The 72,089-nt window shown below is 35.5% G+C and overlaps 3 protein-coding genes across 8 annotated transcripts; 2 read left to right on the top strand and 1 right to left on the bottom strand.

Moving 5' to 3' along the window:
- The first annotated feature begins 13,043 nt into the window (after window positions 1-13,043).
- On the top strand, window positions 13,044-46,605 carry LOC129871764 (uncharacterized). Of its 3 annotated transcripts, none has more exons than XM_055946749.1 (8): window positions 13,044-13,257; window positions 13,630-14,037; window positions 16,292-16,667; window positions 17,144-18,519; window positions 19,334-19,447; window positions 21,312-21,466; window positions 32,611-32,720; window positions 46,161-46,605. In XM_055946749.1, the coding sequence occupies exons 2-7, from the start codon at window positions 13,636-13,638 to the stop codon at window positions 32,660-32,662; spliced, it is 2,475 nt and encodes an 824-aa protein (XP_055802724.1). In that variant the 5' UTR covers window positions 13,044-13,257; window positions 13,630-13,635; the 3' UTR covers window positions 32,663-32,720; window positions 46,161-46,605. The 3 variants fall into 3 exon arrangements, with proteins under 3 accessions (XP_055802724.1, XP_055802723.1, XP_055802725.1); XM_055946748.1 differs by having other exon boundaries at window positions 13,425-14,037; XM_055946750.1 differs by lacking the exon at window positions 46,161-46,605 and adding an exon at window positions 32,838-32,973 and having other exon boundaries at window positions 13,425-14,037.
- Window positions 42,211-44,464, bottom strand: LOC129905041 (uncharacterized). Its single transcript, XM_055980430.1, has 6 exons — window positions 44,072-44,464; window positions 43,712-44,018; window positions 43,439-43,593; window positions 43,137-43,330; window positions 42,905-43,076; window positions 42,211-42,753 (listed from the first exon to the last, which is right to left on the bottom strand). The coding sequence occupies exons 1-6, from the start codon at window positions 44,462-44,464 to the stop codon at window positions 42,211-42,213; spliced, it is 1,764 nt and encodes a 587-aa protein (XP_055836405.1).
- Window positions 46,606-59,039: 12,434 nt separating the features above from the next.
- Window positions 59,040-65,643, top strand: LOC129870408 (L-aspartate oxidase 2-a, chloroplastic). 4 transcript variants are annotated; one of them, XM_055945191.1, is made up of 9 exons: window positions 59,058-59,147; window positions 59,323-59,443; window positions 60,289-60,432; window positions 60,851-61,205; window positions 62,122-62,364; window positions 62,740-62,796; window positions 62,904-62,984; window positions 63,681-63,742; window positions 64,337-65,643. In XM_055945191.1, the coding sequence occupies exons 3-9, from the start codon at window positions 60,302-60,304 to the stop codon at window positions 65,343-65,345; spliced, it is 1,938 nt and encodes a 645-aa protein (XP_055801166.1). In that variant the 5' UTR covers window positions 59,058-59,147; window positions 59,323-59,443; window positions 60,289-60,301; the 3' UTR covers window positions 65,346-65,643. The 4 variants fall into 4 exon arrangements, with proteins under 4 accessions (XP_055801165.1, XP_055801166.1, XP_055801167.1 ...); XM_055945193.1 differs by having other exon boundaries at window positions 59,142-59,211; XM_055945190.1 differs by lacking the exon at window positions 59,323-59,443 and having other exon boundaries at window positions 59,040-59,147.
- The last annotated feature ends 6,446 nt before the right edge of the window (window positions 65,644-72,089 follow it).

The following is a 72,089-nucleotide window of genomic DNA, read 5'->3' as shown; positions in this document are numbered from 1 at the left end:
GTCATGATACTAGGGTTCATATGAAGATTATTCATTAGTATGGAGAGTACTTCAGCCCCCAAAATGAAGAGTACAGGGATAAGGGGTCCCCTTTCTTAAGACCTCTAGTAGAATGGAAGAAACCATTCCTCGGCCCATTCACAATAATAAAATACCAGTTGTTAGACACTATCCTCCAAACCATATCAATGAAAGCTTCTCCAAAACCCATTCTTTTAAGAACTAGACAAATGTAAGACCATGACACTCTATCATACGCCTTAGCCATGTCCAATTTGATGACAACATTACCACCTTCATTTGGTTTCTTAATCTGATGGATTATCTCTTGAGCCAGCATGATGTTCTCAAAGATGTTCCTGTTTTTGACAAATCTTGACTGATTAAGAGATATCAAATTAGGAAGAATGGGTGCAAGTCTTAGACATAGAAGTTTGGAGATAATTTTGTTGGTGAAATTGCTAAGGCTAATGGGTCTAAACTCAGAAAGCTTATTAGGATTGTTTACTTTTGGGAGTAAAACCAAACATGCATGAGAAAAGTATTTTGGCATAATATGACCACAAAAGAAAGATTGTATCACTACAAGAAGGTCTATGTTAATGATGTCCCAGCAATGTTGAAAGAATTTTTCATTTATCCTATTTGGACCAGCAGCTGAGTTTGGGTTCATGGAAAACACCACCTTCTCAACTTTATCCATAGAAGGCATATTCTGAAGATCCCTATTCTGATCATCAATTACCATGTTAGAAATAAACTGCAGGGCTTGTTCATTGATGTATTTGTCTTCTCCAGTGAAGATTTATTGAATAATAGTCACCTTGTAACCAATTGCCTTCCTCATTCATAATTCTATGAATGTGCAGCTTCCTTTTTCTTCCCCTGATGATTGCATGAAAGTACTTGGTGTTTCTGTCCACTTTCTTAAACCAATAGAGTTGAGTCTTCTACTTAAGGATGGATTCCTCCATTTTTAAGAATCTAATATATTCAGCATTGATAGCATGTAACTTAGTCCTATTGTCTTCAGAGTCATTATTAATGAGCTCCTCATCAGCACATCTTGCCTTTTCTTCATAATCTCTAGTTTTGGCATAAATATCTCCAAACTCGGGCTGATTTTTGAATAGGAAAAAGAGTGGATCTGCAGGGTTCAAAATGAATTGGCTTATTCGAAAAAGGCCTTGTTCTTTGGAAGATCTATCTAGATCTAGACCAATTGCTCAAAGTAGAAGCCAATCTCTTCAACTTTTGATGAAATATCCACATAGGATCACCTTCAATCACCCTATTACAGCAATTTCTCATAATGTCCATGAAGGTAGATTGCTCAATTCAATAGTTGAGAAATTTAAAGTACTTAATGGGAGTATATGGATTTTCTATCATCTCCATAAGAAGAGGACAGTGGTCTGACCCCACAGATAGCAGATGAGTGATTGCAGTATGAGGCATACACTTTATCCATTTATCATTAGCCATTCCCCTATCTAACCTTTTCCAAATCCTGAAATTGATACTGCTTTGGTTAGACCAAGTATATTTCTGACCATTAAAGCCAAGATCAAGTAAACAACAGGCTTTAATGATACTAATGAACTCCAAACTTTTCTTCATATTATATGGAATTCCTCCAAGCTTCTCTTCAAGATTAGTGATCACATTAAAGTCCCCAACAGTACACCAAGGTAGTGCAGTGTTAGCATGGTGTTATAGCTTATTCCAAAAAGGTCTTATGAGAGTGTCTTTATACTTAGCATACACCACAGTAATCATAAAAAGTTGAGGATAAAGAACACAATTGATTTCACAGGTGACCTGTTGTTCATAATTGTCCAGAATTTTACAATCTATATCATTGGTCCAAAAGAGCCAGATTTTACCATTTGGATTGTGGGAAGCATGGTCCATATTAAGCTGAATTCTATGGCTAGGAATGTGGGAATTATTAGTAAAGGGTTCTAGGAGGGCAATAAAGGAAAATTGATAGATCTTTTTGAGGTTTTTGATTCTTTCCATAACACCTTGGGTATTAATATCCCTCACATTCCAGATGATTGAACTGATCATTGGAGATTTTTTGAGGTATAAAGTCTAGTGTTTGGTCTACCAATAGGGGTAGAATTGGTAGGACTGGGTACTTTGGAACTAAATCTTGTGTTGTGTATCCCTCTAGGAGATAAATCTTGGGTGTTGGTAACTTATTGCAGCTCTTCATCTACGTCTTTGTCACTGGCAGGACTAAATGCCTTAATGAGTTGTTCACTAATTGCATCATCCTCCTCATTATCATTCACAGGTTGATTATCTCTATCAATCTCATCCTCAGAGTGCAGAACACCATACTCATTATCCTCTTGGTGAATGACAGGGGTGATATTGAAGGTACATTTAGAAGTAGAGATATCTGGAGGCTTCCCTTGATATTTGTTAGTAGATAGGGTATTATATTGGATTTGTAGAGGGGAAATATTATAGTCCAGTAGTTGGAATAGAAATTTCATCACTAAGATATTCAGCAAAAACAACCAGGAGCACACCACAATCCCTGCAAATAAAGTATTAACCAACTTTAAAAAAATAAAAAGTGGCATTTTAATGAATTACATATGCATAACTATTAATACTCACAAGATATCACTTTTTTATTGTGTAATGCCTTCAACATATTCAATTTCAAAAGGGTGATGTGCTTCAAGCTTGTTACCGGTTGATTTGTCCTTATGAATCAAGCGATGACCAATCAGTACTTTCATTCTTTTAAAAAAAAAAACCACTATCGTGAAGGTATGTAGGTAGCATTACTGCTATCTTTTGAATCTTTGGGGAAAGATTTCTACTTCTTATTCCAGATGATGAATCATAGACGCATATCAACCTCTGCTTCAACACAACTACTGTCAGAACCCAATGGAAATTCTTATCACAGTTTACCGAAATGTGTACCTCATCTATCAAATATAATGACAAATCATCGGGGATTGCGAAACCTCTTATTATGTTTTTCACAGATCTCTCATAATGAGCTACAATAAAGGCCCGTGCCATGTCTTCTTGGGTAGAAATATCAGGTGAAATCTGATAGTATCGTATGTGTGCACATTTGATGAAGACTTTAAATATATAGTTTTTTTGTTGTGTATCGATATTGATTGATCAACTACATCTTGGATTTCTTCCGAAGGTAGTAAAATATTACATCGATGTGCTACACATTTTAAAAAAATATTAATAATACAAACTGATTCATAGTTAGTAAATGGAATAGAAACTTCTATACTAAATGTATCAAGAAAAAATTACCTCATCATTCCAGCATCTGTTCGGCTGTGACATGAGGTAGAACTAGTTCTTATCTTGAGAAAATGTCACCACAAAGTCCATTTTTTTCAAACCCGAATGAAGAGCACTTTGCTCTGTAGTGTTCTTCCTTTGGTTTTTTGAATTAAAACTTATATTAAAATGAGAGTACATATATAATAAAAATCTTGTATCATAAGTTTTAAATATCATACTTACTTGTTGGCATGCGATTTTAATAGTCTCTTATCTATCCATTAGGAGTAGTCGGTGATAAGCTTTGTTGGGGGACTATAGCATATGTCAAAACCTTCAAAAAGGTGTGTTTGATACCTATAAGTGGACATTTTTTCCTTATCCTTTTCACTCGATCCAAAATTTGTTAGGTACGGTGATTGTAAGATCTTAGAAGGCATCTTACTTCGTAGAAGAGGTGTATTCGCATCATCTAGTAACACATTGGGTTTGGATGGAAGAGTGGTAGGTAGCTGGCTATCATGCAGTAGACATTCAGCCTGAACTACTTGTTCATGACTAATGGTAGTCAATGGTGTGGCCGGTAATAAAAGTACGAATATTAGAGAAGCTACCACCTCTCGAGTTTCGGATGATATCGAGGTTGAAGTTGTGGAATCATATTCTTTAAGCATGATAAAAAATTTATTTCTTCAGAATAATAGCCTGTACTAAATTTTAGGAATCAGATACAAGTGTGAAATATTACCGATACACTGGGGTTGATTTTGTCTTTATCAATCTGCCCAACATATTCTTCAACTTGAACAATATTATGAACCGCCTTTCTTGCATTTTTCATGGCATAATATGATCCTTCTGATGCATTATCCTAAATTAAATATATCATGTCAATACTAAGCTTATTAATGTTGAATGTATCATAAGAATTAATCTGATACATTACTTTAATGTATCAGGAGCAATAGACACTTCAAAAGATTCTGCAGTAGCTGATTCCATATGAAGTACTGATACATCTTGCAATTGTTGCAAAATATTAGATGGTTCTGTTTCCTACAAATATAATATTAACAATATCTTATGAAAATGACTATTGAAATCAAAAAATGAAGGATCTAATATATGTCCACGAACTGTATCAAGTCTCTATAGATCATCATAGATTTATCAGATACAATAGATATGTAGAATCAAATTAGTCACAAATTGTTTTTGATACAATACCTTTAATGTATCAATAGCAGCCTGCTCTCCATGGGATTCTACAGCATCTGATTCCATGTGATGTTCTGATACATCGTCCATTTCTTGTATCGTCTTGGATGGTTCTGCTTCTTATAATTATAATAACAATTAATTATGAAAATAAGTATTAAAATAAAAATTAATGATTTGATATGTGACCATAAAATGTATCAAGATCTATAGATCATCACAGATATAGCAGATACAAGAGCTATGTAGCAACAGTTTTGTCATAAATTTGGTTCAAATACATTATCTTTGATGTATCATTAGCAACATGTTGTTGGAGAGATTCTACAGCATCTAATACCATGTGATGATCTGATACATCATCCATTTCTTGTATCATCTTAGATGGTTCTCCTTCCTACAACTATAATAACAATTACTTATGAGAATTACAATTAAAATGAAAATTAATGTTCTGATATAGAAACATGAAATGTATCAAATAGTTTAAAGGTATATCAAAATATAATTACCAAGAACTACATGACGTATCTACCTGAATATCTTCTCGTCCATGAGATTGGTCATGTGGTATGGGGAAATCAGATTTATTTGGATCATTGTACTTCTCCAATATAATAGGTGCTTGTTGTTCTTCCATCACATGGAATGGTTGAACAAAATCATTTTTTTGAATTGGAGATGATGTGTCAGTCATGTGGTGCACTATATTTTCAATGGCTTTCAAGAGATCGATATGATTTGAATCGTTTTTATTCTCTAGTCGCTTGAACTTCCGGACAACCTTAATACAATAATATGAAAAATCAGAATGTATCAACTTATTAAAAGTATATTGACTAACTTAAATCTTATACTAATAACTTACGTATTTCTTTAGAGACTTCTTTAATGCTTTGAATTCCACATGAACAATTTGGTCCGATTGACCGGAAGATTCACCTCCTACCACTAACTTTGCCACTAGTTCTGTAGTAGTAGAAATAGGCTTTTTAGATGGCTTTAGTGGTATGACATCTTTGACTTTGTTAGCCGTTTTTACTAGAATGAGTTTTTTACCGGGGGCAATCTTCCTTCTTTTGGGAAGAGATGGAGAAGATGTATCAGAAACACGATTGGATCTTCTTAAAAATTCTTTTAGTGGTTTAGTTGAAAAGTCCTCAAATCCAGGGAGTTCTTGAGGTTTTAATTTGGGCTTGACAGCTAATGTAGTAGCTTCATTAGGAGGTTTACTGCCAGGAATGCCAAGTGATTCCATTTCATCTTGAGTTGGGACAATATTGGAGCATGTATAACAACAACAACCCAGTGAAATCCCACAACGTGGGATCTAGGAAGGGTAAAGTATACGCAGACCTTACTCCTACTAAGGTAAGACGGCTATTTCCGAAAGACCCTCGGCTCAATAGAAGCATAAAAAGAGGTTAGATACTGCTAAAAAGTACAAGAAGTTCAAAGCATTATGTGAAAGCAAATAACGAAAGCGACACAGATAAAATAAAGTAATCAAAGTACGGAGAGTAGTATATAATAATATAAATCAGAGCACAAGAAATTATAGTGCGCTAATGTGCCCACTAATAAGGAAGAATAACGAGACTTTGTACTAGCCTTCTATCCTAATATGGGTCCTCCACACCCTCCTATCTAAGGTATGTCCTCGGTAAGTTGTAACTGCGCATGTCCTGTCTAATCACCTCTCTCTAATATTTCTTCGGCCTACCCCTACCTCTTTTGAAACCATTCATGGCCAACCTCTCATACTGAGGAATCTGTGTCTCTCCTCTTCACATACCCAAACCATCTCAATCGCACTTCCCTCATCTTGTCTTCCACCGAGGCCACTCCTACCTTGTTCTGAATAGCCTCATTTCTAATCCTGTCATTCCTGGTATGCCCACACATCCATCTCAACATTCTCATCTCGGCAACTTTCATCTTTTGAATATGAGAGACCTTACCTGGCCAATACTCCGCCCCATATAACATAGTCGGTCTAACTACCACTTTATAGAACTTGACCTTAAGTTGTGGTGACACCTTCTTGTCACATAGCATATCGGAAGTGAGCCTCCATTTCATCCACCCTACCCCAATACGATGTGTGACATCATCATCAATCTCCCCGCTGCCTTGCATGATAGACCCAAGGTACTTGACACTACTTTTCTTTTGGATGACCTAGTCACCAAGCTTAACTTCCGCACCAACCTCCTGAGGTATCTCACTGAATTTGCACTCTAAGTACTCTGTCTTGGTCCTACTCAACTAAAACCCTTTAGACTCCAAGGTATATCTCCAATCCTCCAGCTTAGTGTTAACTCTGCTACGAGTCTCATCGATCAGGACTATGTCATCCGCGAAAAGCATACACCATGGCACCTCACCTTGAATTTGTCGCGTCAATCCATCCATCACCAAGGAAAATAAAAATGGACTAAGAGCTTATCATTGATGCAACCCCATCACAACTGGAAAGTGCTCTGAGTCCCCTCCTACTGTCCTTACCCTGGTTTTGGCACCCTCATACATGTCCTTGATCACCCTAGTGTACACTCCAAGTACACCCTTTAGCCTCCGAACATCTCCATAGTATCTCTCATAGAACTTTATCGTAAGCCTTTTCTAGGTCAATGAATACCATATGCAAGTCTCCCTTCCTCTCCCTATACTGCTCCACCAGTCTCCTCATAAGATGGATGGCTTCTGTAGTTGAGCGTCCCGGCCTAAATCTAAATTGGTTCTCTAAAATAGACACGCCTCTCCTCACCTCATCTCCACCACTCTTTTCCATACTTTTGTAGTATGGATTAGAAGATTGATACCTCTATAGTTGTTGCAGCTTTGGATATCCCCTTTATTTTTGTATAGAGGGATTATTATGCTCGACCTCCATTATTCAGGCATCGTTATCATCTTAAATATGACATTAAATAACTTAGTCAACCACTCCAAACCTACCGAGCTCGCGCTCTTCCAAAATTTCCCAAGAATCTCGTCAGGTCCGGTCGTTCTTCCCCAGTATATCTTACGCACATCACCCTTAACCTCTTTGATCATAATACTCCTACACCACCCAAAATTGTGATGCCTCCCTGTATGTTCCAAATCTTCCAACACAATCTCTCTATCCCCTTCTTCATTCAAGAGTTTATAGAAGTATGACTGTCATCTCTATTTAATGAGGGTCTCCTCTATTAATACTTTTCCATGCTCGTCCTTAATGCACTTCACTTGATCCATATCGCGTGCCCTTCTCTCCTGCACCCTGGCTAGCCTGAACAATTTTCTATCCCTGCCTTTTTCTTCTAGTTTAGCATAAAGACGTTCAAAAGCTGCCGTTTTTGTCGTCAAAACCGCTGACTTCGCCTCCTTCCTCGCTATCTTATAAAGTTCCCTATTCGTCCACTTCTCCATCTCATCCTGCTTTCTATCAATTTCGCATACGCCATCTTCCTTGCTTCCTCCTTCCTTTGTACCTCTCCATTCCACCACCAGTCCCCTCGATGTCGACTACAACTACCTGTCGAGACTCCCAATACTTCCTTTGCTACAACCCTAATACAACCTATCCTACATACTGTTCGCACCTCCACTACTATCCCAGGCCCCCATATTCTTCAATTTCTCTCCCATCTCCAGGGCACTAGTTGTGGTCAAACTCCTCCATCTGATCCTAGGTAGGTCATCCTCAACCCTTTTCTTCCTCGTCATCTTAATCCCTAAATCCATCACTAAGAGCTTATGTCGGGTCGTAAGGTTGACAATTGAAATGACCTTACAGTCTTTGCACAGACCTTTATCATCCTTCCTAAGGAGTAAGAAATCTATTTGAGTCTTAGCCACCGAACTACGTAAGGTTACCAAGTGGTCCTCCTTCTTTGGGAAACTTAAATTGGCTATCACCAACCCAAAAGCTCTTGCGAAATCCAAAAGTGAAACTCCTCCTCCATTTCTATCCCCATAGCCAAAACCTTCATGCACATCATCATACCCTCCCAAAATAGACCTGATGTGCCCATTGAAATTCCCTCCCACGAAAAGCTTCTCAGTAGGCGGTATACCTCCCACTAACTCATCCAAATTCTTCCAAAAGCTCCTTTTATCCTCCTTGCCTAAGCCCGCTTGTAGTGCATAAGCACTAATAATGTTCAACGTGATCCCTTCAACGACCACCTTAATCGACATCATCCTATCATTGATTCTCCTAACCTCCACCACCTGATCCCTTAGATCACTGTCTACTAAAATGCCTACCCCATTCCTATACGTTGATCTACCAGAGAACCAAAGCTTATACCCGTCTACCTCCTTAGCTTTAGTACTTACCCATTTGGTCTCTTGGACACAAGCTATATTAATCTTCCTTTTCTTAAGAATCTTAACTAGCTCTATTGACTTTCCCGTTAACGTCCCAATGTACTCTCAGTCTAAATGCTTCTTTAACCCACTTACCCCTCCTTACCCTCATCCCCGTCCCTATCCCTAAGCGAGAACATGACCTTAGTCTACCATTACTATCAAAAACCACGAAAACGCGTATGAACTAATAAATTATTCAAATGTCTAAAGTTAGCAAAATATAATAGCAAATGTAATTACAACTGTATGAGCAAGGAATAAATATTAAAAGATATGGAAATCGGAGGTACCAACTCCAGTTGAAATGAACCTAGTTGCTGCCGAAAAATAAGCTCCTTTTCCTCTTAGGCAATTTATCAAACAGATGGGGTGCATTAAGTTCTCTTACTCTTCTTCAAAGCTAGGCAACGATATTATCCTCCCAGAAATTGTAGGAATTATTGGTCGCAGTTCAATGTCAGTAATTTTGAGAAATTTATGTGAAAAAGAAGAGAAAATGAAGAATGAAAAAATGGTCGCTTGACAGAGGAGAGAATGCAGCAGTAGTAGTGAAAGATTAAATATGAAGAGAAGAATGTTAAAATGTGTCGGAGATAATTACTATCCTACGTGATTATAGTCGATGCAGTTTATTTCTGGTTCAATATTGGAGTATGTATACTGAAAAAATAGAGTGAAAAGAAGAAAAAATAAAAACAAGTATCCTTATGTATCATGGGTTCATGACAGGAGTCTAATGTATCAGAACAAAGTATATTTTATCAGATTCAAGACTATTGAATGTGTCATAAATGTTATATATACTGAATTAGAGCACAATTGAAAAATGAATAATCTTAAACTACAGTTAATAAGCAACAAATGATATATACATTTAATATAAATATGAATATGATTTTATGAAATATACCTCACTGAAAATGCTGGACATGAAGGTATCAAATTTGGGCTTGACCGCAACAACACACCAATTAAGAATTCTGAGAATATGATTACCCACTCTTACGATAATTTCAAAAGCGACCTGAGATGCACATTTATAAATCCATGCATTGAGAGCGTATGGCATACCACCCAAATGATATATTTGTTTGGCAGTAGTAAACTCTTGCCTCATTCCTTTCATCAATTTGAAAAATGTTATTTTACCCCATGGGAACTGCGCATATCTGCCATTCTCCACCATCTTAAAATCATCAACAGAAACAAGTGAATCACGTAGTTAAAAAAAAAACAAATGTGTGGATGAAATAGAGAATAGTCATATGAACAACGTCTTCATTGGTTTCTCATCCTCCCATGAGGAAACGCTGAACGAAATGTCCTTTGTTTACCTCATTTTTTGCACCAGGAAAATATCTAGACAACAATCTGCTTGGGGGTACATCTGGGTACCAAAATTCATTGATATTACCGGTACATCGCAAACTAATAATAATAGCAAATTTCTTGATTGAGAAATAGAGTACGTTATCCTGAATGTGACGAATGTGCAATTCGTCTGTGTTTTTCTGCTCGACCTCTAGAAATAAGAGACATTTGATGATTTGATCTTGAAAATTACACTGTGACATATCTAGGTAGTGATCAAAGATGATTTGTCTAAATAATTGGATAGCTTCTTTACCTATTGATGATTTGAAATCATTAATAAAATTAGCAATATATGTAGTGCCGAATCTCAAAGAGTGGGAAGGGATCTTTTTGATGATATACTTCAGTCCTTGCATTGACAGAACAAATGAATAAATACAACTTGTACTTGATACATTGTTTATCTAACTTCACGAACACATAACATAAAATGATACATTAGAATATATATACAGAGTGACTTTATGTATCAGGTGCGCAGGGGTGCTTATCGGGCGGATCGGACGGATTATTATGCTTAACGGTTTGACTTAACGGTTATCGGCTTTTAAAAGTACTAATCCACTAGCCAACCTATAAGATATCAGTTGGTTCGGTATCGGATTAGCAATTATCGGATGGTTATCGGGCGGTGTATCGGTGGTATGGTAACATGTAAAGGAAAGACAAACAACAAAAAGTAGTCAAATGAAAATGACATACACAAGGGTTGCCAACAAATTCTTAAACAGTGAATGAAATCAATTCAAATAAATTAAGGAAAATTAACTGTGAACCAAGTGGAGTAGCAATACAAATCCAACGTTGTTAAAAAAAACATCGCATATATTCATATATCTTAAATGCAGAAACAAAAGCTAATCTAAATAGATCACCAACACGTGATTTTTAGAAGATAAAATGATAGAAAATAATATCATGAAATAATGGAGGACAAGATCAGTGAGAAACCAATAATAAAAGAATAAAGACAATTTAACAATGCATAACTTATTTGAAGATTAAAAAAAATTAGTAAACTAGTCACTGAAAATAGACTTGGACAAAAATAATAAAATTAAACTATAACAAATATAATCCAGAATATCTAGATAAACACAAATCTTAGAAAATAAATACATATTTATAATATCTACCAAACGAAAAAAAAAGAATTTAGAAAGAAGATACCTGACCCATCTGGTTGTTTTGTGGTGTAACAGGCACGGGTGGGCAGCAACGGCGCATAGCCTGTTGTTCGCCGGAGTTTGGAGCCACAACGTTTCTGTTGAAATCTTGGAGACCAATCAATGCTCAAGCAACATCAAACTAGTTTAAATTATTTCAAGCCACCATGGCAGTCAAGAAGAGTACACAGTATACACAACTTAACACTACACTGAGCTTTGAGAGAGAATGAGAGAATAGAGATGAGACAGAGGGCAACTGGCAAAGTGGCACTCTGAATCTCTTATACTCTTATTTAGGTTTAGGGAAAATTATGTTTAGTAATTAGTTGCTGAGTATACTTTAAATGGGCTTGGCCTGTTTAATTAAATGAGTTTGGCCTATTGAGGCTTATTTTAGATTTATAAATTATAATTATCATACATATTTTATATGTTTAGGGATAAAAATATAGTAAAATATAATAAATTCTTAACGGGTTAACGGTTTACCCAATAACAAAATTGAGTAATCCGTTCCCCACATCGATAAGCCGTTAATTATAAAATTTAAATCTATTCCCCACCCGTTAATCCGATAACTCAATACCAATAAGCCAATAAGCCAATTTTGCGGTTGGGTTATCGGTAGCGGACGATTTTGAACAGCCCTACAGGTGCGTGATTAATCAGTATACATATAGAGTTTATGTATATTGATATGAGACACTTTGTTTTGCCCTTACATATCAAAAATAATAGAAAAAATAGAAAATAATGCATCATAAACCAATCAAAATCAGAAAACCCTTATGTATCATAATTAGTACATGATGTATCAGAAAATTATAAAAAGCAGTAAACCTTTTGTATCAGAAAAATAATAACAAAAATCATATCAGAACCTTAAATATCAACATACGAACTTTAAGAAAGGTACATTGAAATGAATTAGAAAAATTGAGATTTTAAAAATAAAAATAACAGAAAACAGATTAGATGAACTCATACCTTTGGGAAATTAGGGCGTGTTGTAACCCCTTCAATTTTTTTCTCTTCTTTTGGTGGTGCTTGTTGAACTGTAGATTTCGACTTCAATTTCACACTTAATTTATCTATAACTACGGGATTGTTACGATGTTTGGATCTAACCTCGTGGTAGCCTTCCGAAGATGAATCAGAACCCAGTGAAACAAAAATTTCTTGATTTTGATTTAACTGTATGAGACCAACACTAAAAAATAGAGCGGAATTCATATGTATCACTGGACAAAAGGATTAAAATCAACAAAAAATTACAGTAGAAATCAATGGAAAGTCGAAGGAGTTGAAATCACAGTGAGATGACAGAGAAGGAATAATTTGAATTACCTTCATTAGAAGCTTGGAATTGAGTAAACTTGGATTGAAATTCAAAAAAAAATCGTAGTAGTTGTGGCTACAAAATAGGCGTGAATTTAAGATAGTTGTAGAACTGGAATAGGATGTATCTGTGAGTTGGAGAGAGAGATAAAAAAATAGAGATTTTTGAGATTTTTACAAATGATAGAGAATAATAGTAAATATAGTAATATCTAGTGTGTAGATATGTAATTTTTTATTTTTAAAATTTATGTCCAACTGCATACCTCAAAATTGGGCGTGCAACGAGTGTCTAGTCTAGAAAATAAACAGGAAAAATACTAAACCCGGGTTCGAAGTCTCACTCTCGCTCTATCTGTCTTTCTGTCTCTCCTCCTGCTTCGAGGTTGCGACCTTTCTCTCTCACGCACACACACAGTCACTTACATTAGACCCTTCACAAATTACACCGTCAAAAACAACACACCGCAACACAAAGAGAGGCTCTTCCTTTCTTCTTCAATTACCCGCCCGAAAGGTATAATTTTTAACCCTTACAAAATCGTAATCCCCGTTAATTTTTCAAAAATTTCTCACAACTTCACTCACTTCTTCTCCCTCTCTCCGCTCTGTCCCTTTTTTTTCTCTCTAGGGTTTCTGATTCTCCCCTCCCCCAATGGCTTCTTTTCTCTCTCGTCTTCGCAGGTCTCTCCAGGAACTGATACTGATTAAAATTGCATTGCTGTGTCCGAATAAGGATTGTTTTACTGATTTAGTGTACTCTGTAGGCGCTGTCAGTAAAGGATTAAGGATGATGAAATTTCAGTGGATTGTCATTTTTGCAGTGATTTCTAGGTGAAATTCTTCTAACTGTGTCGTTTTCCTTGATTCGCGCGTGAGGATTGGTTAGGGTTTGATGGATTCCGAGGTTGAGATTCAACCGGAGATCGGATCTGACTGTGTGGGACAAAAAAGGCCGGCTGATGATGTGGAATTGGAAGAACCAGCTCCGAAAAAGGCGAGGAGTGTGGTGATTGAGGATACGAAGAAGGTTGCTGAAATGGTGCTTATACTTGCTGCTATGGGGAAAATAAGAGGTGGCAGGGTTCCTACTGCTGCCGAGAAGGAAATGATGGCAGATGCAAGGGAAAAGTTGGCTCAGGTATGCCAAACCTTTGCACCCAAGGATGTGTTACCAAGAGATGCTTTTGGTGCTGTTATTGAGGATCTTGGTCTTAATAAGCTGAAGGAACAGAGGCTAGGGTTTCGCCCTCCGAAAATGTCCATTGCTGAGAAGTTATTGATAGCCAAAGAAAAGGTAGGTCAATTTTTTTCTTCCTTTTGTCTTGGGGAGGAAACAAGGTTATTTAGTTCAAGTATTCGAGTCTTATTTACTTTTTTGACGTGCAATGTTTTTGTTCTGATAGAATCAAAATGAACTTATGTGCAGAAAGTATATTGAGTACTTAGGCTTGCCGGTTCTTTTGAATTAGTAGATTGGTATTGTGTTCTCATTTGTTAATTATGAACCACAAGGGAAAAAAAAATTGTCCAAGTGTTTCAGATAGCAGCGTGGTGGCATTGGAGCTTGTGATCTTCTTTCCATGTTTAGGGATTTAAGTAACATTTTTGATTAGCATACGCATATGGTGTAGATAATCCCATCATAATAAGACGCCCGATATGACTTATTAATTTGAATTTTGAGGCAGGGACGGCTCAACTATATTTGTAACCTAAAGCCAAATTTGATGGTCTTAAAAAGTTTTTTATAAAGTTGAATATATATATATAATATATATATATATATTTGAAGCCTATTTTCTTAGCTTTTTGAGATGTAAAGTTGTTAATGATTTTTTATAATCAATTTCTTATAATAGTTCTTCTCAATTGATAATATAACTAATCAATTTAATATCTCCTAAGACCAGTGTTTTGGATGGTGAAAGGTGACAAGGGTCGCCTCGCCACAAGGCAAGGCGTGCGGTGAGGAGCTCGCCTTTTTGAAGTGCGACGCCAATTAATACCAAAAAATTTAAAATATTTAATTGCATATATAAATAATCAATAGCAATAACATAATAGCAAATATTTCAACTAAAAGACTAAAAATAGATAGCACATACTAAAAGTCTAGAACTTGAATGAGAAAAAATAGAACAAGTCAAAACAGTGAGAAAAAACATTGAGGTAGAAGTAAATCTGAAGCCTGAAGAAGAAGAAGGAAAAAGAAATAGGAGAAGAAGAAATCTGCAGAACAAAAGAAGAAAGGAAGAAATATATATTGGTTGGACTTTGGAGTCGTTGAAAAAGTTTGGCTGGTCGCCGGAGAATCTAGTCGAGTCGACTGGTTGGAGCCACAGTCGCAGTCTAAGAGTGCAACTGTGCAAATTTGGAAAGAAAACCCTAAAATTACCTTTTAACTTTTAAAACCCTAAATTGGTCACCTTTTTTTAAGAAAATACAAAAGGTGACGCTTGCCTTGCCTTGCCTTTGTCGCCTCTCGCCTTTGTTGCCATGACGTCGCCTTTTGAAGATCGCCTCGCCACAAAGTTAATAGGCGATGAAGGGTCGCCTCGCCTCGCCTCTCGCCATTGGCGACGAGGTGATCGCCTTTCACAACACTACTTAAGGCATTATTGATCTTAGGTAAGATTTGATCAATTTAATTTTAATTTTTTTCTGCAAAGGCAATTATTTTATGAACCGTCAACATTATTTTATAAGGATATAAGTATTTGAAGAAGAATCAAGTTAGTTTATTTGATTGAATTATCGATTATAGTATTATCTTCTACTTATACTATTTTCCTTAAGATTTTTAATATGAAAAATAAGTCCAAACCATCAATATTAGGATGGCTATTATGTTTTAAGGAACTTCCATGATTAAAGCCATGTCTTTTTCGTATATTCTCATCATCTAGTAATCTTGATTTTTTCCCCTAAATAAAAAATTAAAATATGTTCACACGCTTTGAATTGTTCCAATCTATTTTAAGTGAAAAAAATTGGTCTGCAATGTGTTAGAAGTAAACAACTCAAAAAGATTCTTCAAACATTCTCATCAAATTATTTCTCTCTATATAAAACACGTTTAAAATGAAATTCTCTAGTTTTATGTTCACCACAAATACAATATTCTTAGTTTACCCCAAAGACTATTCCTATTCCCTAAAATAATACTCAATTGTTGAAAACAAAGTTCCCTTTCCTTTTTTTTAAAAATAAAAATATTGTACCTTTAAAATTTAAAATACTCAAATTTCTAAAGAGCAATTAATGCATTACTAACAAAAAGTATGGGGCCTTCATAATTGGTGAGGCCTAAAAAGCCTTTTCTTTAGACGCCTTAATGCTAAAGCCAACACTGTTTTGAGGGGCAGGGAATATATGAAGTACATGTAGAACTTGAGTTTGAATTGCAAGTTATATTCGCTGTTCTTCAATTTAAAAATCTGGCAATTTAAGGAATTCTAGTTCCAATATAACCAATTTGAAATTGATTTCATTGAGTTGTGGCTTTTACATCTTATCGAGGTCTATTGTCTTTCCCCTTGTGCTTTTAGTTGGAAAAAACTGAGGAATTTTCTGTACCCGCTGCCACATATTCATCTCAACGGCCTCAACCTAATATGGCTACAACAATTGAAAACCGTGGTCCATCACATGTTCGTGTGTTTCCACACAATAAAGCAAGTCATGTGGTAAATCCCTCAGGAAGCTTCCAATCTGCTTCGCCTTTGATTCATGGAACTCCAGCAAGTTCTGCACCATTACCTTATCAGCTGCCTACCAGTGAGGTCAGGCCAATAGTTTCTAGTGGAGTGGTCTGTGGTAATCCAGTAAGGGATTCTTCTCTAGTTGCATTTCCCAGAGGTGACAGGCCGAGTTTCAGAATGGATGGACGATCAAATGGATCTTCCCATGTGTTGCAAGTACAAGGTAACAAAAATACATTTCTCCAACTTCCAAAAGTGCTAAGGGATTTGTCCTAGATTTGTTTTTTGACTTCCCATATATGGGGGTTTTCTTATCCAAATTAAATGTGAATATAAATATGGAGGTAGCATGTGGTGGACAATTGCTTTACTTGGTCTGATTCGTGCACCAGGCGTCAAACACGTTAAAAAGGGCATGCTACATGATTTCCTTATTAAGCATGCTTACCGATCTGCATCCTTATCTTCTCATTCTAGAAATTGATTCCAAATATCACCATTTTAGTATATTTTAGGGAGCCATCTCATTCTACTTTTAATTCATATACTAAACGTTTCCTTGTAGTTAGGTGCATTTAAAGAACAGTAGTATCTGATCTCGCTATGTGCAAATTGGTGTTCTCATCAAGTTGTTTGTTGGATTTTGAGCTTTTATTCTTAATTTGGCCTGAACCATCACAAGTATATTGTTTTTTATAGCAACTTCTGGAGATCATTCAACTATAAGAACTCCAACCTGGTCTGTGCAACCTGCATCAGTTCCAGCAGCTAAACATGGACCAGATAACAGGGCGACAGCGCAGACAGGTAACAAAGTTGAGGGAGGAGCTGGTGTCAAACCGCAAATGACAGCATCTAGGCCATTTATCACTCAAACCACATCTGGAAATCTACCAACTACACACCCACACTTACAAGGGACAGGCTTTGTCAAGTCTCCTCCTCTGAGCAGTACTCATGCTGAAATTGGAAAGATTGTTCAGAAGTTTATACAACCGCGCCTCTCTGAGCAGCCTACCTGGACTCCACCATCTCGCGATTATATGAGCAAGGCTTTGACTTGCCAAATGTGCAAGTCAACGATAAATGAGGTTGATAATGTTCTTGTTTGTGATGCTTGTGAGATGGGGTATCACTTAAAATGTCTCCAGACGACAAATCAAAAAGGAGTTCCTAGAGGGGAATGGCATTGTGGAAGGTGCTTGTCGATAACCAATGGAAAACCCCCGCCTCCTAAATATGGTCGTGTAATGAGGAATTTTAATGCCCCTAAAATATCTACAATTGCATCAGCTGTTCAATCATCACCGGATAAAAAAGCTTCTGGTCTATATGAGAAGGTCATTCAACAGAAGTTAATAGCAAATGGAAAGGTTCCTTTGAAGAACTCTTCTCCCGTTACTATGGCAAATAATGATAGGAATCTACCATCTCAGCCAAAGATGGAAAATGAAAAAGAAATGGGAGGAAATATTATTGTGTCGGGTAAAGAAAATATGGAGAGCAAAGATTCCATGAGATCTTGTTCAAATAATCTGACTGTATCTTCCAGTGATCAGTATCTTTCTATGCCTGCTGGTTCATCAGTTAATAGATCTTGTGAAGAAAAAGTGGTTGAGTTGAAACCTCAGGTTCAACCTGAAACATTTTACCATTTATCTGATCCCTCTCAAGTTCTTGATCACCTGCAAACAAATGACCATGCAGAGGTGGCAAACACAACCTCGATGCCATCAAAGCAGTTTCATCAAATTCAGCTCATGGTCAGTCATGCTAGGGACTCCAGTGCTAGATCAAATGTAGGTAACAGTTCAAGTAATGAATCTAAAAATGCAGAGCAAGCTGTTGAACAAATAAATCCTTCTGAAACTGCTGTAGCTACCAATGAGGATGCTGAGTGTAGTAGCTCATCATCTGATCATTCTCAAAATGTTGAATGGATTGGAAACGTTCTTCAAGTTGCAGATGACAAGTATTATTATCAATCTTGCCGCATTAATGGATTCGTATATAGTGTTCAGGACTATGCTCTTATCCGCTTTGAGAATGAGAGATTGATTCCTTCAAAACTTGTGGTAAGACTTTACTTCATCAGAGTTTGACCTCTCTTTCCAAAAATAAATAGATTTTGATTTCCTTTTTTTTTCTTTTTTTTGGATAAGGATGATTTAATTGTTCTTCGTAGCAGTGTTTACAGTGTTTTGGCTGATTCAAGTAAAAACTACTGAGCTTATTGCCACTGTCTTGGTGCAAGATCAACGATAACATTGTTTTTTAACGAAATATTGAGCATTACTTGTACCAACTTTAGCATTTATTGGGATTATAATCTCTTTGAATTGTTTGTGAACTAAGTTCACTTTTGCATTCTGATATCACCCATGGAGCTCTATGTCATTGACTTTTGCAGGTTTAGCATTTGCTTGCAAGTTAAAATGTTTCACCTCCAAGTCCTTGTATTACACTTGCTCAAATTCAAGATATTTTTGACTCTTTCCATTCCAATTATCGTGACTCTTCTATTTTGGGATGTTTCAATGTGATTGACACCATTCCACTAATTATATTATTTTATAATTTTTTAACAACATTTAAAAATTCAAATTTATTTAACTATTCATGTTTTTTTCCTTATTGATCTGATATTTGTCATAAAGAGCTTCTCAGAAAAGTAAGGAAGAAGGCATCCGAAAGGTCGACTGCTATTGTCAAACAATTTTTAAAACTGTTATTTTAATATTTTCTTCTAGTATTACTAATATTATTGCATATAAGCCACATGCCATCTTTTTATTTGGGATAACCGATAATTCCCATGGGAGTTCGTGGCATACTGTTGATATGTATCCACATGATTCATCTGGAGAAGCCTCAACTTCTTACCTGCAGGCTATGTGGGAGGACAAAAAAGCGGGAACAAAGTGGGTTACTATCAATCAATGTTACTTTGCACGTGAATTACCACAGTCTGTAGGCCGCCCGTGCTTGGAGAACAATAATGAGGTAGACAACTAATTATATTTTGCATTCTGTCTTTTGGTGTACTTGCTAGGACTAGGTATAGAAAATTCATGATTGTATGGTCTTTTCTTGTCATCATCGTGCATTTTGAATAAATTTAACAACTATGCCTTAGTCCTGAAAAAATTGGGGTCGGCTACATGAATCCCCACTGACCATGTTTTTCCATTTAAAATCATCTCAAGCCATCATATCAAACCATGTTTCTGCTGATTCCTTCCCCACTTATGGCTCTATATTGCCCTTTATTTTTGATTTTATATTTTGTCTTGTTGAATTTGTGTTCTGAAAGTTTGGTGTGTAATTTACCTGGTGAAATTTTGTAAAAGTTTTGCCCAGGTGTATTTTAGGAACAAAAATTTATCTGCATAATTCATTATGTAAAAATCCCGATCCGATGCATATTTCTCTTATGCAGTTTAATTTGAAAGGGTATTATATCCTACATAACCTCATCCTGCTCGGAAAACACCTTGGAGAAAAGGGTTGTTTAATTTTGGTTTAAGCTGATGGAACTTGGGATACATGATGAACTAGGGAAATAGTGACGTTTTTAGACTGGTTTAACTATAAAAAGTGCAGAAATTAAGAGTTGCTTCGAACTAAGAAGGCAAGAAGAGGGAGAGGAGCAGAGCGAGGCAGACTGGAAGCGCATAAGAATATCTGATATATTCTTCCTCCCAAGTAATTTGGAATAACATAAGCCTTTACCAGGGGAAATTACTTAGCAACCAAGTGGGATGACAGCTCGAAGGATAAGCTGTCCAGCAACTTTCAAAAAATTCCTACCATTTGTCAACCAAACTTGCTGTCTAGGTTTCAGCACAATAAAATAAAGCATGGATTGACCAAAACACTGACCAACCAAGTCTATTGGAAAAATCTGGCAAATTGTTCCAGCCTCTGTTTTTTGGTGCCTTTGGCTTGAAAGGAATAGCAGATGCTTCGAAGGAAACTCTTCTCCGATCCATAATATAGATACTATCTCACAAACATTTGTCGCTGCCGACTAGAGTAACTATCTTACCGTGAAATAATTTTGTTTGTTTTTTAAATATTGTTATCCCTTAGTAAGCATTTAGAAGGTCTCACTATTCAGCAGCTAGCTCTTTTTTTGCTGCAGCTTGTATCTTCCAGCATCTACTGGATGCATTTTTAATGTAATCTCAGTTTACCTGTTCAATTTTGCTTTTTACTGATTAACCTAGAGGCAGACACATGCATGAATAGACTTGGAAGGAAAATATTCCGAACATTGTCAGGTGTAGAGTCCTCCTAAAAGACAATTATGAAAGTATTGAGATTTATCTTATAGTATATACTCTGATTGAGTAATTCTTATGTTTAAATGATTGGACTTGGAAGGAACTGCTTTAAACATTTTCAGGTGTAGAGTCCCCTAAAAGACTATATTTAACTTTTTGAGATTTATTCTAGATCATGTACTCTGATTGAGAGATTCTAGTGTTCCCTGCTGTTCTGTAGCAAGGAGTTCTTTTTTTAAATTTATTTATTTATTTATAAATTGTAAGGCAAAAGAGGGCCCTTTTTTTGGTTGTTTGTTCTTGAATGCATCTCTAGTGATGCTTTGAGACATTTTTGTCCTACACGAATCCATTCAACTTATTTATATTAAACTACTTGAACAAGATATTGAATCATAACAGGAACCGTATGCGACTACAATTAATTCATTAAAGCTACAAGATCTTGCAGGAAATGTATGGCATATGGCTTACCAACCTGCTTCTTTATCTATTCTGCTACGATGTAAATTTAGCATGCAATTAGATTATAGACGTTCCACACTGTAGAATCTCACGTATCACTGCTGGTCCTTTTACAGGTTTATTTGTCTACTTATAGTAGCATAGTAATGGCTGGCTTGATACAAGGTCCGTGTGAAGTACATCCTCCACGAAAGTTTACTGAGGAAAGTGAGAGGAGAGCTCGCCTAGCAAAGGGGTCTAATGATGTATCACGGCCTCTTTACTTATGCAAGTAAGTTGAACATTTCACATTTGCACTAATCCTTCTGGCAATGAACCAATTTCTAAATAGTGCCTATCTGCTTGATACAATTGCTGCTTCTTCTTCTTGGTTTAACTTAGACTAGTATTAGTACCCGCACGATGTGCGGTCGATATAAAAAAGAAGCTAATCGTAGCATATTGGTATTCATATCTTTTTTATAATATCACATCAAGTTTAATTTTTTTAATATTTAAACTGTCTTTTTTGCTGTAGCCAGTTTTGTTTTTTCTTTATAAGTCAATTTCTAATATTCTTTTTTTCTTTGAAACTGGTAACTTTTGTATTCCTCAGCATCAAGGTCTATACTGGCCACCTCCAGAAAGATGTTACAATAAAGGAACAAGTTAGAAATACTTACATTTCTCCTATGAAATCCACTAATTGGATCTCTCGATCTATATCCTGTTCTTTACACCAAAAACCTAAGGAAGTAATTACTTTCCATTTAATCTTTTCTATAGTACTTTCTTTCCCTTCAAAAATTCTATGGTTTCTTTCTTTCCATATGATCCACCATATGCATGCTGGAACTGATCTCCGCCACCTCTTCTTGCTTTTGCTGCCTCCCCTTTTAATCCAGCAGCTTAGGAGGTATGCTGTGTGTTCTGGCATGGTCCAGTTGATGTTGGCTATGCTGGTAAAATCGGCCCAAACCTGTGATCTCACCTTTCTACATTGTAAGGTGACATCACAAATTTGGGCCGTTTTTACCAGCATAGCCAACATCAACTGGACCATGCCAGAACACACAACAGACCTCCTAAGCTGTTGGATTAAAAGGGGAGGCAGCAAAAGCCAGAAGAGGTGGCGGAGATCAGTTCCAGCATGCATATGGTGGATCATAGGGAAAGAAAGAAACCTTGAAGCAATGTTGATACCCCTCTTCTGCATAGCCTCATGAGTCAGGCAAGCTCTTCTGACTACCTGCCATGTGAAGCACTTCACCTTGGTTGGAGCCACATTCTTCCAGACTGTTTTCCATGAACCTGAAGGTCTGGCTGCCCTTCCTATCACCCCTCACTTATACAACCTGTTAACAGAGAATTTCCCATCCTCTTGGTGTGCCCAAATCAATCTATCTGGGTCTAGAGTGGTACCAGGGAACCCTCCAACCAGCTTCAAGAGCTCCACCACCTCATTAATTTCCCAATCATTAAGAAGTCTTCTGAAAACTAGGTTCCACCTTGTGTGGTCAACATCTCCTCTATTTTGTACTCAGTATTTGAGCATATGGAAAAAAGTCCAGGAAATAAGTTTTTTAGGATCCCGTGGTTACACTATTTGTCTGTCCAGAACTTTGTCTTATCCCCCCCCCCCCTACAGAATTCTTACTGTTACATTTTATATCTCTCCAGTAATTTCTGATGGTTCTCCACACCCGAACTCCAAAAGTGGAGGTCACTTCACTTGTACATCAGTGATCTTCTTGCCCATATTTATGTTGGATTATCTCTCTACATAGAGCCTGATTCTCATGAACATATCTCCATATCCATTTGGATAGCAAACACTTATTCTGTAACTTAAGGTTTCTGATTCCTAATCCCCCATTCTTTCTGCTCTACTGAACTGTCACCCATTTCACCAAATTAAATCCCTTCTCAATCTTGTTTCCTTGCCACAGAAAGTTCCTTCTCAATCCGTCCAATGCCTTTATCACCTTCCCTGGGATTGGGAACAATGACATCACATATGTTGGCATGAAATCCAACACTGAGTTAATCAAGGTTACTCTCTCTCCCAGAGATAGGTATTGAGACTTCCATATTGCTAAATTTTTCTCGCACTTCTCAATGATGCCATCCCATATCTCAATTGCTTTATGTTTGGACTCTTAGGGGCATGCCAAGGTAGACCGGTGGCAGCTCTTCCACCTTACAATTAAGAATGCTTGCAAGGGACTCAATTTGCACAACTTCCTTGATTGGGAAAGCGCTACTCTTCCTCCAGTTTACTTTAAGGCCTGAGCATGCTTCAAAGATAAACAGGATCATCTTCAAATGACAAATCTGTACCTGTTTTGCTTCACAAAAACTACTGTATCATCAGCATACAATAGATGAGTTAGCTCCATAATCTCTTCTGCCCTGTTTTTGATACAAAACCCCTTATCCAATTGTTACTAGAGGCAACTCTCATAAGACTATCTAAACCCTCCATAGCAATAATGAACTATAAAGGGGACAGAGGGTCCCCTTGTCTTAAACCTCTTTCTGCTGAAAACCCCCAGTTGGTTCTCCATTAACAAGAACGGAGAACCTAGTGGTTTTAATACAGAAAGTTATCCATCTTAACCATCTCCATCCAAAGCCCATCTACCTGAGGGTGTTGATCCGGAACTCTCAATTCGGGTGATCATAAGCTTTTTCAATATCTAACTTGCACATCACCCCTGGCACTCCACCTCTGATTCTGGTATCAATGCATTCACTTGCTATAAGAGCAGCATCCGTGAGCTGCCTTCCTTTGATGAAGGCCATTTGGTGCTTATTAACTAACTTGCTGATCACTTTCTTAGCCTCTCTGCCAGCACCTTGGAAATAATTTTATAGGCCCCAGTAATCAGACTTATAGGTCTGAAGTCCCTCAACTCACTTTCCCGTCTTCTTTGGGATCTCAAGGCTACAAAGGTGGCATTGAAACTTTTCTCAAACATTTGGTTGGAAATTATGAAAGGTCTACATCAAATCCTCTTTAATTCGTTCCTTGAAAGCATGAAAAAATGCCATAGTATATCCATCTGGACCAGGTGCTTTGTCAATAGCACATAATTTAATCCCTGTCCAGACCTCCTCCTCTTCAAAGCTCCTTGATAACCTTTCCTGTTCATCTCCTGTGATTGTCTGAACATCCAATATTTCAATGATGGTTTCCATCCTTCAGGTTCTTTATACAAAATCTTGATAGAAATTAACAATTAAGCTTTTGATTGCCAAAGGATTTGTAATCATAACTTCATTAATCTTCAGGGAATCAATGATATTAATCCTTTTGTGAGTTGTAGCCAATCTATGAAAGAACTTGGTGTTCTTATCACTACTCTTGATCGATTGAATTTTGGATCTCTGGGTGTATTTCTTCATTCTTTGCCACTTCCTCATAATCTATTGCTAAACTGGCCCTCATCAACTGCTCACCTTCTGTTAGAGGTCTGAGTTCCTTAGTAGCTTCCAACCTGCTTATTTGCTCCATAATCTGATTTTTTCTAGCCCTCCAATTACCCCTGTTTTTCATGCTCCACTCCTTGAGTCTCTTTTTAAGGAGACTCAATTTAGTAGCTAGCTTATAATCTGGTCTGCCTGCCACAATGAAGGAATTCCGCGAGTCATGCACTTTGTCTCTGAAGCCATCCACATTTAGCCACCATTTCTCAAATTTGAAGACAGACTTCCTAAATGTCTCATCTCCACAAGTCAGAACTATTGTATTATGATCATACCCCAGTTTTGGTAATTGGCTTTGTATGATTTGATTGAACAGTTCCTCCCAGGGGGAAGAGTACAGGAACCTGTCTATCTAGAAGCATTTTTCTGGTTTTCCCTCCTCTATAGGTATAAAACACCCCAAATAAAGGAGGGTCAATCAACTCAAATCCATTTATGCAGCTAGAGAAATCTGACATAGCCCCAGATAATATGATACAAAAAGTTTTTCCTGAGGGAAACCTAGTAGTATTGAAGTCACCACATACTACTGATGGTCCTTCACATAAACTCCTCATGGCCCCCATCTCCCAAATTTCCCTTCTATGATTTCTGTCACAAGAAGCATAAACAGCAGTGAGAAACCATGTTAAATTCTGATTTATGCCCGAGAACTTACTGGTAATACTCTGATTGCCTTGTTCCACAAATTCTCCCTCCAAGTATCTCTTATCCCACATCACTTCCCCCCCCCCCCACCCCCACCAATTGTTGTATGTAATCCCCCACTTCCCCATTTAACTTTGTTTCCACTAACACAATAATGTCAGCCCCTTCTTGTTGAATTCTACTCCTCACTAGTTCCATTTTGTTCTCCCTGTTTAGCCCCCTCACATTCCATGAGAATATTTTTATCATTTTGTTAACTGGATGGGCATATTCCTCCCTCGGCTTCTTGATTCAATTCTTGGTTCCTTGTCTTTAAAATTAACATCAAAGGTTCCTCAGCTCCTTGGGGATAGCTTGCTTGACCAAACTTTCCGCAGTAGCCACTTTTTCTTTTTCCTTCTTTACCCTTTTTTGATCAATTTTTAACAGTAGTGCTAATGCTTCCTCTGTACACCCTTCAAATGCTACTCCAAACTCTTTGCTTAGCCTCAAATATTTTGTTGCACCCATAAATCAGCTTTCCTTTATGCTTCCTTGCTGCATTCCGACGCATAAGATTGAATGGGAGTTGGGTCTTCATTATTGGATGAGACCATAGATGGAATGGTATCCCTAGAACACAAATCCAAAACCATTTGAATTTGTGCGACTTTGGAAAGGTCCCTGCTTTGGTGACCACCACTGGAGATTTATTATGCTCCCTTTCCTTTGCCATTCTCCCATCAAAACATGTTCTGTTGCCTTTCTTGTATGGAACTCGAACAGGAACAAAGACCCATTCATGTCGTACACCTGGTTTTCGGGCACTCATTACTAGGTCTGTTGAGCCTAGCTTCTGACTTCATATCTGGTTGGAGCATTTTCTATGTCGGAAAAATTCCCAACAAGACATCTCCCCAAGAGATCCTTGGCCTCCAAATGAGTTTTTGCACTTTTAGCACTTCTCCGGCTACTTCTCGCTCCTTTTGTGTTCATTTACTTTTATATAATATTTCGGAATAGCTCCCTTTCCCCTTGTTTGCGAATGAGTCTGCCTCGTTGGCGCATAAAATATCCATTAATGATGTTGTACTCCTATTAATGAAGGAATTTATTCTTATTGCTAGCTTCTCCCATCCTTCATTATATGAGTTCTCTGACAGAATAATGACGGCTTTGTCCTTGCCTTTAATTGAAATCAATGATAAAAATCTCCCATATTGATTGATTATACTTCAATGACACAAATATGATTGAAGAATAATCTCTGCCTTTCTAGGATCGAGAAATCCTCCCTTTGATTCCTGAAGCTTCACAAATCTCCTGCAAATCAATTCTAATGTTCCCTTGCTTAATATCATTCATTCTTCTTATATGATATCTTGCACTCTCCACCCAGTTGTACCATATTTCAGCTTTGGATTTCAATTTTGTGATGTCGTATGATTTCCCTCCTGAACGGAGATAAATTCTATTATCCATCCGAAACCAACCAAAAAGAAAGTCAATGAACAAGAAATAATTTAGGAGAGGATTTCAGTGGAAGAATTGCACTGAAAAAGGGAATTCTAAAACCTAGAAGGGACTTTAGTGGGTTGCCTTGGGTGAAGTGCCTGAGAGCATTCAATAGTCATAGCCATCCACACAATTTCCAATATTCTTATACATGGAAAATAAATTGAAGGTTGTTAAAGTGATTCTTTAATTGACTATTAAGCTAAAAATATAGGAGACTTGGGAATCTAATTTTATAGTCAATTAGTGTAACATAATTGACCTAGAAAAAAACATACGACAAAGTCCCTATGAGGAATCTATGAAGATGTTTGGACTCTAGAGGCGTACCTATAACTTATATTAGGGCTATTAAAGACATGTATGCGAGAGCCAAGACCCGAGTGAGGACATTGGTAAGAGACTCGGAGCACTTCCCAATCGTGCTAGGGTTGCACCAAGGATCAACTCTTAGCCTATTTCTATTTGTCTTGGTGATGACACATATCTAAGGGGAGGTGCCATGATGTACGCTATTTGCAGATGATATAATATTGATTGACAAGACACGCGACAGAGTCAATGATAGGCTGGAGGTTTGGAGACATATTCGGAGTCTAAAGGGATTAGGTTGAGTATGACTACGATTGGGTACTTGGAGGGTAAGTTCAGTGGGTTAACTCAGGTGGCAGATATGTAAGTGAGATTGACACACAAGTCATCTCCCAGAGAGGAAGAGATTGGTGATGATGGTACACATTGTATTAGAGCGGGGTGTAGGGGCAAGGTTGTGTAGTGTGTACGCACCACTCTCCCCAGACCCCATTTTTGTAGGATTACACAGGGTATGTTGTTGTAATTAATGCAACATAAATTATTTCTAATGATTTACTTGCTCCCATCTATATTAATGTTCTTTGAAAAAACACTATATTAATACTCAAGTTTTTTCCATGTTATCACTCTATATCAAATTTTCTCTTTATACTAAAATTAAAAATTTTAATTAGATGTGACTACAGTCAATTTTAAAAAAATTCAAATCAAATTCAATAAGCACACTCAATATATTATTTTAACTACATTTCATGTTATTCCGCTGCTTGTCCAAAACATGCCATGTGATTTATTTATAATTATCACTTTTTGTTTATCAAACAGACCTAACCCAAGGATCTCATCCCTCGCGACGGTCAGGGGTTGAGCCACACACCCCAAGCCTTAACATAAATAAAATAGAAAGAGTACGAGGGGGCATAAAACCTTACCTCCGATCCTATGGTGGTTCATAAGTTATATAATTTATCACTCATGACTCGACTAAATGCCATTGTCGATACATATATTCTTAAGCAACAACGACACACCTAGTGTAATCCGTCTAATAGATGTATTAGAAAAAATAGAATTTACATTTTTTAGAACTCTTACATGAAAAATAGACAGAAAATTACTTGAATAGATGTACAAATTTTGGTAATAATATTTATGGATTTATACACATAAGCTATGTTGAAGTCCTTTTATCATATATACTTAACCAAAAAACACATAACTTATTCCTGATCTTATCGCTTCTAGTATGCCCACACATCCATCTCGGTATTCTTATTTTTGCAACTTGCATCTTCTGAACATTAGAGTTCTTGACTGGCCATCACTCCGCCTCGTACAACAAAGTCGTTCTAACCACCACTCTCTAGAACTTTCCTTTAAGTTTAAGTGAACCTTTTTATCACACAAGACTTTAGAGCCAAGCCTCCACTTCATCCACGTCACACTAATACAATGTGTGACATCATTTTCGATGTCCCCACTACCTTGGATTAAAGACCCAAGATACTTGAAACTATCTCTCTTGGGGATAGTCTGAGTATCAAGCTTCACTATCACGCTCGCCTCGGGCATTGCATCACTAAATTTGCACTCTAAATATTTCGTTTTGGTCATGCTCAACTTGAACCCTTCAAACTCTAAGGCCTGTCTCCAAACCTCCAACCTACTCATCAGTTAGTACTATGTCATTTGCAAATAACATAAACCATGACACCACATCTTAAATACACAACTTCAATTCATCCATCACCAAGGCAAATAAGAATGGGCTAAAAGTTGATTCCTAGTGTGAACCCATCTCAACTGAGAAGTGCCCTTAACCTTTTCCCACTATTCTAACCCGAGTCTTTCTCCATCATACATGTCCTTCATTGCACTAATGTAAGCCATTGGTACCCTCTGGCCTCTCAGCATCTTCGAAGGACTTCCCTCGGAACTATATCGTAGTTTTTTTAAGGTCAACGAACACTATATGTAAGTCCCTCTTTCTTTCCCTGTATTTCTACACTAGTCTCCTAGCAAGATAGATGACTTTTGTAGTTGATTGCTCTAGCATGATTCCAAACTGGTTCTCGAAAATGGGCACACCCCTCCCCACCCTTATTTCCATTCATAGTGTGACTTAGCAACTTGATACCCCTATAGTTGTTACAATTCTAGATATCACCCTTGTTCTTGACTTCTTGTACAATGGAACCATTGTACTCTGCCTCCATTCTTCGGGCATTTTTATTATCATAAAAATGATATTAAACAACCCAGTTAACCACTCCATACCTGCCATGTCCGTGCTCTTCCAAAATTCCGCTGAAATCTCATCTGAAGTAGTCAATCTTCACATGTTCATCCAACAAATAGCGCACTCAACCTTAATACACCTACAAAACCCAAAATCCTGATGCCTCTCAGAAAGCTCCAAATCACCTAGTAGAATGTCATTGTCCCTTTTTCGTTCAGGAGTTTATGTAAGTAAGCTTTGCCACCTTCGTCTAATAAGTGCATCTTCCACCAACATCTTACCGTCCTTATCCTTGATGCACTTCACTTGATTCAGGTCTCCGTCTTTCCTCTCTCTTGCCTTCGTGAGCCTATATAATTTTTTATATCCACCTTTGTCCCCTAGTTCAACATACATGCGTTCGAAGATTGTCGTCTTTCCCTATGTTTCTCGGACTTTTTATATATGTCGATGGGTGTGTGTGGAATTCTCCAAAAGTAGTGCATTTTTGGAGAATCTGACACGAGTGCGGCAACATTTTTGGAGAATTCAAGCAACACAGGTCTTTCCCGTCGTAATCGCTAACTTAGCCTCCTTCGTAGTCGTCTTATACTTTTCCTTAGTCATCTGCTTCTCCTCGTCCTTGGACTCCACCAACTTTGTATAGGCAACCTTCTTTGCTTCCACTTTACCTTGGTCTTCTCTATTCTACCATCAATCCCCTTGATGACCACCAAAGTTACCCCTCAAAACCCCAGTACCGCTCTAACTGCTTTCCTAATGCAGCTAGCTGTTCTACTCCACATTACTCTACATGCTGTGTGCATCCCCATTACTCCTCCAAGCCTCTATCGCCATCAACTTCTCCCCATCTCCTGAGATATGCAGGGGTCAAGCCACCTCATTTAATCCTCGGCTAGTCATACAAAGACTTCTTCTTCTTCTCTCTCTCTCTCTCTCTCTCTCTCTCTCTCTCTTAATTTCTAAGTCCATCACCAAAAGCTTATGTTGGGTAGTAAGATTCTCACTCGGGATAACCTTGCAATTCTTACAAAGGCCTTTGTTACCTTTCCTAAAGAGTAAGTAATCTATTTGAGTTTTGGTCACCGTGCTACGAAATGTAAGCAAGTGGTTTTCCTTCTTCGAAAAACACGAGTTAGCTATCACCAACTCAAAAGCTCTAGCAAAGACTAAGAGTGAGGCTCCACCTTCGTTACTAACCATGAAACCAAAGCCTCCATGTACATCATTGAAACCACTAGACGTTTCCTGATGTGGCCATTAAAATCTCCGCCAATGAGTATCTTCTGGTGCATGGTATGCCCCTCACCATGTCGTCCAAATCCCCCCAAAAGTGCTTTTGACCTCCTCGTCCAAGCCTACTTGTGGCGCATAAGCACTAATAATGTTCAATGTAAGCCCTCTAACGACTAGCTTAATCATTATCATCCCGTCATTGATCCTCCCAACCTCCACCACTTGCGCCCTAGGATCTCCATCAACTAAAATACCTACTCCATTCCTATTTCTCGAGCCTCCGGAGTACCACAACTTAAACCCGTCTACATCCCAAGCCTTGGTACCTACCCATTTGGTCTCCTGTACACAAGCAATATTAATATTCCTTTTATTGAGAATCTTCACTGGCTCTATGGATTTCCCGTCAAAGACCCTATGTTCCAAGACTCTATTCTCAGCCTAGGAGAACTCTTAACCGCTTTCCACTCTCGCCCCTCGGCCTGATCAAAGACATGACTCTAATCGAACATCGTTCACCAAAGCCACTAAAGACGTAAACTAAACAGGAATCTACTAAACAACTAAATCAAGCCTAAAGTCTTTAACTAGTTGATGGGCAAGATAGCAAGCAGTATCTACAACTATACTATAAATCAGGAGAAGAGCAAAGAAGAATGTAAAGAATGAACAGTGGAATTTGGAGTTCATCTGTATGTAAGGTTTAGTACTACCCATGTACTGTTGTGATATAATACAAAGTTACCAAGTTCAAAAAACAAAATGAACAAAGGTAGTCAATGAAAAATGCAGACAAATATGGTCGAATAAAAGAGCACAACAGAAAGAGAAAGGTTCAAAAGTAGGGTGTGTCGAAAGAAAATATAACATGAGTTGAGACGGAACCTGTTTTGCGCAGCAAATCTTGAAGAAAATGAGTAACCTGGTTTCTTTTGTCGTCGTCGGCGTTCGCTGAAACTCACCGTGGGTTGTAAGGTTCTGTTACTGTCAGATCTGGCCTTTATCAGAGAGATTTTCCGGTCAGGACACTCTTTCCGGCCAAGAATGGTAGCGTCGGTGGGTGGATCTTGCCGGAGAAGATGAGAAAGCGGGAGGGGAGAGGCGAGGGGGAAAGAGAGAGAGAGAGCAAGAGGGTGAGGGAGGAGAGGAGAGAGGGAAAGAGAGATCCCTTATCTGCCGCCGATGGGGCTAGGTCGCTGGAGTACTAGTTTGCCGGCGTTGGCTTTTGAGAGGAGATCGTGAAAGCAGAGCGTTGGGTGTGAGAGGAGAGAGAGAGAGCGCGTTGGGTGTAAATACAAACAGATAATTAATTATTAATTAATAGTCAATAGTTAATAAGTTTACGTATGACTCTTTTTTGGTTATGCCACCCGACTTGAGAGGAGGCCTTTTCCTCTCTGTTTAATAATCGATTTTTTTGTCAAAAATGGTTATAATGAAAAGTTGGCACAATTTAGGGTTACAATAACTGATTCAGTTAATTTAGGAGACTACCCAAGAAATTTAGTGAAATAATTAAATCATAAGCTGTGTAATAATTAAATAATTACCTAATTCCCTTTTTTTGGTGGTTAAATATTAATTGATTCATTGTTTCATTAATTGGTGGTTAGATATTAATTGAATGTTCGAAGCTGATCAAGGCTGATGCGATAGCAAACCATTAGATTGCTGGAATCAACTTTGTAGATAAAAGTATACTTCATAAATGAGGTTGCTCTAGTGGCAGTAACACTCCACTTTCAACCACAAGGTTGGGAGTTCGAGTCACTAAGAGTGCAAAGTGTAAAAAGGGTCACTGTTGACTTCTGGGCAGAAGGTTTGCTGGGTGGGATTTAGCATATCGAAAGAAATGAAAAGCTTCAGATTTTTTAATAAAGAACTGATTATATGCAGCAGTTATTTAAATAAATTAATAAGATGCTGATCAATCTATATGCAGTGGCATGTTCGAGATCCCCTAGTTTCTGATCTCTTATTTGAAATGCCTATGACTTTGTCAACTTTTTATGCAGATGGATTTATGATGAATCGAAAGGGCTATTTCGTGATGTCTCTTGTTTATAGGGGTCAGCTCATAATTATCTTTCTATTGCAACTGCTATTGGCTCGTGGTTTTTGTCAGGTAAGTGAGATGTGGCCCATCTTTTTTGAGTTTTAGCTATCGTTCTTTGTTAATAATGGAAAATATCGGGTCTCTTGATTGCATGTTTTGATTCCCTCCCGCTCCATCCTTTATTAGTGCTGGTTGTGTGGGCCAGAGAAAGGTGGGTATGCATGCATTAAATCCAAGGAAATCTATCAGTGTGGCAAAGATGGGAAACCTCTAATAACCCAATTCTATGAGCATGTGATAGACGTTATTGTGGATCACTGTATCTTCTCGACCTAACAGATGTATGGTCTCCACCTAATTATATATGTAGTTTGTTTTTCATAGTTAATTTATTTAACCTGCTGTATTAAGTAATGATATTATCATCTATACATCAAAGAGTCGCTCGTTTCAGCTGCATCAATCTTATCATGCTTGTGATACTTTTTGTTGCTGCTTATTTGTGGTGGGTAGAATAATGTTTTCTTTCCTCATGTATACTTCATCATTTTGGGTGCCCTATTAAGCTAAAAGATTTAGCTTCTGTCATTATTTTGCCCTATTAATCTACCCTGCACTAAGCTAAGTTAAAAATATTTTTTTACTGAAGTCAAATTCATCATATTGAAGTATGAAATATGATGAAATGAACTTTTGATTTTTTTTAGATGTTTGGAAAATTAAAAAGTAAGAGCACTGCATCTTAGAATGTGCAGAAATTGCCTTTTTTTGATTCTTGGAAAGCGTATAGATGAAGTATTATATTATATTGAAGCTGGTCAAATGCATGAAAAAGAAGAGAGTTGTAAAAAGAAGTCAACCTGATTATTCCTTCAAGCCATTGAGGTTTATTACCAAGTATACATATTTTAAAAAAGGAAAGAGAATAAAAAGTACATAATTATTGGAGTAAATCAACAACAACAACAACAACATACCCAGTGGGATCCCACAAGTGTGGTCTGGGTAGGGTAGGGTGTACGCAGACCTTACCACTACCTCACAGAGATAGAGAGACTATTTTCGAAAGACCCTCCACTCAAAAGACACATTCCCAGGTATAAGTAAAAATAAATAAGTAAATAAATACATAAGTAAAATAAATAAAGACACATATATACAGGGAGAGATAGAGAGAGCATATTGATAAAAAAAACGATGCAAGTTTTACAAGAGAAGGACAATAACGATAAAAATGTAATATGGTAATCAAAACAAAACAAAACACCGCAACTCTAATGGCACACCTAGACCTACGACCACCCTAAATCGACAAATGACAAGATACCATTCTACCTCTACTAAATCAAGTTAAACCATTTTATAGGATCCTAGAATGTGCATACAAGTCATATATACCGAGCTTATTACAAATGTAGCTGATACGAGAACTAGTGATGGACTTGGTGAAAATATCTGCGAGATGGTCATTTGACTTCAAGAATTTTATAACAATGCCCTGAGAGTATTTTTTTTTCCTATCATGAACTGACAATCGATTTCAATGTGGTTTCGTTCTCTCATGAAACACTAGATTTGATGCAATATGAAGAGCAACTTGGTTATCGTACACAAGTTAAGTTCCATCTGACTAATTTCTCCAAACTTCAATTCTATGATCCAAATTAGTTCGCAAGTTGCCATAACCATATCTTTGTATTTAGCTTCTGCATTAGATGAGCAATTCTTGCTTTTTCAATACACCAGATTACCTCTTACCAGAACACAATATCCATATGTAGAACGCTTATTAGAAAGTGACCCTGCCCAGTCAATGTTTGTGAATCCAACAATTTGCTCATGACCATCTCATTCCTAAAAAAAATTATCCTTTGCTTGAAGCTCATTTTATGTATCGAAGAATGCGATCAATCGCATCCCAATGACTGTCACATGGATAGTACAATACTCACAAGAAAGGCAATGCCAGTCGAGTTATTGTGAGATAGTTCAACTTACCAATTAGTTGTGGTAGAAGTTTAATATTCGAGCCTATAGGAGGTGTCAATGGGTCTACAACCTATAATACCTATCTCTCTAGAGCATGTAGGGCATACTTACGCTGTGAGATAAGCAATTCCTGATTTGGACTGCGTGACCTCAATGCCTAGAAAATACTTCAATATGCCTAGGTCGTTTGTTTGGAAATGCTGAAAAAAAATGCTTTAATTTGATCATACCATCTTTATTGTGGCATTTATTACTCTATCATCAACACAAACAAAATAAATACACAAATTATGATTAATATGTCAATAGAATATAAAATGATCAGCCTCATTGCGAGTCATACCAAACTATTGAATGATTGTGCTAAACTTACCAAGCCATGCTCGAGGAGATTGTTCCAAACCATATAGGGACCGGTATACACGACCACTAGACTCCCTCGAGTAACAAACAAGGTGATTGCTCTATGGATTCTTTATCCTCAAGATCACCTTGTAGAGAAACATTCTTAATGTAGAGGAACAGGCTCCCAAGTACCACCAGCATGTAAAACAGTCATCTTCGAACATAGCCTGTCACCATCCAATGTGATATGGAGTTTCACCTGTGGAAAAACATTCTTAATGTAGAGGAACAGACTCCCAAGTACCACTAGCATGTAAAACAGTCATCTCTTCGTACATAGCCTGTAGCCACCCAATGCGAGATGGATCTTTACCTGTGGAAAAACATTCTTAATGTAGAGGAACATGCTCCCAAGTACCTCTAGCATGTAAAACAATCATCTCTTCGAACATAGCTTGTCGCCACCCAATGCGAGATAGAGCATTACCTGTGGACTTAGGAATAAAGGTAGAGGACAAAGATGATGCAAAGACATAATTGTATGATGATAAATGATGATAACTTAAACAAGTATAATGGGGATTGGGAGTACGAGTGGAGCAAATACCTTTTTAGAGTGTTATTGGTGGACTAGGATGAGACGAGTCTGCAATAGGGGAAGTATTCAATACAAGTGTTAATCAGATGATAAGTCAAGAGTGGAGGAATTGTATAAGGATGAAATGGAGCCGTAGGTGATGGCATTGGAGAGGAAGAGGGAGATAGTTGGAGTGCTTATTGGCAGTTTAGTTGGATATTTGTACTTAATGATTCAGCTTATTAGTATTTAAATATACTAATCTGCTAACCTAACCAATAAGATGTCGATTGGTTTAACATGAGGTTACGGGTCGGTTTTTATCGTGTAATAAACAAGATGTGAGAAATATAGGAGAAAAATATTATTGAATTGTGTATCTACATTATTACACAGAGATCATATTTATAGACTCTACAATACAATCCTTTATCAAGTAGGATATTATTTACTATTTCTATTATTATTCATATTCCTATTCATATTTTAAGTGGGATTGTATATATCTATGCATATTCAAACACTCCCCCTCAAGCTAGTGCATACAAGTCATATGTACTTAGCTTGTCACAAATGTAATTAATACGAGGATCAATGAGGAGCTTGCTGAAATATCTGCAAGTTGATCACTCGACTTCACAAAACTGACAGCCAATCTCAATGTGCTCAGTTTTTTTTTATGAAATACTAGATTTGATGCATAATGCAGTCAATCTCAATGTGCTTGGTCTTCACATGAAATATTGGATTTGATGCATAATATCGATAAAATACAGAGTAATAAATTCATGAATTGTAGTATTGAACTTCCCAAATCAAGCTTTAGAAGATTGCTTCAAACCATAGAGTGACTTACACAATCGACATACAAGGCTACCAAACTCGCCCTGAGCAACCAAATTAGGTGGTTGCTCCATGTAAACTTCTTCACAATGTAGATGTCGCCAGAAAGTGCTCAAAATCTGGTTTAAAATATATGGATCGTCTTGGAATTAATAGACGAGTTGACATTAAACAAGAAAGTCGCATCAAAAACTGGTCAGAACATACTCATGCCTCAGAGTATTAGATTTGATGGCCGAAAGTGGTCACAATTTGAGAAATAAATTATATGGGTAGGGTCGGAATGATGACATGACTCTATTGGAAAATATAAGTTATATGTGTAGGGTCGGATTGATGGCACGATCCGAAAAAGAGATCACATGGGTATGGTTGGAATGATGACACGACTCTACACAAATAAGAAAGTAGTCACAAGAAAGATGGCACCGTGCTACACAAATTAAATATGAAAAAGTAGTCACTGGAAAGATGGCGCGATGCTACACAAATTAAATATGAAAAAGTAGTCACTGGAAAGATGGCGCGATGCTACACAAACACTGACGGATATGGGTTGACACAAAACAATCCTAGAAAGTCACTGGAAATTGATGCACAGTGACCTGTCTGACTAAGTTTTTCTTCCTTTGAATATAAGATTCATACATATATCATTGACTCCACTTTTTTTAACATAACCATTGGGCAGTGGAAGCTCTTTGATTCTCTACCAAGATCGTAGAGGCTCTGATACCATGTGAGCTATGTGAGAAATATAGGAGGAAAATATTATTGGATTGTGTATCTACATTATTACACAGAGATCCTATTTATAGACACTACAATACAATCCTTTACCAAGTAGGATACTATTTACTATTTCTATTCCTATTCCTATTCCTATTCTAAGTAGTATTGTATATATCTATTCCTATTCTAACCCAATGTATATTGGCAGTAAAAAAACAACAACAAGATATACTTATGTACTTATAGCCTTAAATGAGTACATGATTGTTAGGTAAACAGTGAAGTTCTTCCATTTCATGGTCAGTAACGTATTATAGGTACTGCACTTATACAAAAAGGATACTCTTATACAAATTAAGCTTTTATACAACATGGATATATCAGGTGCTTCCATTTCAGTGCTTTCATTTCATGACAGTAAGCTTATAAAAAATAACAAAATGGGAGAACACATAAAAGTGCAATAGCTTATTTTCCTAACAATCATATACTGTTGACCATGAAATGGAAGCACTATCAACTGTATGGGGGTATAAATGTAAATTTAATAATTTTTATTGGGTTAACGACTAAACCAATATGGAAAATGAGTAAACCTTACCCCTTACCATTAAGCCATTAGTTACGAAATTTCAAACCATTCCCCAATCTTTAAATCAATAACTCAATACCAATAAACCTATTTACGGTTGGGTTATCGATAACGATTTTGATCAACCCCTGAGATAGTGACTGAATTTATGAAAGATGGACTGATAACACCTTAGAAATGTCTAAGTGATCACCTGAAGAATGGTTGAGTTCTAAAGAAGGTAGCATCAGTAGACATAAAGCACCACAGGAGGTTAGGTAAATAACATCAATATCCTCTGTGTGGTCTTGAGTAACCTAAAAATACACATCTAAGAGCACGAGGAGCTTTCTTATCTTTCCTTGTAGTAAGTTATGAACAAAACACGTATTCCCAAAGGCATGAGGTGGGAGACAGAACAAAGGTTACTGGGGAAATAAAACAGAGCATGGAACTTGATTCTGAATAGTTGAGGATGACATATGATTAACTAGATAATAGGATGTGAGAAACTTAGAATTGCATCGCCCTTAAAATGAGACATTAGATTGTATGAGTAGGGTACGAGCAGTCAATGAGATGCCTATTCTTTCTTCCAACTACCCAATTTTGTTAAGATGTGTAAGGACAAGATGTTTGATGAATGATCCCATGAGAATTCATGAACTGCTGCAATGAAGAAGACGAACACTCTGGGGCATTATCTCTAGAAAACGTGCGGATAGAGACCCCAAATTGATTTTGGATTTCAACGTGGAAGGTTTGGAATATAGATAACAACTCAGATTGATTTTTTGTCAAGAATATCCAAGTGCACAATGCACACAGAATAATCATCAATGAAACTAACGAAGTAACAACATCCCATGGTAGAACTGAACCGATTAAGACCCCAAATATCTGAATGAAGTAAAGAGAAAGGTGACTCTGGGCCAGATGGTTTCGCCATGGGTTTCTTCATCAAATGTTGGGAGGTGGTGAAGCAAGATATCATGAATGTCTTTCAAAATTTCCATTACCAAGAAATGTTTTAAAGAAGTTCCAATGCCACATTCATAGCTCTTATACCAAAGAAAAAAAGGTGCTAATGAGCTAAGGGATTTTTATTCCTATTAGTTTGATAGGCAACATTTACAAGCTATTTTCCAAAGCACTAACAGAGAGATTGAAAGGGGTGATGGCAAAGCTTGTTGATTCTCAACAAATGATTTTATTAAAGGAAGACAAATCATGGATGCTGTCTTAGTAGCTAATGATGTGGTGGTTCCAGACTAAAACAGAAGAAACTTGGAATTCCTTGCAAGCTAGACATTGAGAAAACACATGACCATGTTGAATGGGGAATCTACTGAGCTTATTAGAGAGGATGGGCTTTGGGAAGAAAAGGATACATTGTATCAAAAATTGCATCTCAACAGTAAGTTTCTCAGTGCTAATTAATGGTGCACCAAAAAGGTTCTTTAGATCACCAACGGGTCTTAGACAAGGTGATTCTGTCACCTTTTCAATTCTTAGTAGCTATTGAAGGTCTCATTTACATGGTTAAAACAACAAATACAAATGGTTACCTAAACGATTTTGATGTGGATAGAACTGGAAGGAAAGTCTATAGGTGATTCATTTTCAGTATGCAGATGCTACACTTATTTTTTGTGATGCTGAAGAACAACTTAAATTTCTGAGGGTATTTCTAGTTCTTTTTGAATGGATATCTAGATTATACATAAATTGGAGGAAAAGCTTTTTGTATCCCATCAATGGTGTTACAAATATGGAGGTTTTGAATGCAATATTAGGTAGTGAAGTTGGTTCCCTACCAACCATATACCTTGGAATGCCTCTGGGAGCTAAGTCTAAATCATCTGAAATTAGGAATAATATGATTGAGAAATGTGAAAATAAATTGATCAGATAAAAGAGTCAGTATTTGTCACTGGGAGGTTGAGTGACACTCATCAATTTAGTTCTAAAAGGAACTTAGAATGAAATGGTTATGGAAGTATACAAATGAGTGTCACTGGGAGGTTGAGTGACACTCATCAATTTAGTTCTAAAGGCACTTGGAATGAAATGGTTATGGAAGTATACAAATGAAAGTAACTTTGTGGGGGGAAATTATTTGAAGCTAAATATGAGGAGGAAGATAAGTGGATGACCAAGGACGTTTCTACAACTTATAGAGATCCATTAGAGTTCTTTGGAATGATTTCAAGAGCAATACCAAGATCGAAGTGAAGAATGGGGAAAAGACTGACTTTTGGAAGGATGATTGTCATGAGACAACAACAACAACAAACCCAGTATAATCCCATAATGTGGGGATTGTCATGAGACAAGCAACCTTGAAATGCTCTTTCCAGACATACATATTCTAGTGCTACACCAACAAAGAACTATAGCAGATTGTGGACACCTGAAGGGTGGAGCTTTGCTTTTAGAAGACAGCTCAATGATTGAGAAATACAAAGAGTGGCTGAAGTTTTCACCTTCTTGAAGTTCAATGGACTTCAAGAAGGTGATGAAGAACTAGGGTGGCAGGGCAGTGGTAATGGCTCTTTCAAGGTAAATAAAGCTTACAGGAGGACGGACCATTTGACTTCTGTCTAAGGAGGCAGTTCTTACAGATGACAATCTGATGGGGAGGGAGATACCATTGTGTTCCAAATGTTTCTTCTGTGGTTAAAAAACAGAGACAATTAACCATCTATTTATACATTGCAAGATTACAAGACAACTATGGAGATTACTTTTAATCAAGGGCATTTCATGGTCTAGGCTTGGAAAGATTACAGAGGCACTCCAGAGTTGGAAGAAGTAGGACTGCAGGCTAAGAACAGAAGTAGATGGAGAATTATCCCTGCTTGCATTTGGTGGACAATTTGGAAGGAGAGAACTCTAGATGTTTTGAGAATGTTGAGAATAGTATGCAACAGATCAAGTTGAATTATATCTTGATTCTGTGTTTTTTGTGTAATTAGGTATTTTCAAATGATTCTGTTTCTATTATTGATGATGTTTTGACTCATTATATAGAATAGGACCATAGATTTTCGAACTACTCTTGTAAATATGGTTTCAATAAAACCATGTATGATTTGTTCCTTATGAAATATATACACAATTTCCGGTTTAAAAAAAAAAAACTGAAAGGTGACTCCACCCGATTACAGGTCATTGAGGGAAATGGGAGAGAATATACTTATTAGGTTGACATGACTCGCATTCTAAAATGGACAAGTCAGACAAACCAAGTACTTCCTCTGATTCAATTTGTTTGTCCTACTTTCCTTTTTAGTCCTTTTAAAAAGAATGCCTCTTCCCTTTTTTTTTGGAAACTCTTTAATTTCAACTTTCTACATGACATGTTTAAGACCACAAGATTAAAGGGCATTTTGATACATCTACATATCTTTAGTTTAAGACCACAAGATTCTAAAGTCTTCTTTACCTAAACTAACAAATTGAAATGGAGGGAGTACCCTTTTTTTTTGGTAAAGTAATTAAATGATATTAGAAAGCATCAAGAAGATGCAAAGTTACAAAAGCACAGTGTGCAAGAAAGTTGCTCTAAACAGATATATATGGAGCTAGCTTGGCAAAAACATGTGAAACAGTCAAAAGGGAACCCTACTACTCTTCTGTACTAGAGATGGGGAACTAACAAACTCCAAAAAGTTATCCACACTGTTTACATTGGCAAAAAAGTCCCTGCTAAATAAACTAACCAGACATTTGGCTTTAAGAGTGCAGAAAGAGGTTGAAATTCCATTAAAACATCTGTTGTTTCTCTCCTTCCATATGCTCCAAATAATGGCTGCTGGGATCATTCTCCAGATCTTTCTAATGGATTTATCAACTCTCCACAATATTCGGCTGGCATAAGCATCCTTGATGTTGTAGGGCATTACCCATTGTAGGCCAAGCATAGAGTAGAAAAAGTACCATAGGCTAGCTGCTGTAGAGAAGTGCAAAAAAAGGTGATTAACACTCTCATTGGTCTGCTTGCACATGGCACATCTGTTGATGAGGATTACACCTCTTTTCCTGAGGTTGTCTTGTGTTAGGCATACTTCCTGCAGGGCTGTCCAGGTGAAACAAGAAACTCTGAGAGGTTGCCTAGTTTTCCAGACATGTTTCCAAGGCCAACTTAGTAGAATGCCATTCTGGGAGCTCATATTTCATAGCATTCTTTCACACGATATGTCTTCTCCTTAGAATTATCCCAAAGAATCTTGTCTTGATCTTCAACCACCAGTTTAGTGTTTTGTAGGGTTTCTAAGAGGGAAAGGATGTCATTAATCTCCCAATCCTGAAAGTTCCTTCTGAAAATAGGAGTCCAATAGTTGTTGTCTCTGTACTGGGCTATAGTTGCTTCTTTGTTGGAGGCTATCTGGAACAAGGAGGGAAAATAGTCTTTTAGCCTAGAGTTCCTTGGCCATTTGTCTTGCCAAAATCTGATCTTGAGCCCATTACCAGCCTTGAAGGATACTTCCTTGAAAAAATCATCTTGGAAACTGCTTGTGTCTCCAGACCCCAACACCATGGGGTTCAGTGCTTTTCATTGGACACCAGTGGTCTTGAATGCCATATTTTGCCTTAGTGATGTCTCTCCAAAACCCAGCCTCAATTTGTCCAGACCTCCAGAGCCACTTCATGAGTAAGCTGTTGTTGTGAAGTTTGAGATTTCTGATTCCCAAGCCTTCTTGAAACTTAGGCTGAGTTACTGATTGCCATTTAACTAGAGAGTACTTGTGAGTGAGACTATTTCCTTCCCATAGAAATCTCCTTCTGAGCCTATCCATTTGTTTTAGAATTGAACCTGGTATAGGAATACTGTCTAGGACACTATTGATGAGAGTGAGCCTACCTCCCATGGAGAGGTATTGCATTTTCCATGTAGCCAGTCTCTTTTCCATTTTTTCAATAACTCCATTCCAGATTCCAGAAGATTTGAAACTTGCCCCCAAGGGAAGACCTAGATAGGTGGTGGGTAAGGACCCAGTTTTGCAACTTAGTATGCCAGCAAGTTCCTCTAGATTGGCCACCTAATTAATCGGATATATAACACTTTTGAGCATGTTAATATGGAGTCCAGAGATAGCTTCAAAAACTATAAGGGTGGTGTTAAGATTGGGGACCTGTTGCCTATCAGCTCCGCAGAAAATGAGTGTCATCCGCATAAAGTAGGTGAGAAACATTGACAGTGGTAGCTGGATTGCTGCCTACTTGAAATCCTTGAACCCACTGAAGTTCTTTAGCCTTAGGTAGCAACTGAGATAGCCCTTCCATAGCCAGGAGGAATAGAAAAGGAGAGAGTGGGTCCCTCTGCCTCAACCCCTTTTGAGTTGAGAAGAATCCCACTAGACTTCTGTTGATCAGAACTGAGAACTTCATTGTTGAAATGCAGAAGTATATTCATCTTATCCACCTGTTACCAAAGCCCATTTGTTTCAGAATGCTGACTAGATAGGCCCAGTTAAGCTGGTCAAAGGCTTTCTCTATATCCAATTTGCATAAGATCCCAGACTCACCACTCTTCATTCTCCAGTCTAGCACCTTATTAGCAATCAAGGATGCATCAGTTATTTGCCTATTCTTTAGAAATGCACTTTCTGCCCGAGCCTAGAGAATTCATCACCTTTTTCATCCTCTCTGCTAGAATTTTAGCCAACAACTTATAGACACTGCCTAAGAGGCTTATAGGCCGGTAGTCTGTAAGCTCCACAGTACCTTCTTCTTTGGAATTAGAGCAATAAAAGAAGCATTACAAGATCTCACCATTTGGCAATTCTGGTGAAAGAAATTGAGAGCTGCTAGCATATCATCTTTAATGAAGCACCATGATTTTTGGAAGAAAGCCATGGTGTAACCATCAGGACCTGGGGCTGTCAGGGGCACAAGCCATAAGAGCATTAGAGATCTCCAATTCAGTGAAAGGAAGTTCAAGCTCCTCCTTTTCTTCTGTACTGAGGGTGGACATGTTCTAAAAAACAACGGAGGGACTCCAGGATTCAGCTTCTTTGTAAATTTGTTGATAATACTTCAGAATGCCATCCTTTATCCTTCCTTTATCTTCAGTCAGCTCATCCCCTATTCTCAATCTTTCAATGGAGTTACCCCTTCTATGTGAATTGTCCATTCTCTGAAAGAACTTAGTGTTCTTGTCCGCCTCTTTAAGCCATAAGCATCTAGATTTTTGCCTCCATGACATCTCTTCAGCTGTTGCAATTTGTTGAAGCTGCAATTTCAGATTCAAGGACTGTGCTTTCTCTTGTGCTGAAAGGGTTCTGAGTTCAGCTAATTGATCCAGCTTCCCCAGATCCCAAAGAGCTTTAGTTCTTTGGGTTCAATGTTGCCATACACCTCCCTGTTCCATTTAGAAATGTCTTTCTTTAGGTTTCTGAGTTTCTGCAACAGCACAAAGTCTGGGGTACCCTGAATAATGTAGGACTGCCACCATCCTTTTATCATATCAATGAAGCCTTCTGCTTGAAGCCACATGTTCTCAAATTTGAAGTAGGATGGTGATGCCTCCCAATCTCCACTTTCCAGGATGGGTTTATGGTCTGAAATTACTCTTGGCATTGTGTATTGTCTGATAGCCGTGAACATCTCAGTCCATTCTGATGAATAAAGGAACCTGTCAATTCTTGTTGCTTGGAGTGTCTCCTCCCCTCTTGACCAGGTGAACTGTGCTCCTTGGAGAAGAGGATCAATCAGTTCAAGATCCAAAATGGTATTGGAGAAACCCTGCATAGCTTTGGATCTTCTAGTACTGTTAAGCCTTTCACCCTCGAATCTACACACATTGAAGTCTCCTCCTATGACCCACAAATCAGACCACAGCCCCCTGATTTAAGCTAACTCCAAACCAAAGTCCTTCCTTTCTGGATTGGTACGAGGTCCGTATACTCCAGTGAAGACCCATTTGAAGTCTTCAGAGGTGCTCTCAAATCTACATGATAGGGAGAAGGCCCCTGCCTCTGACTCAACACAATTCTAAGCTCTTTTGTCCCATAAAGTTAATATCCCACCTTTGGTGCCAATCGCTTGGACTTCTGCCCAGGAAAGCCATCTATTCCCCCATATTTGTCTGATTTGAGATGGATTCCAAGACTCTATTTTGGTTTCCTGTAAACAAACAATGTCTGCTCCCCACTTTTGGATAAGAGATTTCAAAGTACTTCTCTTATCTTTATTATTAAGACCCTGTACATTCCAACTGAGTATTTTAACTCTCATCTGGAATAAGCCTTGTGGTACCTGCCCCTATCTTTTTTTCCACTCCATCTTGGATACCCCAATCCAGTTTTTTAAGTTCATTTGTTGCTTTGCTTTTCCCCTTTTCGCGTCCCCAGACTTCTTCCCCCCCTTTTTTTTTTTTGAAGTTTTGATAGACTGAGATGTCCCCAATCGTTTGTATAATAAATTGGGTGGATCAATAACATGACAAATTGTTGGAGGAGGACAAGATATGAGTGATTTAGTAAGGATAAGTTGGCTGGTGACAGATTTTTTAGGGTTGGGTCGCTGGAGTTCTTCAAGCAAAGTGATGGTGTTGGTTGATGCGCAACAACTAGAGTTACTGGCGAACAAATACAGTCACCGAAATTACACTCGGTGACGTAAACTTTGTTTCTGGTCGCTGGTAAATGCATAATGATTAAATCTTCACACCAGCTCTAATATCATGTGAGAGAAGAGGGTTTGAGAGAACTCAACTTGATTATTCCCTCAAGCCATTGGGGTTCTAAATAGCCAAGTGTATGTAGTCTAACAAAGGAAAGAGAATCCAAAAAATTCATAATTACAAGAGTATACTATATTTACAATATACTAGAAGTTCTAAAATAGAGAAATAATCAATTTGTAAAAGTTAAAAATCTTTTCCCCAGTATTCAACTCTTTGTACAAGTAAAAGTAGTAGGATAAAATTGGTAGAGTAGTAGGATATTTACACCTATCGGACATTGGTTCCCAATAAAAAAGGTTTATCCTTTGCACCTAATTCTTGTGGTTGAAAATTTTCGCTGTGAAGTTGTATCTTGCTCCATTTCACTTGCCATGTTAACAAGCTTTGTTTCCTTTTGTTTTTTTAAAGTTTTACATTTACATTGGTCATCTTGTGAAGTCAATCTTCTGGTTGATTATTTGAATTCTGGACTTCAATTGCCTGAAGGTTTGCTTAGGAGTTAGGACTAAGACGTTCAGGTTGCTAAACTTGTTATATTGGGAGTAGGGGATTAGGTTTTAGGGGGATGGAGGGGGATTGGAGTAGCGGCAAAAGAAAGGATGTGAGAGGGGGGAAACATGAAAGTTTATACAGGGACCTAAGATCTTTAACTAGTAGTAGTAGATAAGTTTGAATTCACATGTTTTCTTACAATATTGCAAATTAGTTTTCTTGGATTTACTCATGATTTTAACATGCTTTTAATTCTCTAAAATGCAGATTGTTGCAGCATTGGTGGCCCTTGACATTTGTGGAGGAAATCTCAGATGGTGTACAATATTTAGCTTTAGGTCCGATCTGTATGATTCTTCCGGTAGTTATTTGTGTCCTGCCCCTCCAGTTTTTTTCTTTCTATTTTTGTTAGATTATAGCAATTTCAAAAGGTGAGAAAAGTAGGTTGATGAATATCATTCATCCAGCTAAGTATGAAATAAAAATATCCTTGCATTTGACTTTTCTATTTTCAAGTATCACAGCTCTCAACTCAGCTGTGCTCCCCCCTGACCCTGGGGATTGGCTCAGACGCTGTCAAAACTCAGAAGACTGTCATTAGTAGCGTTGATTGGATATCTATAATAGACTCAATATACTGCTTTGTTTCCTTGTGAGAATTCTATTTGTACTTGTGACATATAATCAAGTGGTGGGAGCCTGTTGAATTGAAGGCCAATGACTTATTTGGTTTGGCTAAGCCAAAAGCCGTAAGTTATGATTTTTAACTTACGACTTTTGACTTTTGTTATTTTGGCTTTAAAATAAGTGCTTATAAGTATTTTTTAACTTTATTTAAACACTTCAAAACTGTTTAAAAGTTATTTTGGCTTAGCACCTGAAATTAGCCAATCCAAACGGGCACTTATGGGGGTTAGAAAAGGTTGCTTATAATGCCTTGTCACGGTGAGAAAGTTTGTGGTGTTCAGAGTTATTGAAGGCACGGGAACTTGTGTTACCAAACCCCCTCACGCAGAGAATACAAAAGGTGTGATTGTTGGGCTACGTAAAAATAGTTTTAAACAGAAAAAAGATGGGTAAAACGCAAATAAATAAATAAATGTGAATGCTAGCTAAAAGATAGGTTTTACATTTTATTACTTCACCATATATAAATCACTTTCTTTGAAAGAAAAAAGAAGAAAATAAGTTTGGCATTTAATATTGTTAAAGAGTGTGCCATGTGAGAGCGTTTTATGTTGGTTTATTTACTTAAATAATATAGTATATAATATTAATTATGAATTTTAGTATATATTTTATCTTTATCAAAAATAACAATGCTTTTCTTATCCAAAATAAAAAAAAATAAAAATACCAAAAATGTTTTCTCTCTCTCTTCCGTTTGTTCCCTTTCCTTTTCTCTCTCTTTCTTTCTCTTTTCCCTCTCTCCTTCTCTTCCTTTTTTTCCCTTTTTCCTTTTTTTTTTCTATCCATTTTTTTCTCTTTCTCTTTCCCCCTCTTTTAAAAATAATAATTAATTATTCGAATTTAAAATTTAATTTTAAATTAAATATTATAGAAATGATGCTTACTATTTTTAAAATTAAATAATTTTTTTATATAAATACATATCTAATGTATTTCTAACACAATAAAAGAAATAAATAAAATAAGTATTATACATTTTGAATTCAATATATTATACATATAATAAGCATGTTTCAATGCACGTGGTGAATATATAGCTAAAATATTTTTAATACAAATGTATTATAAGTATTATGTATGAATTTCAAACATTCTAGTACTATTCAAATTAATTTACGCTGTTAGAAATATATTATATTTGTTGAAATAAAAATAATTAAATTCATAACAATGTATAATATTAAATTTTAATTGTAATACATTTTGAATTCAATATATTATACATATTATAGAATTTTTTTAATGTACGTGGTGAATATATAACTAAAATATTTTTAATACAATAATATATTTCGTTAATAAGAGAAAAAATAAAAAATAATTATAATAGATTTTGAATTCAATATATTATAGACATGTTTCAATGCACGTGCTGAATATATAATTAAAGTATTTTTAATACAATAATATATTTCGTTAATAAGAGAAAAAATAAAAAATAATTATAATAGATTTTGAATTCAATATATTATAGACATGTTTCAATGCACGTGCTGAATATATAATTAAAGTATTTTTAATACAATAATATATTACGTTAATAAGTGAAAAAAATAAAATAAAAATTATTATAATAGATTTTGAATTCAATCTATTAAAGACGTGTTTCAATGCACGTGGTGAATATATAACTAAAATATTTATAATACAATAATATATTTTAGCACCATTAATAAGAGAAAAAATAAACAATAATTATAATACATTTTGAAATAAATTTTTGATACATATTATAGGCATCTTTCAATAAATATGGTGAATATATAATTAAAATATTTTTAATATAAGTATATTATAAATATTATATGTGAAATTATTAAAGGGAAAAGGCTCAAATATGCCATCGAACTTTGAGAAAAGGCTCATTTATGTCATCCGTTAAAAGTTTGGCTCATCTATGTCATTACCATTTGAGAAAAGGCTCATCTATGCTATTATTTTTTAACTCCGATTTTATAAAACCACACAAATAGCTTTTAACACTTTTTATTGGAGTTTTGAATGAAATATACTCTTTTAGCTTCTTCTTCTTCGAGAACACCAAGAACACATGAAGAACATCAAGAACTCCAAATTTTCAACTTCTTCAATTGTTCACAAAATCACCTCAAATTTCAATCATAGCATCCCTCCGAGCTTGATATCAAAATTCAATATCTTTTGAGCTCGAATTCAACCTAACCCAACAAGACACACTTAAAATTTCTTCAAAGTTCTAAAACTTTAACCTTCTTTAATAGTGAAATTTTCGCCACAACTTTAAATTACTTGAAATTTTAAACATAGACTCAAAAAATACTATGTTAAAGTTCACTATGTCTATGTTCATAATTTCAAGTGATTTGAAGTTGTGGCGAAAATTTCACTATTAAAGAAGGTTGAAGTTTTGAAACTTTGAAGAAATTTTAAGTGTGTCTTGTTGGGTTAAGTTGAATTCGAGCTCAAAAGATATTGAGTTTTGATATCTACCTCAGAGGGATGCTACTATTGAAATTTGAGGTGATTTCATGAAAAATTGAAAAAGTTGAAAATTTAGGGGTTTTGGTGTTCTTCATGTGTTTTTAGTATTCTTGAAGAAGGAGAAGCAAAAAGAGTACATTTGATTCAAAACTCCAATAGAAAAATGTTAAAAGTTGTTTGGGTGGTTTTGCAAAATCGAAATTAAAAAATAATGGCATAGATGAGCTTTTTTTCTCAAACGGCAATGGTATAGATGAACCAAACTTTTAACGAATGACATAAATGAGTCTTTTCTCAAAGTTCGATGGCATATTTGGGCCTTTTCCCTATATTAAATTAGGATAATTAGTTATTATTTTTTTAAAAAAAAAGAGAGAAAGAGAAAAATAAAATAAAAATAGAAAATAAAGAACAAGAAGAGAGAGAGAGAGAGAGAGAGAGAGAGAGAGAGAGAGTAATGGGTGATTTTGGTTATTAATTAAAATAAATATGTGATACACCGTAATAAAAAATGTATCATAAAAAAGTAATTATTAATCTAAAAAAGCCCATATAAAAATTCCTATTATGTTTTAAAAGAATGATTGTTTTCTCTGCATGCTATTGGCTTGAACTTGTAAAAGAGCTAAAACTTATAAGCCATTCAAACAAGCTTTTAGAAATTGTTTGAATTGACTTGTTTTTAAGCCAATATAGCTTATTAGCATTTTTATAATAATTAGATAATATAAAAAAAGTGCTTTTAAGCAATAATAGCTTTCGTTAATGAATTAACTAATTTGCTGGATACTATCCTAAATCGATTTTAGAAGTCCACTGGATGCATATTGTTAAGATAGTCCTGAATGCCAAAGACAAGTCAAGTGACTTTTCAAACTGATTAAACAAAAAGAATATGATTCAAATTTTGTCCTAATTAAATATTATTTTTAATATATGTGCATTATCTAAGAAAAAATTTCTATTGAGGGAGTAACAACTATTGAAATTGCTCAAACAACTCCTAAATGAAGAATTTATTGCAAGAGGTTCAGATTTTGCTTATAAAAATTTAACTCTAGGAAGAACTTGTGACACTTTGAAATAGTATCCACTTGTAGACTCTTTGGCATGAAGTGTTGTCAATGAATTTTTTTCACATTTGACTCATCATTCTACTTTTAAATTACCCCACTTTAGTAAAACCTGCCAATCATCGACTTTCATTGATGAGTCAACAACTATCTATTGAATTCAGTTCATTTCAAAGCTTGATGATGAGTCACAAGAGATTTGTCCATGGGATAATTCCAAATTTCAAAGATCCATCCAAGTGTCTTCTTAATATGATTGAACACAAGTCACTACTGCAATAACTCTATATTTGTTGCAATTGTTAATAAATTTGCTGGATAATATCCAACAAGTAAAACAATAGTTGCAAAAAATTCAGTTAGTTATCACAACAAATTAAAATAAGTAATTTGACTTATCACAATTCAAGAGATATATAAATATGTGATGAGGCTTACCAAGTCCATATGGGGGTTAGCATCCCCTCCTTGCAGTTAAGGTAACGATTTTGGGCGATTCCCCTTGGTCCATCCCTTGAAGTCGTACCCTTCTAGTATGCATGAGCCTTCCGCCGATTGACAGAAATGTCGGGCGGAATTCGAGAACGGATGGCTAGCTCCCATAGTATGACGGGGCGGTGTGTACAAGGCCCGGAAACAAAGTCATCCTTGTATGGGTACCAACGATTGCTCATATTTTTACAAGAGATGCTTACTTATAAATTGGATTATATTAGAGCTCGCTAGGAAGTACTTGGTATTGTGATCATTGAGGAAACAATACCTAATCCCAAAGATGCTCCAGAATCTTTTTGATTGTTCGTTCAAGAACTACAATCGAACCCTGTGAATTGCGTGAAAATAGAATACTCCAAATTCGGGGGTGAAAGAGTTTTAGAAAACGTTCTTAATGGAAAAAAATAAAGGATACCACTGAATTAAATTGGGTCCATGAATCTAAGAAATGGTGAGAATTCTTGATCTCTCTCAATATAATCTTCTTATCCCACCAACTAAGAATCTTGTATAAAAAGCATCTATGTAAGCACGATTATAGGACCAATCATATACCAGATTTCGTAAACAACATAGAGGAAGAACGTAATTTCGAAATCTGCTTGAAAGCAGCTCCGTTTTCTAAGGGAGAGTGGACTAAAAAAAGGAGAAGCGTAATGCATCATGCTTTTGTAGTCCAGACCCGGCGATAGAATAGGAGCCGAGCCACGGGAATATCTTATCGAAACAGATCACCATCAATAACTTTGTTAATCTTTACTGCCATTCATCTAATGATATGTAGAGACGATATTGAAAGTAATATGATCTTGTTTTGTAATATGCAAATTTTGTAAATTTATTTTAAAATGAAAGAAAAAGTTAAAACTATATTCTGTATTAACGAAATATTGAACTGCGGACACCAATACTCAATAATATTACTTCATCGATTCTAATTATTTAATGTTGAATTTCAATATTGATATTATGATAATAAATTATTTATTAAATTAAACTAATAAAGTAAGTAGATTTTTTAAAATTTCACTAAGTATGTTATTGTTGTTAAGTTATTGTACTTATTCAATTTTCATTTATTTTATATCAATAAATATACATTGCTATTGTGATACACATTGTGTATTATATAATATAAGTTATAGGCAAAGCAACAAATATAGATAGAGTAAAATTGATGAAACATAAGAAAAAAAAAATACTTGAATTACTTTGGTTGAACTTTTGGGAAAATTTCTCATGTTTTAGTGTTTTGTTTAGAGTTGTTAGGTCTTTTACTTTAGAATTTGCTTTTAAAGAAAAAGGTTAAATATGTTTTAAATTTAAAGGAAGAAAGGAATGGGGCCAGATGAGGTGACACAGGATAGAAAAGAATTTAAAGACAAAAAAGGCCGTCCATGCTGGACTCTAACCCACTGTGGTGGTTAATAGTGGTAACTTTGATCAGTGCACCTGAAAGAGTTTTAATTATAGGAGTGATTTTTATTTAGAATATTTATAATCAGGGGCGGATTTATGTAGATGGTAGGGGATGCCACGCCATCCTGTGGTCTTGATTGAAAATAGGCAAATTCATCGATTACCCTCTAAAGTTGGTACCAACTTTCACTTAGACACCTCAACTAGGCTTTGTTCATTTTAGACACCTCAAGTAAGGTTTCGATGTGTCATTTTGACACTTTGTGCTGACTTGACACATTGTGTGTGCTGCACCCATTTTAAGCATACAACAACAACAACAACAACCCAGTGAAATCCCACAGCATGGGGTCTGGGGAGGGTAGAATGTACGCAGACCTTACTCCTACCAAGGTAGGACGGCTGTTTCCTGGAGACCCTCGGCTCAGTAAAAGCATAAATGCATAAAAAATGTTAGATAAGAATAGAAAATTAAAAGCTTTATGAGAAAAACAACAAACAAATAACGAATAGATAACAAATAAATAAAGACTAATAACAAATAACGATTAAATAAATAATTAATAAATAATGAAAGCGTCACAGGTAAAGTTGAGTAATCAAAGCATAGAAAGTAATAAATAATAGCAGAAATAACAGAAATCAGAAGTCAAAGCGCAAGAGATCGTAATGCACTACTACACCTATGAATAGAGAAGAATAACGAGACTATGAACTAGCCTTCTACCCTAATTTGGGTCCTCCACACCCTCCTATCTAAGGTCATGTCCTCCGTAAGCTGTAACTGCGCCATGTCCTGTCTAATCACCTCTCCCCAATACTTCTTCGGCCTACCCCTACCTCTTTTGTAACCATCCATGGCCAGCCTCTCACATCTCCGCACTGGGGCATCTGTGTCTCTCCTCTTCACATGTCCATACCATCTCAGTCGTATTTCCCGCATCTTGTCTTCCACCGAGGCCACTCCTACCTTGTCCCGAATAGCCTCATTAAGCATGTGAAAAATAATTTTTTCTTTAAATTTTTTTTATTTTTGTTCTTCTTCTTCTTCTTCTTCTTCATTTCTGCCATCATTTCTTCTTCTTTTTCTTCTTCATTTCTTCTTCTTCTTCATTGCGTGTTCTTCTTTTACAAATTCCTTTTACAAAACACAATCTTTTTCATTTGCTTCAACACCCATTTGCCCAAAACCCATAAATTCCCCTCCCCCAATCTCTCCAGACGATTCAAGAATCGTTGATAGACTTGTTCACATATTCACTAAGCCTCTTGATTCATCAAAAAACCAAAGAACTTGATGAGTTGGATTCAAAGATTACTACTTGTATTGTTGAAGTTGTTCTTAGAAATCTGAGAAATTGGAGAATAGCCCATTTGTTTTTTAATTGAACTTCGAATTTTGTTGTGGGTTCTTTAAGATTTGAATTCTTTAACAATTTCAAAGAAAATAATTTTAGATTTATATTAATCTTGCCGGAAAAAATGGAGGTTCGTCGGATTTTTTGATTCAATTTGATTTATATTTTTGTTTGCCATTATAGTTTCATTTTTTCCTCTTTAGATGATATGAATAACGTTGGTGGGTGTTGGAGGAGAAGAAGATTTGGTGGGGGGGGGGGTTAGGGTTGGGGCGGGTGGGATTGGAGAAGATGACGGCGGGGTGGGGGAGCGGTTGGGGTTGGGGCGGGTGGGGTTGGAGAAGATGACGGTGGGGTGGGGGAGCGGTTGGGGTTGGGGTGGGTAGGGTTGGAGAAGATGAAGGCGGGGTGGGTGGGGTTAATAGTTGTTAATTTTTATTTTTTTAAAAAATTATTATTTGGATAAAAAAATGTCTCGTGTCATCAAATTATTGGTTATTTTTTTTCTATTCAAAAGTCATTATTTGATAATTATTTTTGATATATATATATGCCACGTGTCTTTATTTAATTTGCTGTTTTTGACACGTCAGACGAGTGCATTACACACTTAATATATTTTGGTGATTGTCAAAAAAGTGTCAAAATAACACATCGGAGCCTTACTTGAGGTGTCTAAAATGAATAAAACCTAGTTGAGGTGTCTAAGTGAAAGTTGGTGCCAACTTTAAGGGGCCACCGATTGATTTCGCCTTGAAAATATGTATATACATGTATATTGGTATATGCATATTTATAAAAAAAAAGAGTATAAAATTAAACATGGAATCCTTAGAAATAATGAGTCTTGTGGTACCAGTAGTTAAAGTTCATTTTACACCGTATGAATGCAAGTTCGAGCCCTTCTATAGGGTATATTTTCTTAAAACTTTTTTTTATCAATGCATGATATCGATAGCAAATTTATTGTAAAAAGAATTATGAATAAGTAGATTAGAACCCTAGATTTCTTATAAGTAAAATCTTTACTAAATCAACAAAAAAAGTCTAAATTTTGTATACAAATTTGCTAATAAATATTAAGTTTTATCTTGCTCCACACTGGAGTTTTTGTCATAGGTTACTGTTCAAAGCAGCGTGACACTTAGAGATTCAAAATATTGAATCTATCTCTGTTTATAATATATATACTAGTTAAGTATACGTGTTTTGCACGTGTGTATTGTGTGAATTAATGACACACACATATATATAAGATTTTACTATGTGTATATTATCTATTATTTTCTGTATTTTGATTACTCTATTTTATCTGTGTCGCTCTCGTTACTTGCTTTTCCATATGATTTTGAACTTCTTAGCCTTATCTAACCTCTGTTTATGCCTTTATTGAGCCAAGAGTCTTCCGGAAACAGCCGTCCTATCTTGGTAGAAGTAAGATTTGCGTACACTTTACCCTCCCCAGACCTCACGTTGTGGAATTTCACTAGGTTGTTGTGGTTGTTATTGTATATTATATTATTAAGTATAATTTTTTTAAAAATAACATAAATTTTTTAAGATAAAAATAAACCTAAAGAAAAATATTATAACTCACCACCATACCAATAATTAAGGAGTAAAATTAGATGTAGGAAAATGTTTTCTATGAAAAATTCTGACCTCGACATCCAAATCTAGACACGGCCTCGATGATTGATTGGGATCCAACTCCGATATTCAACCTGAGACATGACTTCTGACTCCCTCACTCGGGGCCCGACATCCAAACTGAGACGTGACATTTGAATCGGGACCTGACTTGATACCTGATGTGGGACCCAACTTTCGAAGCCGGACCCGATCCAGACTCTCGACTTTAGACTCGAGGCCCAACTCTCGACCCAGGACCCAACTTCTAAATCGTACATGACCCCGACTCCCGTCTTAGGACTCGACTTTCGAATCGGGATTCGACCTCGACACCCGACACTAATAAATGATTTATGATCCGGCCTCAAGATTCGACTTTCGAACTGAGATTCAATTCTGACATCTGATTCGAGATTCGACTTTTAAAGCAAGATCCGACCCCAACACCTGACTGTGACCCGACACCTGAGAGATGACCCATGACTCGATTTCTGAATCGAGTTCCGCCCTTGATATCCGACCCCAGCGATCGATTTGAACCTCGAATAGATGTATTGTTTTAATGAAGAAAAATTATTGTTAGTGATAAAAAAATGTGAGTTCTTCTAGTTTAAGGTCTTAATACTAAATTTCTAAATATTAGGAGTTAGTACATGGTTCAATTAAGAAACAATTAATAGCCATTTAAATAAAATACATAATCCCAATGAAAATTTTTAAAAAATGAAAAAAAAGAAGAAAAAAGCCAGATATATAGCTTAAATAAGCTATAGATGCCAAAATATACCTTTGCACTATCACATAACTATAAAACAAACCAAAATTATAAAAATCAAGAAGACAATATGTATGAAAAGTTCAACATATAGGATTCTATTTTAGTTAAGCTCAACGGCTTTTTTTTTTATAAAAAAACAAATAATATGAATTTATCCAAAATGTTATTCATTTATTTGAAGAAAATTTAGTTTATGACGGATATAAAAGTTGTTTCATATATTTGAATGAATGAATATTCTTTTGCATTATGATAGGAATACTTTTCACTTTCGTACAATAGTTTTTTTTTTTTTACATATATAAGTATGATTCAAATAAAAAAAAATATTAACTTGCATATATTATGTGTACAAATTTGTAATAAACACCTTAACAAAGTAAATAGTACCAATATGAATTAGAAATAGGGTTGTTCAAAATTGAATCAAAATTGATAACCCAAAATTGAAAATAAGTTACTGGTTATCGCTATCAGTAGTAGGCTATTTGTTCAGCGGTTTCGGTAATCATTTTTTTATTATTGGATTATATGTTCTTAACGGTTTGAGGTTTTTCTTAACGGATTAACCGATAACCCGATAGTAAATTAATAAATTATATTTATACCATTCGGTATATTAATTCCTTGACTTAGGGTTTAGTTCATAGTTTTATTTTTCGTTGTCTCAAACTCTTGTTATTCTACATTGTGCTAGTGTTTGTTTTTGAGCAAGATGCAATCTATCAACTCATGTGCATGGTTCATTTGATTTGTCACCTTGTTTTTAAATTGATTTTCAATAATTTTTTGTGTCAAATCTTAACAGTTAAATCGATAATAATTAATAACTGATAAATCAACAATCGAACCAATAATGATTAATAACTAATAAAGCGATAATCGATAAGCTAATATCTTAATGATTTTATAGCAATTTAGGATGTCTACAAACCGATAACCGATAAATCAAACTGATAAACTTCCCCTAATTAGAAATAAATTTCAAAAAACATGTCTCCAAATCCTTAGCACGAAGTCTCATTCACTCGTTCCACATACATTTTTCTTCACATACAAAAAAGAATTAATCGATAATGACTTGAATATAGAGACGAATCCAAAAATTTAAGATTATGAGAAAAAAATCCATCTTAAAAGTTTAAAGGATCTTCACCTTGTTAATAGCCTAATTTAAACTAACAACAAAAGAATACGAAAAAAATTAGAATGTAAAATAAAAAAGACATCAAGGATAAGCTTAAAAGAAACTCAAAATTGAAAAGTTGCGACTTTTTGGATCTTCGACACAATAAGAGTAAAGGTAAACAAGACCTTGATTCTTATAGATTTGGAACTTCATAACATTAATTCACTTAATATTAAAAATAGATATCTAACGTTTTTTTATATATTCTAGGTTTAGAAGTCCTTATTTTATCAGGGTTCTTCCCATGATAAGGAGTTCGGAAGAATTTAATACATAAAACTTAATTGGTTTTGAAGTCATATTCTTGCCATATATTTTAGGAGTCTAGTAAAAGAAAATTACTTAATTTTGCTTCCCATATTGGGAGTCTAGTCAATATAATAAAAATAATTAAATAATAATTTGAGAAGAATAGTGAAAAGATAATTTTGTCTAAAGTGAAGTCTTTTAATGAAGGGCAAAAAGTTCAAACAACATTTATTAAAGACCTTGGTGTTTTTAATATAGTACTAGTTTAGTGTAGGAGCTTTGCACGTGTGTTTCACGTCATTTATAATTATATATAAAAAGTAGCAATTGAAGTTAATATATATATATATATATATATATATATATATATATATATAATATAGGTAAGTATTATAGATCGAATATGTTATTGTTTTTAAGACTTTAAGTCAAAAATTAAAAAATAACTATAATATGTTTATTTAGTTCTACACATAATTTTTATTCAATTAAAATTTTCGTAATTTTTATCTTTGATTTAAAAGTATAAACTGCTAGGACTTTTAATATAGTTCAAATAAGAAAAAAATAAGAAACATATTTTAAATAACTAAACATTAGAAGTATTCTTAAAAATGATATCCCTATAATAATTTAAACATAGTATTTTATCGAATCATTACATATTAAAATAACGCCTCAAGGCTCAATCCGTATTTGCTCAATCAAGTTAAAAAGATTGGACACTGTAGGGATATAACAATAAAAGAGAAAAACACACTCGATGGCTAATAGTAAGAATAATGATCCAAATTTGACCTACTGCACAAGTATATCTTTGATCATTTTATTTTTACTTCAGCTATAATTAGCTCGCATAATGGGGATCGAATCACCTTTGTTAGGAACCAATTAACCCCTCATATGGGACTTTTCAATACGAATTATGTATACATGCGTTGCACGTGTCAATATATATAAAAAGTGTATACAAAAAAATCAATAAATTATATAAATATAAGATATTTCAAGTTATAATAAAAAGAAAATAATATTAAATTCACTATTATGATGCTATATAAATAATGAATGGAATAATGTCAGTATTTTTGTCACAAAAGGTATATAATAATTTTTCTATTGACTTGTATGATCTAAGAAGTAAGAACTGAATTTTCATTATTTGAATTTTGCCTATAACTATGACTATATTTTAAAAAACTCACCGAACCAAAATTATGACTCAATAATTATACCTACAATCTATAGTCACCAATAGCTTTAATGCACAAAAATAACTTAGCTTTGAAGAGTTAGGCTTTCAAGAACCCAATTGATGAGTAAAAAGAAGACAGAGGCACAAGAATAATTTTTGCAAATTAAGTTAATATACAATGCCGTTTTTATCTAAAGCGAAGTTTTTAATAAAGAACAAAAAATTTAAGAATCTTCAGATTTTTAATATAATAGAGAAGATAGTTAGATAATTATTTTTAGAAGTTACCGAGTAAATGTTCACCTTCACGAATGCATGTAGATCCGTTTTTGATGCAACATAAAGTGAGATAAAGTATCTACTTTATTATTGTAGAAATATAAGTCGAAGATAGTGCGATAATGAAATGCGAAACTACCTTGAAACGCAAGGACTGAATCGTGTTTTTTTTTTTTTTTAATTATTATTATTATTTTATTTGTAAAAACAAATTTATTTTAGTATAAAAAGGTAAGGCTGAAATTTGGATTCTATTTTTTTTTTGTTCCAATTTCTTTGTGGAGGAAAAGCAGTGGGGTCCTCTGCCCTTACTTTTTCTCGAACGCGACAAGTGTTTTGTAATTTTGGAAAGTGCATAAATGCATTAAATTATTGTGAATACAATTCTCTCTCTTCACCAGTTATCTTTGTTGAAGCGCCATCTTTGCTGCGTTAAGGTAATTGGATTGTTCAAATTGTTTATACAATTCTCTTTTCACCAGTTATCTTTGCCGCGTTAAGGTAATTGTATTGTTCAAAACAATTCTCTCTTTACCATTTATCTTTGCTGCGTTCAGGTAATTGTACTGTTCAAATTGTTTATAATCGGTAGTGTATTGCGATTTAATCTAGGGTTCTCTTCGGTGGATCCTGTCATGTAGCAGCACACATGCAACTCAATTCCATTTTCTGCTCACAATCCTAGCCTAAAAAAGAGATTTAAAATGTTTTTCTCTAAGAAAAAGACTTGAATGTGAGTTCCGTGGTCATCCGATTGAAAATAGATTTGAATGTAAAGACCCCAAAATATTTGATCTTATACGTAAACTAGATTTTGATGATCATCTGTTTTTCAATTGGTGTGACATTGTTGATTACGTAAGCTTTTATTGATTTTAGTTTTGAAAACTTTTTCAATCGAGACAACTGTCAAAACAACAATATACCCGACCCACTGGAATAGAGAGACAGTTTTCAAAAGACCTCAGATCAATTGTAAAGGCAACTGTTATGAAAACTATTTAAATTATTCTATAATCAATATAAACATTCAAAAATAGAAGTAAGACTTCACATGGTTGAATACGCTAATTAGAGTATCATTTTCTACTTGTGCTTCTATTATCGCTTTATTTCAAAAAATAGGTTTAAACCACCAATATCGTAGTGATTATTATGCTTTAAAAGACATTCAAGGTCAAGAGGTCAATTTAATTAGCTTGAGTTTGAAAAATGTTTAACTCAAAGAATTGAAGAACAGTTTTGAAAGCCAAAGTTCAAACAAGATTGATTCAAGTTGAAGTGAATTAGACAAAATTAAGAAGTAGGAAGTAGTGACAAATATAATTGCCTACAACTTTCAACCATAATTACACCAATCATATATTAAAAAAGTAGCATATACTTTGGAAATATGCGTGTAATGATTGGTAGAAGTTATCTAAATATCAAGTGCCAATATTTTGTTGTTTAGCTCAATTCCTTGCCCTGTTAGGATGTTTTTAGAGGTAATCAAGATGATCTTTAAACGTTTAGTTTCACAAATACTCTAACCTCGAGTGCTCACCTGATACCAATTCCTTTGACCTGGATTGTCAGTCAGTAAGATCATATGGCAACTGGTATAGCTTCAGGAAGCGTACAATTACATTTAAGGGAGCCTCTCTACAGGAGGAATAGCTATGGAAAAGCTCATTGTCATACCAATGTGGTCCTGAACGGCATGCAAAATCAAATCCGTTGGTATGTATTAGGATGATGCTTCATCACCTATCTCTCCTTCTCTCTCTATTTTTCCCTGGTATATTATCTTCTTTGTAGTGCCCTTTCTCCTTTCTTCTGGGCGAATAACTGTCAAAATGTTTATTTTGGAGTTCTTAAGATGTAATTACCTTCCAATTTGTAATGGTGATAGGCATTCACGTGTTGTCTGTAGTACTATTTATCCTCAAATGAGAACTTACTGAAAAGGAATCTTTGTTTACATGTTTAGGGATAAACCAGTAAAATCTGTTTTCATGAGGTGACAGAATCCTAGAAGTTTCATTTTTCGAGTCATTTCCTGATTCCTCAGAAAAGAGAAATGTTATTATGTTCATTTTCTGGAAAAGGTTATTATGTATATTTTCTGGTGGTGACCGTGTGCTAATTAAATTTCCAGGTCTTCTTGGATTTCCAAAGTCTTACAAGTTCATAGAAGTAACTATTCACAATGTCAAGTGAAAACAAACTGGAAGTCTCACAGAGGAACAATCAAATCATACCACAGAGAAGGCTCAACTAGGTATTTTGATTTTGCTGTGATTGGTAGTGGAATTGCTGGCCTTCGATATGCTCTTGAGGTTGCTAAACATGGAACTGTTGCTGTGATAACCAAGGCCGAGCCTCATGAGAGTAACACTAACTATGCTCAAGGTGGTGTAAGTGCCGTGCTCTGTCCTACGGATTCAGTGGAGAGCCACATGCAAGATACAATTGTGGCAGGTGCCTACCTCTGTGATGAGGAGACTGTTAGAGTAAGTCCACAGAATATTAGTCTCTTTAGTTCCGTAAAGCAGTTGCCAGTTTTTCAGCTTTTTCTCTTTGGAGACTATTTCCCTTTTCTTTTCCAATTTTTTTCCCCAGACTACTTGGTTGGATGAATAGGAAAGTTCTCGATCTATCTTTCAGGTTGAAACCAAAGGAACTTTCTGTTTAGATAGCTTTTGCCTCAGGATGTAGAACTGCCAAAAATTGGAAAAGTGTAAGAGCAATGGGGGCAGTTAGGCTTGTTTTCACTTTGAAGCTGAAGTGCCGGAAAGCAATACTATAAGAAAGGCTCTATGCCTATTCCTAACTTCTGATGTAAGTGCTTAAAAGTTGAAACTGAAGAAAGTGTTGGAGAACTGTGAAACCAATGGTTGGTAATAAATAAGATTTCCATTGGAGTATGTCGTAGTCCTATTCTTCATGGTTCAGATCGTTGACTTCTGTATTTGAACATTTGGAGAAGAGAGTGTGAAGGTGACATGCAAGAAGGAAGAAATAAGAATAAAACTGGAAATGCACTTGTGTTGTCTTTCGTTTTGATAGTGGGATTTCATTTAGTTTGTACTATAGTACTATTTTTTCTTAATGAGAACACACAAAGGTATCATTAGCACTTAGCTAAATCAGCGCCAATTTTTTAAGGGTCACCAATTACCTTGCTCTATGCTATTTCGCTTGTCTCTGTAAATGTATACTGGCATCAAGGAAGTTTTATGTTGTTCTTGATTGATGGGACATCTAAACTGATATCTTCTTCTCAGTTGGGAAAAACTTGGTCCATATCGTTTTGCTTTTTATGCAATCAATGAAACTTACAAGATGACTGATTTATTACTCCAAAATATATTCTTTGGTTTACTCTTTTAAAATCTTCATTCTTTTAAGTGCATCTCCTTTCTCTAGGTTGTGTGTACTGAAGGACCTGAGAGAATTAGAGAACTGATCGCTATGGGTGCTTCGTTCGATCATGGGGAGGATGGAAATCTGCATCTAGCCAGGGAAGGGGGTCACTCCCATCGCCGAATTGTCCATGCTGCTGATATGACAGGCAGAGAGATAGAAAGGGCCCTATTAGAGGCAGTTGTTAAGGATCCTAATATATATGTGTTTCAACACCATTTTGCTATAGATTTGTTGACCACTCAGGTAAGTTTATTCCTCGATAGAAACTGTTTGCATTGGTTATTATGGAGAAAATTTTCTGCTCTAGCACCAATTTGGTCCAAAATGAAGGGTTGTTGCTTTAATCTAATTAAACTTGGCAATATTCTTTTGCTTATGTTTTTTGTACAAATATTGCTTATGTGAATTTTAGCACTTGCTTATATTTGATCCAAACTTAAGGAATGAACCCTAGTAGATTGATTAAGCAAGCAGTGCAATGCAAGTGGAGGACAATTGAACATGATGATAGCTGTGTGAAATTGGCATGAACTGTTCAATAAGGATTTTTTGAGAAAGGATGAACTATTCGATAGTCATATAAATATTTGCTAATCTTAATTTGTATGCTAAATGCAGGACAGTTCTGACATAGTTTGTCACGGAATTGATACAATAAACACGGAAACACAGGAGGTAAGTACAGTGGCTTTTGCTCATGTTGACCTCCATAATTTGAACGTATCCTCAAAATGATATAAATTGATTTCTTAGGCTTCTGTGCTCTTACATTGAGTTTATAGGTCATAAGATTCATATCAAAAGTGACTTTGCTGGCATCAGGTGGAGCTGGGCATATCTATCCAAGTACTACTAATCCGCCGGTATGGGTTTCAATATCTTCTCCTCCAAAATGTTGTTAGTTATAGTAATGTCACTCCTTATAATCAGTAAGATTATTCAGAGTCCTAAACAGTGATATGGAGGGAGAAGGTGGGAAGGAAATCCCTTCCTTGGTGCGGGGTGTCTAATACTAGCATGATTTTGCATTTAATTGTTGGTGATAAGCTTGATGTCAGTATCTTTTGTAATTCATAAGGATCTTATCAATTGACATTGATGCAACGAGTATTAATTTTTCTACCCTATTGCAATTGCATGTTAAGCTAATGTGCAATTAGAAATAAGAGCTCTCTGCCCTAAATGCCAAAAAGAAGAAGAGGAGAAGATAAAAAAGAACAAAACAGATGATCTGGGTAGGAATACAGATGAACCTTCGCTTGGAAGTGTAGATTCTTATCTCATATATGATTAAGATAATAAATTCTTATTCTATACACCATTAATTTCTGTACAATAAAAGTAAGACACATTGTTCAAAGTTGTAGAAACCTGGGTTAGGCATCTGCTGTTGTGCTATTCTGCCCATTATCTTTTGTTTTTGAGAAACTAATTGGTGGTGGGACCAGTTCTGTTTTTATATTTGATCATTTGTGCCTTTATTAATGAACGGAAAAGTTTAACTTTGTCAAATGTGGACATGCTTAAAGTTCTAATTCATATTGATATGATGGTTGTAGGTTGCCACTGGAGATGGAATGGCTATGGCTCATCGAGCTCAAGCTGTAATTTCCAACATGGAGTAAGTAATCCTCAGCGTTGCCTTCTTGTTATAGCATATTTCTGCCTCTGCTTTAATCTAGATTTCATCCATCTTTTGCCTTCTTGATTTTTGCATCTTGTTCTGCATTCGTTCAGAATTTGCACTTTTGACTAAATATAAAAGGGTGTGTTGAAAATGTTGTGCGGGATGACATTGGATATGCAACTTGAACTTTTCAGGATAGCATCAAATTTTCTTCATTGGGGGATTAATTGATGTAAAAAAAGATTTCTAGACTAGTAGTCGGTTCTCTAATTGGTGGTCCTCCTTTGATCATCTTTTGGATGGCAGACACATTGTTTGCAAGGTTGTTGAACTATCCCCGAAGGTTGCATTGGGGAACTTTATTGATGAGAAAGGGGATTTTATTGATGTAGAAAAGGATATGCAACTTAAATTTTTCAGGATAAAGGGCATCAAATTATTCATTGGGGGATTTAATTGATGTAAAAAAGATTTCCTGACTAGCAGTCGGCTCTCTAATTGATGGTGGACGGGTCTTTGTTTGTGAGGTTGATGAACTATTCTTGAATGTTGCATTAGTAACTACAATTCTCTGCCTTGTGTTGCCAGGTTTGTGCAATTCCACCCGACTTCCTTGGCTGATGAAGGCCTTCCCATCAGACCATCAAATACCAGAGAGAATGCTTTTCTGATAACTGAAGCTGTCAGAGGTGATGGCGGCATCCTTTACAACTTAGATATGGAGAGATTTATGCCATTGTATGATGAAAGAGCAGAGCTTGCGCCGAGAGATGTGGTAGCAAGAAGTATTGATGACCAGCTCAAAAAGCGTGTTGAAGAGTATGTTCTTCTTGATATCAGTCACAAGCCCAAAGAGAAGATTCTTTCTCATTTTCCTAATATAGCTGCTGAGTGTCTCCGCTATGGGTTAGACATAACAAAGCAGCCGATTCCGGTGGTTCCCGCTGCTCACTACATGTGTGGTGGAGTCCGTGCTGGGCTTGAGGGTGAGACTAATGTACGAGGTCTTTATGTGGCAGGTGAAGTTGCATGTACTGGTTTGCATGGTGCTAACCGACTTGCTAGCAACTCCTTGGCTGAAGCACTAGTGTTTGCACGAAGAGCTGTACAACCTTCAATTGATCACATGAACGTATCTAAAATTGATCACGGTGCTTCAAGTTGGTGGCCACGTCCTGTAGCCCCCAGGTTACTAGGAGATACAGTACTTAACAAAGTCATTCGTCGGACAAGGGAAGTGAGAAAAGAACTGCAGTCAATCATGTGGGAATATGTTGGAATTGTTAGGTCTACCTCAAGACTAACCCTTGCAGAGAAGAGAATCATAGAGTTGGAGTTGAAATGGGAAAGATACCTATTTCAGCATGGCTGGGAGCCGAGTATGGTTGGATTAGAGGCTTGTGAGATGAGGAATCTCTTCTGTTGTGCCAAGCTGGTTGTTAGCAGTGCCCTTTCCCGACATGAGAGTCGTGGGCTTCATTATACAATTGATTTTCCTCACGTCGAGGAAAGCAAGAGGTTGCCAACGGTCATTTTTCCTTCACAGCTAAATAGCTCATGGAGCTCGCGGCAATTACACAAGCAGCAGATATGTTAGATACTCTTACCTATTTGCCATTCTTCCCTCGAAAACTTCTCAAGTGCAGGGCATGATTAGTTGCCATTCTTCCTGCCATTAATTTTGGAGCAGGACGAAGTCATTCTTTTGATGAAGTATTACTTATATGCTTACACTAAATTATAGAAGCCAGAAGAGAGGAGCTTGGGCACACTTGAGTTTAATTTCAGGCCTTCTCTTAAATAATTTTGCATTGTTTACTTGTAATGTATGATTTTGATTTAAAAGTGGACACTGGGTTCTTAAAGGTAAACTCGCCAGTTAACTTTGTTAAGAAGGGAACGTGTGAATTTTGCGGGGCAACTACTTTTTACATCTCCATTCACATAAAATTTGCACGTTTTTCTCTTCAAATGGGTTGGTATTTAGTTTTTGCCATTTAATTACTGAACTTATGGCTAGTGGGGAATAAGTTCCTTAGAATTGAAGTCATTTGTGGGATTTTATGATTTTTCTGATAAGAAAATATAACTTATGCCCCACAAAAAAAATGTTTTTGTTATGAGGTAAAAATTAAGGGAAAATAAAATAAATTTCACTAGTTTGGGGTTTAATTATCTGCCTTTTTGATATTACCGATCCTGTTATTTCGCACCTCAAATACATCTAATTAAGTGTATCTAAATAGGGAAGGTAACTAAGAGACATTTAAGGAGGAAATCACATGTATTACAGCTTAATTTTTTTTTTCCAAATTCTTCCCCCTTTTTAAAAATTTGGCATGTTCGATTGGATGATTTTAACTTTTTAATTAATTCTTCCCCTCTCGAAAGTCTAAGCGATTAATTTATTTATTTTTACTTTTTTCGTGGACTTATATTTTATAATAACAAGAAATTATGGTTGGTTCTGGCTTGATCAACAGCTTAAAACAACACATGGTGATTTAGCTTTAATATATCCCATTTTCTTTGAAAAAAATCAAAGTTCATTCCATTCTGTTTGATGCATTTTGACTCGATATGAAGTTTAATAATAAATAATTTAATAAATTTCGAAATTCTTTTTATTTGTATCTAAATTTTTTAGTATGTTTGTCAGATACATAAACTCTTACATGTATATATTTTATCAGATATATATTCACTTAGTCAAATACATTGATAAAACTAGATACATATAATCTTAACATAGAAACATATATACTTTATCATATTCATGAACTCTTATTTGGATACATGCGTATATTTTTTTTAGATACATGTACACTTAATTATATCTATTAATAAAAATTAGATAATGTGTCATATACATCAATAATGTCCCAGATACATGCTGGCAGCATGTTTTGTCAGATACAAGAGCTCTTAGTTAGATACATGTATATATTTTGTTGGAAACCTGTTCACTTAGTCAGATACATTGATAAAAACTAAATACATTTTGTCTTAACTCAGAAACATGTACACTTTATCAAATTCATGAACTCTTATTCAAATACATGTACACTTAATCAAATACATTGATCAAAGTTATATATATATAATCTTGACTCAATAATATGTCACATACATCAATAATGTACCAAATACATGCTGACAATATGTTCTGTTAGATATCAGCAGATGGACTAGAAGGACCAACCGTATAAGAGGACCTTGCAATAAAGTGTTCTTGAGTGAAATTCAAAATAGGAGAAGTCTATTTTAGATAGATTCATGGTGGTCTCTATTAACAATTCTCTTGATTGAAGATTCTTTAGCCATAAAATTAGATTAAGAAAAATCTAAATCAATGAACTTTCAAGAAAATAATTTGACACTACTAAAAAAAGGGGAAAAAATGATGTAAAAAAGCGATGGACTACGTCGCTATTTTGTTCAAACTCGACGGAAAAGCGACGCAGTCACTTCCGTCGCTTTTTGCTCGACACTTTAGAAAGAGCGACGGACAGGGCCGTAAAAAGCGACGGACTGCGTCGCCCATGATTTATTTTAATTAAAAAATATATATGTAAAAAACGATGGACTCCGTCTTTTTTTTAAAAAAAATAATTATTTAATAAAAAGCGACGGTCTATTAGTCTCCGTCCGTCGCTTTTATTATATTAGCTTCTTAAAAATTTTCAAAAAAGCGACGGATTTTGAGTCTCTGTCCGTCGTTTTTCTAGAAAAATGTAAAAATAAAAATCCAAAAAAACAACGGACTAAAGGACCCTGTCCGTCGCTTTTCTGGAAAAATATAAAAATAAAAATTCAGAAAAGCGATGGAGTAAAGGACCCTGTCCGTCGCTTTTATACAATATTTTTGATAGCAAAAACCTGCAGTTTCTGCTGCCCACCTGAATCAAAATTCAATTCACTTGTATGTAATTCAGCTCATTCATAAACAAATAACAACAAACAAAATAGACAAAATACATAATAACAAACATAATTAAACACTTAAAACGAATAAAATCATAATTTAGAATGATTTAAAGTCTTTCAAAGTTAAATTTTTTTTCAAAATGTTCATAAGCTAACATATGGAACCCTAAGGACTATTTGCTATATATTCATCACTATCGTCGAAATCATTCGGAGTGGACCCTCTTGAATAACGAGGCGGAGACTGTTGGGCAAGGTTGAGCACTTGTTCTTTAATTTGCTCAACTTGTTCATTCATACTTTTTTGATCCGCGACCCATCTTTTCTCTGATTCTGCCAATGCGCGTGTAAGTTCTGCAATTTGCTGAGACATTGCAGTTATCTGAACCCCGTCAATGGCCCCGTCAAAAGATCAAACATTGAGTCCATAGCCGCATGAAAAACACTTCAATCTGATTTAATATTCATTAACCCAACTGCAACTGACAAAGCAGAATGCGGACTTCCTTCACATAATGGACAACTAGCCTCTTCTAAATGTTGATAGAAACGTCTTGCTTCTTCATTAGGAGTTTCATCAAAATATTGTTCGGGTTCCATCCCACCTTGAACCCCGAACGCATCATTAACCATTTCATGAACTCTATCATGTATAATGTTGAACTCTATCATGTAGAACCCTATCATGTTCAACCCAAATTTGACCATGTGGTGCAAGCATATTATATTCATTCACAGGCAGCAGATTATAAAATATATTATTCAATCCATCTATTTCTCCATGATCAATCCATACAAAATATTTATGCTTAAATCCATTACCATACAAATGAACCATAACTATATCTGGATTAAAAAATTTCAAGCACCTACATTCACGACAAGGACACCTAACCAATCCATTTCGCTTAAAAATATCAAGTGTCATGGCATGATCGATAAAACTTCTTACACCGTCAATAAATTCAGGTTTCAAACCACCACCAACTTCATAATGCATGTTATACATCCATAAACGATGATCCATCTACAAAATTACATATATTCAAGCTTAATTAATTAGTTCATAATGACTACAATTCATCGAGACTACAAATTCTAATTAATTCATATAATAATTAATTAATTCATATAATAATTAAGTTCAAGTTATGATTAATTCAATTTATAATTACTTAATTCATATAATAATTAAGTTCAAGTTATAATTAAGTTGAAATTCTAATTAATTCAAGTTATAATTAATTAATTCATATAATAATTAAGTTCAAGTTATGATTAATTCAAGTTATAATTAATTAATTCATATAATAATTAAGTTCAAATTAAAAATATTTTAAGTTCTAATTAATTCAAGTTAGATGTTCTAAGTTAAATAAGAACAAAATTACAAGTTTCAAGTATATACAAATTAAAGTTCTAAAATAGGAGTATTCAAGTATCTAATTAAAGTTCAAGTTCATGACAACATAAAATTTTAATTAATTAGTTTTAAAGTCTAAAAGTTCAAAATTTATCCAAACTAAAATAATTTATAAAGTTCTGAATTTCTAAAGTTCAAGTTAATAACCACATGAACTTCTAAGTTCTAGTTACTTCTAAAGTTTAAAGAGTTCAAACATATACAAACCTAAAAATTTCAAAGTTCCACTTCCAAAATTCCTAAAGTTTAAGTTCATGACTTTGAATATCGTCTAACTCTAATTAGCTTAATTAGTTCATAAGTACTACATTCAACAAGATTTCTAAAGTCAACAAAATTTCAAGTTCAAAGTTCTAAGTGAAGTTCAAAATTCAAGTTCTAAGGTCAAGTTCTATATTATATTCAAGTATCCTAAAATTCAAGTATCTAAGTTCTAATTAATTCCAAAGTCTAAAGTTCACAATTTATTCAAACCAAAACAAATATTCTAAGTTCAAAAATCCTAAAGTCCAAGTTCATAACTTGAATATCTTCCAAACTTAAAAAAACCTAAATTCTAATTTCTAATTACTTCATGTTCTAACCGTAATTTTATGTTCAAAAATACTTCAAGTCCAACTAACACAATACCCAATTCACAATCTAATTAAAAACAACAACAATTCAAACTAAAGCCCTAAAATTTTCATTCACAATCTAACTTTAAGAACAAACCAACTTAACATAACATTTGAACATCAACAACACTTTAATTCCAACTTCAAAACATATTCAATTCACAATTTAATTAAAAAAAAACTCCAACTCAAATAATTAAAAGACCTAAAATCTAATTTCTAACATTCACCAATTCTAAATCACATATACAAATTAACTATGTTAATAACATACATTAATCAAATTAAGTGAAATAAATAACTAACAAATCAACAAATTAATTATTTTTTTTCAAAATTAAAACCCTAAAACTAACTAACCTTAACAACAATAAGGAGAGAGAGGCTGACGGTGGGGGAGTGGCGGCGGCAACAATGACGACGGGGGAGAGCGTGGCGGCAGCAACAACGACGAACGACGGCGAAGGGGTGGGGGGTTGAAATTTTTAGAGAGAAGGGTGAGGGTTTAGAGAGAGAGAGAAAACACAGAAATAAGAAAAAGTGGGCTGCAGGTTTCAAATATTTCAGAAATAGCGACGGACAACGTCTCCCTGTCTATCGCTTTTTTAAGTAGTTGACCGCCATTTTGATCAAAAAAGCGACGGACTTGAAGACGTTGTCCATCGCTTATTTAAAAAAATTAAAAAATAAAATGTATTAAAAAATGACGGACCGAGACACAATTATTAAATATTATTTAATTATTAATTTTTAAATATATTTATATATGGCGCAAAAATCCGCCAAAAAAAGCGACGGACAAATAGTCCCTGTCCATCGCTTTTTATTAAAAAAATTTTAAAAAATAAAAAACGACAGACAACGTCTCAAATTTCGTTGCTTTTTTGAGCGACGCAGTCCGTCGCTGTTTTGTCCATTGTTTTTTGGATAATTTTTTGTAGTGTGATATAACTATCCAAAATTAGAAGAAAATAACAATTAAATGCTATAAGAAATTAAATACATAACTTAAATAATGGTTGAGTTAGTTACAGACCTCAACAATCTAATTTGTAGTGCTTGAATTTTCATTCAATTTTAGGAGGGTTTAACAGAAGAAGATTGCGTGAGGGAGAAGGAGGGGAGAAAATGATGATGAACGTGGGAGTGGAAAATTAGGAGAGAGAGTTGGTTGATTTGAAGCGAAATCGTGATGTAGGGGGTGGAGGGTTGATTAAGTGGGTATATACATAAGGTTTCTATTTTAGGCTAATTTTAAGTTGTGATGTATCTCACTTCAAATCTAGTACAAAATTATCAAATAGTGAAATAATAAATAATTATTTAAAAATATAAATTGGATTAATAGATATGCTATGAATATATGTCTAATTAGGTAGTTTTTCCATAAAAAATAAAGACCAGTACACAATATGGATGAAGGTGCAAACGATCTGCTCCATTGAAGGCACAAATACTTTTTAAATTTTCTTGTATGCGTAGCCAGTATTGTCAAACGTTTGAAACATTGATATCCTTCGCTTCTTTTGTTTTCATTATTTTTTCGAATCTATATCAATTGAAGTATAATGATATAAAGAAGTGGCTTTTGATTCTCGAATATAAAAATTGAGTTTAGCTAATGTGGGGAGTGATGAAAATATTTGAAACATTGGAAAATCACTATTTTTAAAGGTTGGAAGAAGTGAGTCTTGAATTCTTACTATAAAACGTAAGTTTAAATCAAGTTTATATCGCCAAACAATGACAAAATAACCATTCCTGCAAGTTTAAAAAAGTGGGTCTTATATTTAAATGCTTTTTATTTTGCATCTCACATGACGGTCATTAATTGTGCAAGACTTTTTTTTTGGTCTCACAAGCTAGTTTAGTTCTGAATTTTGAATATATGAATGAGGAAATTACACCGAACACAAGATTTACAAATATTATTTACAAAAGTCACAACTACTTTTTTTTAACAAGAATACAATTTATTCTATTTATTACTTTTTAATTATATTATACACAACTTTTTATATCCTTAAAATTTCTCTTCTAATTAAATACACAATGATATCTAATATTCTTTCACCTAAAATTGTCCCATATTAATTCCCCCCAAAAGTAAAAGAACCTAAAGCAAAGTGTTTCCGACAGAAATAGAACTAAGGCAATGAAGAAAGGAGAGTTAGCATCGTGGGGAAAACACTCTACATTGGTCCTGCGCTGCATCTGTTGCTAAACTTCAGAATATGTAAAAATTGGACTGTCTATGCGATGAGCGAAGCGACATGGACCTCAAGCCTCATGTTGGAGGTTGCGGTGCGTGTGTACTATGAGTTTATTTTTATAAGTCAGTGGCGCCAAGTCCAACGAAGATTTGTGGTTATTT

The sequence above is a fragment of the Solanum dulcamara genome, chromosome 10, assembly GCF_947179165.1.
Source record: "Solanum dulcamara chromosome 10, daSolDulc1.2, whole genome shotgun sequence".
NCBI lineage: Eukaryota > Viridiplantae > Streptophyta > Magnoliopsida > Solanales > Solanaceae > Solanum > Solanum dulcamara.
Note: the sequence above shows the minus strand (reverse complement) of the source record. Positions and strands in the feature narration are given on the sequence as shown.

What these genes read in the sequence shown, in the direction of transcription:
- LOC129871764 (XM_055946749.1), top strand. Translation starts at nt 13,636, where the DNA reads ATGGATTCCGAGGTTGAGATTCAACCGGAGATCGGATCTGACTGTGTG. An exon ending in TATTGATAGCCAAAGAAAAG is followed by an intron (nt 14,038 to 16,291) that starts GTAGGTCAATTT and finishes TTGTGCTTTTAG; the next exon opens with TTGGAAAAAACTGAGGAATT. An exon ending in TGATTCCTTCAAAACTTGTG is followed by an intron (nt 18,520 to 19,333) that starts GTAAGACTTTAC and finishes TCTTACCTGCAG; the next exon opens with GCTATGTGGGAGGACAAAAA.
- LOC129905041 (XM_055980430.1), bottom strand. Translation starts at nt 44,464, where the DNA reads ATGCAGGGTTTCTCCAATACCATTTTGGATCTTGAACTGATTGATCCT. An exon ending in CAAAGAAGCTGAATCCTGGA is followed by an intron (nt 43,594 to 43,711) that starts GTCCCTCCGTTG and finishes TGCCCCTGACAG; the next exon opens with CCCCAGGTCCTGATGGTTAC. An exon ending in CTCTAATTCCAAAGAAGAAG is followed by an intron (nt 43,331 to 43,438) that starts GTACTGTGGAGC and finishes TGAATTCTCTAG; the next exon opens with GCTCGGGCAGAAAGTGCATT.
- LOC129870408 (XM_055945190.1), top strand. Translation starts at nt 60,302, where the DNA reads ATGGCAACTGGTATAGCTTCAGGAAGCGTACAATTACATTTAAGGGAG. An exon ending in TAGATTTGTTGACCACTCAG is followed by an intron (nt 62,365 to 62,739) that starts GTAAGTTTATTC and finishes TGCTAAATGCAG; the next exon opens with GACAGTTCTGACATAGTTTG. An exon ending in CAAGTACTACTAATCCGCCG is followed by an intron (nt 62,985 to 63,680) that starts GTATGGGTTTCA and finishes TGATGGTTGTAG; the next exon opens with GTTGCCACTGGAGATGGAAT.